We start from the raw sequence: 69,540 nt of genomic DNA, 5'->3' as shown, positions 1-69,540 counted from the left end.
GGTGGAAGGAGCCCTCCTGCCTCAGACAGGGGCCGCGGCCGGTTCCGCAGGCCCGCTCAGGGAGCCGGGACCATCTTAGTGCGCACAGCACCATAAAGCATTGCTAGAGAAGCGAACTCCCTTACCTCCCTCTACGGCTTCCCCCCCCTTCTCCCCCACACCCCCCTCCCGTAACCCTCCACAGTTAGGGGCCGTCGCGGCATGATCGGGTCGGCGGCGCGGGCAGGCACCTCGCGGAACCTCCTTTCCCGGACCCTCCTTTCTGCCCCCACGATAGGCACACAGCGCGGTCAAGCTCGTTTTCCTGCCTCGGGGGAGAGAGAGGAAATGGAAGGGGGGGGGGGGGGGGGAATGAGGGAGGGAAGTGTCGGAGTAACCCCCTCCCCGCTTTTCCTCATATTCCCCCTTCTCCTGTTAACTGCCTCCCATTACCCGCTGAAGTTCACAAAAGAGCACGACATAAAGAGAGGGTGATCTAGGTTTCCGAGAAAAGGGAGAGGCGAAAATAGCGAGGTAAAGAAAACAAATCTCCGCAACCGAGGGACCCACCGATGGGCTGGGAAGCTAGTGGTATCCGGCCGGGAAAAAAAGGGGGGGGAAGGAAGGGAGAAAAGAGGGCTTTAAAAACTGGAAGGCAGAAGCTGTTGGGGAGGAAGTGTAAGCCGAGAGGGAGGTTGGGGGAGGGGAGAGAGCGCCATCTTTTCATGTCACAGTCACAGACACAGCGCTGGGCTCGGCCACAGCCCCACGGTTTCTTTTTAACAGCGGAAAACGTGCGATTAGCAGCAGACGGGCGGAGACGAGCAGCCCTGCGCACACACGCAGCCCGCTTGCTGTCTCCGCGCCGCGTAATCCCAGCGCTCAGCCCTGCTGCACCCCCTCATTAAAATCCCGGAGATTTCCTTCTCCTCCTTCGCTCTCTGAGGAAAACAACGCCTGCCACCGCCTGAACCGGGGCAGCGCCGCCCGCCCCGCGCAGCCCGTCCGCGGGCCCCTCCGACCTCCCTGCCCGGCCCAGCCCGGCCAGGCCCTGAGGGCTGCTCGGTCCTCGCCGCCCGGCCCCTGCCTCCCCGCGGAGGGCTGGTGTGCACCCCCTACCCCCGGGGCCACCCTTTCGGGGCCGCACTGCCGTAGGGGGGGAGCCTGCCTGCAGCATTCCCCCCCCTCCTGTCTCACGTTCCCGGAGGCTTCTGCTAGCTGCTTCCACTTCCCCGCACCCTCCCTCCTTGCATCCCGAGGGTGGGGTGCGCCGCGCCGCAGCTCCCCGCTCTGGGGTGGGGGGCAGCGGTGGAGAGCAGCGCCGGGATCCCCCCCGGGACCAGCCGGGCCCTGCCGCCGCCCAGAGCCCCATGAAGGGTGCTTTATTCCTCAGCCCTCAAACCCCTCATTGTGTTTGGCAGAATCACCTGCCTCCTCCGGAGCCGGGCGATTAATTTAATGCGATACAGAGCGCACTCCGTCCCGACCCCTCCTCGGCGGGGAGATCTCCGCCGGGCGCTGCACTCTTCCCGCAGCCGCGACGCGGAGGAGGGGCACGGCGGGGCGCGGCACGGCACGGAGCAGCACGGCGAGGCGGGCTGGCATCCTCCGAGCACCGGCTTTCTCCGCGGCGCCCGGAGAAACCTTCCCCGCCCGGTAGCGGCAGGGGCAGCAGCTCCGGTCGGAGTCGCACAAGCAGCCGCCGCCGCACAGACCTGCTCGGTGCCCGGGGGGAGCTGCTAGGCGGGCGGGGGCCGAGCCGTGCCTGGCGCGGGGATTTGCTGGGTCGTTGGCTGCGCCTGGGGAAAGGCAGGCGGAGGGGGGGGGGGGGGGGAGTTGGCTGCGCCTGGCGATGGAGGATTTGAGAGGGAAGGGGAGGGGGTGGCTGCCGCGGCTGCTGGGGACGGCGGCTGTTATTATTGTTATTACTGTTATTGTTATTTTTAGGGGGCCACGGTGGTGGGAGCGGGGGGGGCGGTGTGGAAGGGTGGCCGCCGGCTGCTCCTGCGAAGGGGGCATGAGGTGAGGGCGGTGGGAGAAGCGTCTCCTGTTTCTAATAAAGGAAACGATTTTTATTGAACGATAAATGTAGGGGAACGAAAGTCGTGTGGGTGCGCCTGGGGGGGGGAGATTGATTTGGCGAAGGGGGCCCGGCTGCCCATGGCGGCGTGGGGTGTTCGGGGCAGGGGGGGCGGGACTCGGCTGCCCCGGCCCGGGGGTTGGTCTCGGGTGGGGTGGAGAGGGCTGCCCCGGTTCGATGGGAGGCTGGAGACTGGGAGAATAGGATGCTCGCAGTGGGGGGTCTGAGGGAAGGGGGGGCGTAGGCCGTGAGGTGGTGCCGCCTGCCCCTCTCGGCCAGGGGGGGGCTGAGGGGGAGGTGTCGGCTGCGCCTTGCCAGTTGGGATTTGATAGGGGCGGTAGGAGACACGTCTCCTGTTTCTAATAAAGGAATCGGCTTTTATTGAAGGATAAATGCAGAGAACCAAAGTCGTGTGGGCTGCAGCCGCCGAGCTTCGTTAGCTGCTGATGTGACTATGAAGATAAAACGCTCCACAATAACCAGAGCGCGAGGGCCGCCGAGGATGGGGACTCACAGTCCCCCCCGGCCCCGGTTCCGATCCCCAGCCCTCGCCTCTGCCGTGCCCCACGCCCTCGGCCCCGGCCCAGCGGCGGAAGGTGCCCGGGGAGCCTCCGACCGTGCTAACGGCTCGGGTTTGGGATTTCGCCAAGTTTCTCTGACTTAGGGGAACTAGGGATGAGTAATCGCGCCAGGCTGGGGTTTGGGAGGGTGTTTTTCTTTTCGCTCGTTCGCTCTCTCTTTTTTCCCCTTGTCATCAGCTGTTGACCCACTCACTTCTAGAACACGGCACCGACGGGTTTCTGAGAAGGGTGGTGGGAGAGGACGGGCAATGTCTCGTGAATCTGGGAAGTCCCCCGCATCGTCTCGGCACCCTGCCGAGCCGCCCCAGCTCTGCTCCCCCCCGGGGCACGTCGAGGCTGCGGGGGGGTCCCCCTTTTCCGGGCTTCTGTGAGACACTCTCGATGTGGCTTTGCAGGAGGACGAGGGGACGGCCGTACACCCATAACACACACACACACCTCTGTCTAGCGTGGAGGCCCATGGGGAGGTTTCCCAGGGCAGAGAGGCCAGGACACGGCCGCGCCTGGCTCTCGGAGATGTTTCAGGAAGCCTTTTCTCCTCGGCATCTCCCCTTATCTCAGGTGGCGACGGCTCAAAGACGGGAGATGGAAACTCCGAGTCTCGGGGGAAGGCTCTGGGGGACGGGGAAGCGTCTCATAGCCCCGGCCATGGCCGCAGCAGACGTGGGTTTCCCAAGGCCTGCTGCACGGGGAGAAGCAGCGTCCGCATCCTGTCCACGGGCCCGGGGAGGGAGCAGCGGGACCTTCCCTGCCAGGTGCCGCGGAGGGCTGGGCCTCCAAAGTGTGTGCCATGGCACATGTCCTACCGCGGTCTCCGCCTGTGCCTGTTGGGTGCCGGGGCAGAGTAGGAAGCGGCCGGGGGCAGGTTGGGGAAGTGCGGGGGGAGCAGAAGGGACTCGTCCCCGAGTGCCACCGCCGGAGGAGGATGCTGCAGCTTGGCTGGGGGCAAGCCTTGGGGAGCATCGCTCTGTGCCGTCGGGAGTGTGCAGGTTTCTGTGCAGCAAAACGACCTGGAAAAGGCAGTTCGGCTCTTGTTCTGTCTCATCCGTCACCGCGCGTGTTGCTGGAGTGGGCTTCTCCCCAGTTCAGCTCCCTGTCCGCTTTACCGGCAGCGAGTGGCTTTTAAGACCGCGGTCCCTGCCTGCGACGGGGCGGCGGGCGGGCACGGCCGGGAGCGCTGCTAATCTCGGTGCCTGGCAGGTTTCAGTCCTCTGATTACCTGCGTGATTTGGTTTCCGAGAGGCGCGCTAGGAAGCGGCTGCTGCCCGGGTTTGGGTACCGCGGCGGGGGGGCCAGCACAGCGAGATGAAGTGTGGAGGGGGTTTTAAATGGCATTTCTCAGCGGAAAATACTTTTATTTTCTCTTGTTTTTTTGAAGCTGCTTTCGAAATGAACATTTTCTGCGATAAGAGGTGACCGATCAGAATCGCTGGGGGGAGGTTGTAAGCAGACGTTTTGCCCCAGCTTACTGTTATCTTATCTTTCACACTTGCAGGGCGAAAAAGTGGCTTATCTTTATACCCACCCCCCTCTCGCCTTAATTGCTAAAAACACTGCGAAGTGTTAAGTACAGGACTAAAGAATCTCTCCGCGTGTCTGCCATGCGGGGGGGAGGGGGGGAGAAGGATACAATTTGAAATATTAGGGGCTTTTCTCAGGAAAAGTACACACGTGTACACACCGAGAGCTCCTCCCTGCCCCCGCTCCGCTGCGGCTTTGATGTTGCAGGCTGTCATTTCATATGGATGCACCCCGGCGAGCCACCCGTCGCTGCCGGGCTTCCAGCCGGGGCGCATATCCCACTCCGCACGCCGGCGAGCCCGGAGGCCGCGCCGCGGGGCGCGGAGGGCGGCGGAGGCCTCCGCTGTCACCTCTGGGGCGGAGTGAATAACCTCAGTGTTTATGAACCCGAGCGAGGAATTGGTATTCAGCTCCGAGCCACGGCATCGTCTCCTCGGTTTCTCTCCCCACCCCCTCCGAAACAAAACACAACACAAAAACAAAACCAGAAGGAGGACGGAGGTGATTCATCGACTGTATCCAATTATTAACATACAAGCTGTAGTCTGCAAACACACCTTCAAACCATGGCGGTTCCCCCGGCCGCAGTATTCTATTTAAACACGGGAGGGTGGAGGCTGCGATGCCTCCGCGGAGCCGCCGCTCGCTGCCGCTGCTCCTGGGCCGAAAAGGATCGGGGCCGGGGCTCAGACTGCGACCCCCGGGGCTGAGGGATCTCCGGGGGAAAAGGTGGGGAGCAACCCCCTGCTCCTGCGCATCGCCTTCCAAAGGCGAAAGCTCAACCTTTAACCGCTCTCCGGCCGGGGCCGGGGTTTTGTTTGGCTTTGGCTCCTGCGCCCTCAGCGCCGAGCCCCCTTCGCGGCCCGCTGCCCCCCGCCGGGTTGGGAGAAGGCGAGGAGGAGAACGACAACCTCGCCGGCGCTATTTTTACTCCTCTCCAGACTTGTGCGGCGCACGCCCCCTCCCCTGCAGGGCCTTGCCTGGCGGCTGCATCTCCCCGTTGGCTGGAGAGGGCCGGGACTGCCGACGGCCCTGCGTTCCCCTTCTTCTGCCCTCCACGCCAGCGCCAGGTCCTGGCCGCTGCGCTCGGGGCAGCAGCCTCCTGCCCGAGGGGTCACTGCCGGGGCTCGGGGAGGGAGGAGGCACATGCGGGACACAGGCGCGCCATAAGGAGACAAAATGGCCGAGGTATACAAGTAGAAAAGGTGGAGGGGGCAACTGGCAGCCAGTCTGCCTTCCCCCCGGGGAGCTGCTGTATCCCCGTCCCCAGCCCTGGCCCGGCGAGTGCATCTCCGGCCGCAGTGGCAGCCGGCCCCGCGTCGAGATTCCCTCTCGACTGGAGACGTGCGTCTGTGTTTGCCTGCCTGTCCTTCCCGAGCTGCCCGCCCCGAGCGGCGAACCGGGCCCGAAGGGCTGTGGGTATCTCCGCTCTTTTGTGGTGTGAGGAGATGGTGCTGAGCAAAGCAAGCACAACCGGGGAGATTTGTCATTCGCCTCTGCGAAAGATAGCGGGGCTTAGTCCGTGAACCGAGCGCGTCTCAGGCTCTTCCGGGGTGAGGGAGAGAAAATAACGGATCTCCTGTCAACTGAGTAGCCCTGAACTACGAAGTAAAATTATAGTACTTCTGCTATACAACCCCCCTGGATTGCGGGGGGTGTGGTGTGTGTGTTTTGCACGGCGGTGTCACAATGTGCTGGCACCGCGTCAGGGCTGGAAGCGCCGCAGACCCCGTATAACGCCAAATGAGGCTTGTCTTGTTTTGTTATTCAGATTTCTACACTTCCATTAAAAACAGCCTTACAATAACCAATGATAAAGGTCTGATTTAAGACACACTCAAGCAGAGCAATTCAGAGCTTAGGACAGTGATCTGTTATTTATAGGCTTTTCCTAGCACTCATCACCAGGCTGTCTGAGCACCTCGGTCGCATTAATTCATTTTAGCTCCGCAGAACCCATCTCCTCTCTCTCTCCTTCCCTGTGCCCGGGAGACCCGTGTGCTCCTGTTGCCGTTGGGGCGGAGGGGGTCGGGCCTTGCCGCTCCCACGGTTGGACTCCCAACTTTCTGAGGTGTGCGGGGAAAAGGGGGAGGCTTCCAATTAGAGGCGGCGCTGGAGGTAAATGAGAGCCGGCGTCAAGCCATTCCACTTGGAAGCCTCCTGCGAGAAGCCCATTCTGCCATTAACAGTGGATTTGTCTTTACGAGGAGGTTAAGTACTTCGCATTATCGAAGCAGCCGTTTTTTAGCGAGCGCATCCTCACGCAGCTCCTCGGCGGCAGCAGCAGCAGCGCGGAGCCCCGACCATCTATGCGCGGAGCTTCGCCCCCTCTGCTCCAGGGGAGGGAGCAGCGTGCAGCGGCCTGACCCAGGGGTCAGCTCCCTCCGGGGCCGGGGGGGGAGCGGGGGGAGGCGGCTCGGTAATCCGCATGCTCTGAGTTTTTCGGGGTTAGCTCGGCAGTGCCAGCCGCACCCGCAGCAGGGGGAAGCGCGGAGCCGGGCCGAGCCAGTCCGCGAGGGGAGCAAACTGAAGCCCCAATGTCTTAGCCGGGAGCCTCCGGCCTCTCGCTGCAAAGCTCGGGCACCCGGGGAACAAAAAAGCCACAGAGGCAAACAAGCGCGGGTCTGTTCCTCCCCGCCACGGAGAAAACTGCGTGCACAAAGAAAGTTTACGGTTAAAAATAAAAGTGGGGCGAGTTTACCCCGAGATAACTTGAAATCATTAAAGGGGGATAAAAGATAAAAGCATCCCCAACCAGGCAGCCCCACGCTGTCAGCGCACACATGTAATCCGGAGTTTGCAGCCCGGGGCAAGGGAAGAGGGCGAATTTTGAGATGCAAGTGCGGGCCGGTGGCACCGCGGGTCCAGACCTGCGGGGAGAGACGAAGCCCAGGTAAATGCATCCGGGGACCTGGGAGACTCGCTTAGTTCTGCTTTCCTACCGAAAGAAGCAATTTTAATTAGTTTTTTCCTAGGAAAGGGGGAAAAAAAGCTCAACAAAACTCAACCCAGCACAGGCCTTTCCTCCAGCTGTGTGCCTGTAACTCACGTGTGTTCAGTCTAGTAACTTTTAATGTCTAGCCCTAAAACATCTTTATAAAATATAGGTTTACAGTGTAAGAGGCCAGGTGTCTTTCTGCTTGTTATCGGAGATTAAAAAAACGTGTAGAAACCTTTTCAGATGCGCCGCCCGCCGCGCCGGGATCAGACCGGGCCGCTGCCTGGGGCCGTGCACCCCGCTGGTCGGTAGGGCGGAACCGCAGCCTGTCCACCGCGCTCGGCGGCTCCCCGGGCTCCCTGCGAGGAAGCCGGGTGGTGCGGCTGGAGTTTCGGGTTTCAGACTGTGGGGATTTCACTTCTGCTTTGTGACGGCCGAGGGTTTTAGTTTCTTTTCCTTTAAGAGAGCCTTAGCGAAAACCCAAAGCCCCGTGATGGCACTTTCATGAAATGCCACCCCTCTGGCCGTGGCCCGGGTGCGTGTCTTGTGTGTGCAGTGTCCTCCTCCCCAAGCATCTAGGGATCCTGTGTTTTTTAAGGACGTGCCTTAGATTCTGACCAAAAGAAAAAAAAATCTGGTGGTTTGTTGTTGGTTTTTTTGGGTATTTGTGTGTATGTGTGTGTTGGTAGAGACAACTTTCGGGAACTCTTGGTTTCCCATCTTCAGAGCTAAGCGGCAGCAACAGCAGGCAGTCCCGGCAGTTCTGCTCCGGCGCTAAATCCTCGTCGCCCCGCTAGCTGCCTGTGCGCTCTCGGCGAGAGAAGCTTTTGTAGCTCGCAGCAGCTCCGCAGCCTTTTCGCTCGGTGTCCTGAACGTGGTGATTAAGAATTCCCCCCTCCCCTTCCCGGGCGAACTGTCCGCGTTAATCACTTGGCGTTTGGCTGGCACTCGCTCCCACACGGAGCGGCGGCGGCAGGCAGGGGGAGGGGGCTCGATGCGGCGGCGCTCAAGTGGCGAATCTCCCGCTCCCCTGGGCAGGCGCCGGGCGGTGCGGGGGAGCTGCGGGGCTCACTGCACGCCTGGCCCGGAGGCCTCCCACCTCCCCCGTCTCCCCCCCCCCCGGTTGCCTCTGCGCCCCGGGCTCGGCGGGACCAAACCTGGGAGTATCGGCAGGGATGGGCGTTATGAACGTGAAATTTACGAGTGGAGCTCGCCAAGCCAAAAGTTGCCTTGCCAAAGTAAATAGATGCAGCCGATAACTACCAACCCGGAGATTTAAGGGCTCCACAACCCGGGCAGAAATCTTAAAGCAGCCGTAGAGATGCCAGTGGAGGGAAACGGTGCTTCAGCCTCCCTCCCCCCTGCTTACCCCCCCGCTTCCGAGGTGGCCACACCGCTCACACGCGGTCAAAAGCGCGTTAAGGGCTGCCAAAGCCGGATCAGGCGAAAACGCGCTGTAATGAGCTCCCCCCGCAATGCAGCCGCTGATGGACGAGTGGCTTTTTTTCCCCATCCCGATTCAGAGCTCGCAGAGGCTGTCCCGGGGGGAAACGCGGAAATCAGCGCGGTCGAGTCGCGGACCACGAGAAGCTGGGGGCGTCGGGTGGGACCGGAGAGGGGAAATGGGGCCCGGGGGACACCCGGGGACACCCCATCGCGGGTGGGAAGCTTCGGTCGAAAGGGTTGGTGCGCGCTGTGATCCCTGCAGGGGGGTAGGAAGGCTGCGAGCACTCGGTGGGTCCTGGGGAGGGGGGGATGCGCTGTCGCGACAGGGGGGAACCCGGTGCCGGCGGGTCTGGAAGGGGGAGGGGGAGACGGGGACGCGGGCTGCAACGCCGGGAGGTTCCCGGGGAAGCCGGGCGAGAGGACCGGGGGAGAATGGGGCGACACGGGGTGTCAGAGCGGCAGGACCGGCCTCGGAGCCTCGCAGCGATGTCTGGCAGAGCCGCCGCCGCCGGGGTTTTGACAGCTTGGCTGAGCGGAGTGAGCGGAGCTTTATGGTAATTGCGGTTCTCCACTGGCCTTCTGGGTAGCGAGCGAGGGGGGTATCTGCGGGGCGGGGGGGGCGGCTTTCCTCTCCCTGCCGGCCGGGGGGCGCGGGGTCCCCCTGGGGAGCCGCAGCTTGGCAGCGACCTGTGCCAACAGCGGCGAGGGGGGGAGCCGGGCGCAGCGAGGCGAGGGGCTGGCGGGGGAACGGGGGGGCAAATCAATTAGCCAGGGCAAGGGGGGGAGCGGGTGAGCGGCCGGGCGAGCCCTGCTTGGGTAGGGAAACGCAGTCAGGGGAGGGGGAAACTTGCAGAGGGAAAAAGCGGTGGCGGCGCTGCTGCTGCTGCCGCCGCTGCTGGCGGCGGCTCCCTCGGTGCAGCGCCTGCCCGGGGGGAGGGGAAGGGAGGGGAGGCGGTGGCTGGAGGAGGAGGAGGAGGAGGAGGAGGAGGAGGAGGAGGAGGAGGGAGAGAGGGAGGGAGGGGGGATGCGAGGGGAGCGCAGCGTGCAGCAGACGGAGCCCGGTCTCCCAGCGGCAAGGTGAGGAAGAGCGGCTTTCCCGGCGGACTGAAGGGGGGGGGGGGGGGGAGAGAGAGAGAGGGGAAGAAAAAGAGAGAGAGAGAGAGAGGAGGAGAAGAGGAGGAGGAGAATTAAATCCCCAGCCACACACACACACAAAGCCGCGGCGGCCAGGGCACGGGAGACGGCGGCGCGGGCGAGATGTGGGGAGCGCCGCGCTCTCCAGCGCAGGAACTTCGCCCGGAGCAAGCCAGCAACATGGCGCTGCCAAACCAGAGCCGGCAGCCGGAATGAGCATCGCGGGCTGCCGCTCCCACTACCGCTGCTGAGCCCAGCCGAGCCGGGAAGCAAAGCCCTTCCCGCGGGCACCTGCCCCGTCGGCGCAGGCGGCGGCCGCGCTCCTGCCCCCCGCAGCTCAGTGCTTACCCGCACCCGTCCCTGGCCTGCCTTCGCCGGGGCACGCCGCGGTACACGCACCCACGGAGACGGGGAGGGCGACAGGGAAACTTTTCTCGCCTCTCTCCACCTCTGACCCTCGACGGGATTGCCCTTCCCGGGAGAGCGGCAGGGAGAGGAGACGGTGCGGGGACCAGCGGCGCGGACGGCGCTCTCCGCAGCCCCGCGGCGCGGCAGGAAGGTCAGTGCTCCGCTCCGCGAGCAGCTCCCGTGCGGAAGCGCCGCCGCCGGTGGGTCCCGCGGTGACCGGGCGGCCGCGGGGCTCCCCTTGCCCCGCCGAGGGGCTCCGTTTTCCCCGCAGCGGGGACGGCAGCGGCGGCGGCGTCGCAGCCGAAAGTTCCGGCGCGGGTCAGCGGGGCTGGGGCGGGCGTGCGCCAGGCGGCGGCGTGGCGGAGGTGTGTGGGGGTCTCCCAGTGCGGCTTCGGGACTGCGGTGAGGGAGGGGAAGTTTGGAAGCAGTTGCTCGTAAAGATGCCTGTTCGAGGCGGCGGGGGGAGCTGCCGGTCGCTTTGTCGGCTCCGGTGCGCCCGTGTGTGTGTGGGGGGGGGGTGGCCGTGGTGTACCCGTCGCCTCGCACTTCGCGATCGGGAAGACGCCGGGGCAGCGGCGGTGCGGGGCTCCCGGGGGACAGGCCCTGCCGACCCAAGGAGCGGGGATGGTTCCCGCGGCGTGCGAGCCGGGCTCCGTGCCCCGTGCCCCGTGCCCGCAGAGAGCAGTGGGCAGGTGAGCGGCGGGGAGAGCCTGCTGCTGGCTGCCTTCCTCTCACCGGGAGAGCCCGCGGCGCCGCTTCCCCCCTCCTCCGCTTCCCTCCGCCCCGGCGGGGCGGGCGCCGCCGCGCACGTGGGGCAGGGCGGCCCGGGGCTTTCCCGTGCGCGGAGCTGTGGCTGGCGTGAGGTCCGGCGTGACACGGAAGTTTAGTCAGTTCTAAAATGTAGTTTGGAGTTACGAGAGCAACCCGGAGGGAGGCTCGGGCTTGCCATCAAAGGGCCGGCCGGAGGGGGCCGGTCGGGCAGGGGAGGCAGCTTTGTGAAGCCGGGGCCAAGTGCAGCGGCTCTGCGCAGCATATGAGGCATGTATTTGATGTTCGCGGAGCGAGTCCGGGGGCGAGGGCTGCGGAGCGTTCTCGTTCCTCTTTCTTGCTCTATGTGTGTATGTTGTGTGGTTCCCCCCCCCCCCCCCCCCCCCCCCCCCCCCCCCCTTTACTCCCTCTCTGTCGTTTCCGCGATGTCTGTCGTATCTCGGGTTTGGAGATGGGGGAGGGAGAGCACCTCCCCGTTTTCCCAGACCACAAGAAAAAAAGCGCCTCGACCGTAGCGAGCGGTGTAGAACTGCCAAAGTGTGGGGACTGGCTTTAATGGTATCGCCTCGGAGCTCCTCGCAGCATTAATTCCCACTAATGAATCTTTTCCAGAAACTCCGTTCATTGCTTTCATCTGCTCTCTGGAGCCCGCAGCTTTTGTATTCGTGTTTGTATTAAAAGGTGGGGGGGGGGTGGGAAGCCCAGCCCCCACCATGCAGCCAAGCCTGGATTTTCTAAAGGTTTTCTATTAACTTTTCTTTTAATTATTATTATATTTCCCATTTTCCCTCCCCCCTCTCCGTGTCCCTTCCGCGGGGGGCGGCCGGGGCAGAACCATGCCCCACCGCGGCCGCTTGGGAACAAAGCTGGGAGCGGCGGTGCGGAGTCTCGGTCCCGGTTCGGGGAGACGGACGGGATAGCTCCCGCTTCCCCCGCTGGTGGTTTCGCCTTTACCCACTCTTCTCTCCGCTTTTTTCCCCCCTTCCCCCCTCCAGCTTTGTGCGCGTCGGTGCCGCCCGAGCCCAGACGCACCTCTCCCTCCGGCCGCCGCTCTTGGCTACTTTCGCCCCCGAGCCGCGGGTCCGTGCCTGCCTGGAGCCCAGTGCTGCCGCGCTTGCGACGCACCGGTTCATTTCCTTTCGGTTCTGCTGTCGGAGCCGCTGGGTGGATTCCCTCCCCCCGTTTTTTTATTCCCGAGAGGTAGCCAGCGCAGCGCTCACCCTAATTGCTTTTAGGAGGATTAGGAGCAAATTCCTCTCCCCCCTCTTTCTTCGCCACCTCCCCCTCCTTCTCCCTTCTCCCCCCCCCCCCCCCCCCCCTCGCGTTGCCTTCGCGCGCCGGGGTTGCAGTTTATCCCTGGTGCAGTTCTTTGAATTGCTGTCACAAATAGGTGACTCAGAGTTAATTAGGAAGTATGCACCGGATCAGTGGGCTGCACAGCTCATTAGTTATTCCCCAGCCTTTTGCAGCGTTGGACCTCCGGCTCCTCGCCCCTTAGACCTCTTTAAATACGCACCCCGGAGGGCTGGCAGGGACCAGGGAGCACTTGGGGTGAGGGGGGCTGGTTGCGAAGCGGTGTGATGAATACGGACATTGAAGAGTTTCTGGGTTGGGAGGTTGCATGTGGACGAGTGGTGGGGACCCCTCTTACTCTCATCCCCTTCTCCCCCCTCCCAAGCCCCTCCGGCCCCGGCTATCCAACCTGTCCCTCGAGGGAGCCCTCGTTGCCCAAGGGCCGGAGGGACTAGCCCGGAATGTTACCAAAAACAAACGGGCACCCAAAAAAAAAAAAGAAAAAAAAAGAAGTGTGTGTTTATTGGAGCGTACGCGGAGAGAGCAGACAAAATCTCATTTGTCAGGCATGAAGGTGGGCTGTGTGGAAGGCTATAAATATACCGGGGAGGATTGTATCGCGGTCACTTTTCTGTTCTTCGCCATTTCTAAGGTGAGTGGCGGAGACTGAGGGACCGGGCAGGGGCTTCTCCTGGTATTGTTTGTCCGTCTGTGATAGATCGGTCTAGACAGCCGCTCAGGCTCCCTGCGAGCTCAGGAACCGGAGCCTGAAAGGGAGAGTGGGGGAGCCTGAGAGGAAAAGGTCACCACGATATTTTTTTTTTCTCTCTTTTTTTTTTCCTCTCTTTTATTTTTTTTCCTCTGGTGGCGATGGTTGTTAACCCTTAAAGCCGAGAGAAGGGGGTCGGGGTCGGCTGCTCCGGCCTGGAAGGATGCGGGAGCATCAGTAGTCACAGCGATGCTGCCGGAGAGGGGCGGGGGGGGACACACACGACGAGCGAGGCAGTGCGCCTCGGGCCCTCGGCGCTGCCCCGTCCATCCGTTGGCTTCCTCCGAGCTGTTTCCCGCAGTAGGAAAAGAGTTCACGAGGCGAGCGCCAGAATATTTCGTTCCCAGGAGTTTTCTCTCGTTGGAAACTCCGAGGAGCGCTTGGAGCCAGGGTTGTGTGTCCGGGGGGTGAGAGGAAAGGGGAGGTCTTGGGGGTGGCCTGCCGGCAGGGGGTGCCCAGTGGCGGGGGGTCCCCAGCGGCTCTCCACCTCCCCCGGCCCCACCGTGTCCCCCCTTTCCCCGGCGCTGCAGGGGAAACCCAGGGGGGAGGTTCCCGTCCCCAAGGGGGAAGCGCCTTTCCGCGGTCACCTTCAGGTTCCATCAACTTCACCGCCGGCGCCCTCGGCACCACGGGGCCACCACGGGCGTGCTTACGACGTGGGGCAGCCTTCGGCCCGTGTCCATGCATGCCAAGGCCGAGCGTACCCGCCTTGAAGCATGTGGAAGCCCATGGGGCCATACATGCCTCGTGGGGGGCAAGGGCAAGCAGGGAGCGGGTTCTTTGTGGGGGCTTGGGTGGGTCGGGGGCTGTTTGCAGCCCCTGCGTCAGTGTGTGCTTGCTTTTGTACCGAGGCATCCTGCGTGGTGGATGAGATGAGATGCGTTCGTGGCGTGCAAGCCTGGGCGGTACAGATTAAAAGCAGTTACGGCTTTAGAGCGATGGATAAAAGCTGGTTTTGTTGGATTCGCCTGCAGCGCAGACCATTCCCATTCCTCTTTGTCTGAGCCCTGGTTCCGGGCGCTACAGCCTTATTGGAAATGCTCCCGAGCAGCCCGCGCAGCCAGGGCAGCAGGCAGCTCAGTGCTTATTTACACGTCACATCTAAATACATCTCTAATTAGATAGAAGCAATGCCGGAAATGGCAGATTTGTTGCATATCTAATAGAGACCAGTGCAAACAGACTCAGCAGGGTTTCCCTGTCTTTCCCCCCCCCCCAAAAAAAAAAAGACCAGCAAGACCAAGCCAGTAATCCGAGACCAAACAGAAATTACTTCTCCCATTTGAGTGCATCAGGAACCACATTGGCGACTGTCTATTCGCATATTTAAAGCAATACTTAGGATGTGTGAACAGAATTCCCAAATATGGACTGGGTCTTGAAACAATACTGGTGTTTTGGCTTTATTCTTGCAGTGGTGGACAATCCAGGCACTGTGTCACACACCGTATCTGCCTTTACCAGGATGTGCTGAGAGCTGCAGCCTCTCGGGCAGTTCAGAATTGTCCCTTTTCCCTGCTCTACTCCCACCTTGTTACAATCCACTTTTTTTAAGGCTGATAAAGAAGCCAAGGTCTCCTAATGGGGATGCCAAACACAAGGCCACAGAGCTCCAGGGCCTCCTGCATGCTCTTGCACAAGCAAGCTGTGTGGATCTGTGCAGCTGTGAGACCACGCAAAGTTGTTGACGTGCTTTTGGGTCTCTGCTTGGGGAGAAAATGCACCCAGGCCACCACAGCCCAAAATAATGAGTGCTGCACATACCAAAGTAGTCTTAGCAATCTGTAGCTGTCCTTTAAAAGGTCTCAACTTTGACCGGTGAGTGGCCCCTGCAAAGAGGGGCAGAAGGCCTGCTCCAGCTCAGGTCACAGCTCTAGCAGCCGTGTGGCCCTGGGAGGAAATGTGGCTTGGAGTAAATAGGTGCTCATTATGGAGGAGAAGTGGGCTCTGATTTCTGTATGTCTCGGTGAAGGTGTGGGCTCTGGCTGGGACTCTGGTGAGGTTGGGTTGCACAGGTGATACGCAATACGCTGTCTTTCCCCCGAATGCCGTAATACATCATGCTTTAGTGTGGGCTCTGGAAAAGCAGCATGAAGCTGAGTTTAATACTTCCTCCTTAGGCTGCTGTTGCTTTAGAAATAATTGATGGCCAGAGCGGGCCTGCTTCCCTCTTTCTTGATCCTGCCGTTGCTTGAACTGAAAGAGGCAAGCCAGGCTGAGCCCTGTTATCCGTGCCGAGCAGCTCTGCCTGCCTGCCTGCCTGCGTGTGTATGCCTGCTTGCAGGAGACAGCGCGAGGCCCGGGCTGCAGGCAGGGGGAGTTCCCTGGCCCTGAGCAGCTCCCGTTAATCCTCGTGTCCTTTCCAGGGACCAGTTTACAGCAGCCGCTGCTCCGGAGTAAACTTTCTCTCCGACCTGACCTGCTCAGATCCAGAGGCTGTGGCAGGCAGGGTGTCTCCATCCTTTTCTGGGGGGAATGTCTCCGGAGCAGGCAGCCAGTACTCCTTTGAATGGCACAGCAGATGAGGTGGGGATGGAAAGGAGGAGGCTGAGAATTTGTTGGAAATGTGGATTTAGGAAAGTTCTGCTGCATTCCAGCAGGGAATTCATTCTTCCTTGTTTTCTGGATAGCAGTTCTTGGCTGAGGGGAGATTTTTTTCCCTCCTCTCGTCCACCACTGGAAAAGTGAGTGAGCAAGAGCACACTTCGGTACCTGCTCTCCAATTTGCCTAAACTGTTGTCTGAATTATCTGGGACTCTCCCTATGCATACAAGTGTTCCTCGCACCTCAAACCTACCTTGTGAGCTGGTAGATTTGGTACTGTGTGATTAGGCATGCAAGGAAGTTTGCTTGGAGAAGATCCTGACAGCATGAAATATAATTTGTGATCTGAAAGACAGTTTCCAGTATAATCTCATTATGCGCCACAGACTCCCGGTGTTATTTTGTAGAAGGCGGACAATGATCAATTTACATTGACCTAGGGCTGGGCGAGCTTTTAGATGGTAATTGCCATATTGATTTGCATGCAAAAAGAAGACCTGCTAAAATTAAAGACCGGAAGCTAAATTAAACTAAATTTATTGTCTAGGTGAAAACTAAAGGACTTGTCACAAGTCTGGGGTAAACTTGGAAAGCTATGAAATACGGAGAAAATGATTCTCATCCCAATTGCTCCGGAAAATGAATCTGCATGACGGAGTCGAGGGCTGCAAAGACCCCATTGTGAGCGGAGGCACACAAGCCGGGGCTGTTCTGTGTAAGCCCCGACTCTCTAAACAATCGGAGAATAAAATATCTCCTCTGTCCAATGAAAATCTCGGCCTGAATGTTGGGATTGTCGTGCTAAGGAAAACAAAGCTTTATTTGGATACGACAATTAAAGTGGAAAGCGCAGAATCCACCAGCCACACTGGGAATGGCTCATATAAAGAGCCGAGTGTGTTCAATGGAGCACTGGGGAAAGGGGGAGGCTCGGGGCTGCGCTCTGCGGCCGAGCCTGCACTGGGAAAGCCTGTCATTGTGCTTCCTCTGCCTGCTCCTCGGCCGGGAGGGGTGAGAACACTCCGAGCCAAACCCACTCTCCTCTCCGTAGCTCCTGCTGCCCTCGGAGCAATCTCCTGAGGCTGGGAGCTGCACCCGTGCAGCTCTGTGGCAGGGTCAGTCGTTCCCCACACACCTCCAGATGGCCCATGGTGGGCTGCGGTCTGCCAGCACTGACAGCCAGCCTGTTCTTTCTCAGTGTGTTTTGTTTTTCGCTTTCAGCTGGATGAGCTCTTGCTCTTACCCCAGGTGTTCATTTAGTGCCCGGGAATACCTCTCCTATGGGCCTTGTATATCTTTCAGTACTTGCATATTGCAAAACATTTGGGCCTGTATTCTCAGTTGTAAAAGTCAGGTTTTCTCCTCCATGGAGTATCAAAGTGACTGGTGCCTGGCACAGTTGGTAGCAGAGAGGAGTATGCCTGTACTTGCACAGGAGGCAGAACTGGTGCCTGGGGCAGCCTGATGGCTGTCCTTGTGCATGTGTGGCACGAGTACCATGGGGCTGCCTGTCTCACACACTGCTGCATTTCCCCCACGCTTCACAGGAGTGGGATGGCATTGCAGATGGGGGGCTCTTGGAGGGGTGTGAGGGCTCTGGGGACTCATTTAGCCATGGCTTGAGAATAGATGGCATTTTTGTGTGGTGGCAGGTAGGGATGAAGAAGTGAAATCAAAGCTGGAGGGGCGTATTCTCAGCTCTCCTTGAAATTCACAGAGAACTTGCTAATGGCAAAAGAAGGGATGGGCTGAGCTCCTTCCTAAGTGTAAATTCCCTCCCTGAGCCAAACTTTCTCCATGTGAAAGCCCCTGGCTATGAAGAGATCCTACAGGGATCCCTGATCCCTAGGCAATCCCCTCTGCTCCCACGCCCTGGCATGCTGGGTTGTACTCTAAGCCTCTGCACCTTGCCTACAGCAGCAGGAGTCTGAGCTGGGGATTGGGGGAAGCCCTTCCCACAGTCTGCAGTCCCCCTGGCTCACCTTGCTCTGGCCTGGCCATGCTCTCTGTGCAGTGTTTTCCTTTCCTCCGCGTCAGTAGTTGGGCACAAAGTGGATTAGCAAAGCCCCATGCAGAATTAAGCAGCCGAGTGCAAACTTACGCGGAGCTCCACCTGGGACAGCTTGCCTGTGTTCACAGTGCAGACCTCCCATGCCGTGCTGTGCTATGACGTGCCAGGGCAGCCCAGGGCCAGTGGGCAGGGGTGGATGCTTCCCAGGGTCTCCATGCCACCGTGGGTGAGGAGAGAAATAGCTCCGGCTAAAGTTGCAAGCAGCAGGGGAAGCCGGAACAATAGTTGTGAGCAGGAAGTGATCTCCCAGGGTAAACGTTTTAATGGGAGTGTAACCTGGCATTGCAGAAAAACCCAACCCAGGGCGGCTGCTGCCAGCTGGGGAGGATGCAGGAGATGTGTGGGAGGCCGTGCTGTTCCGTGCCGTGCTGTGCCAGGGGCACCCACAGCGGAGCTGGGGGTGGCTGCGGCGCAGCCTGCCCTGAGCAGGTGGCTGAAGGTTGTCTTATTTTAGCTACAGAAATACCTCTCTAGATCCATTACTGCGAGATCTTCCTCGCAATAAACTGTATTGGCTCTTCTCTTTATACAAATTGCTGGTATGAAAGAAAACCCAGCCTATATGCATGGAGGCAAGCATGAGCTAGTGAGATCAGGTTTCTGACTGAGCTCCCGGAGGAGAAGTCAGCATTTGATTGAAGCTACACTTGGTTCTTGGTTCCCAGGGGACAGCAGCCCTGAAACACGAGAGCCCTCCGCCCCTTCTCTCTCTTCTTCCTCTAAAAGCCTTTGTGCTGAAAGAGCCTCAGTAGGCACGAATCGCCGGTCTCTCACAAGAGTGTGTTGCAGCCTTTGCTGACATTGTTTTGTTAGCAGTGGTTTTTACCAGGCCAGCAGATTTCTAGCTACGTATGGGCAATGAGTAGTCAATGATACTGACCTGCGAGTACATACTGGCATAATTTGTTGGAGAATCCGATTCGGAAGTTGACTGGAGATGTATCATGTCAGTGTGAAGCACCTTACCTGCCTGGGGAGTGCTGCCCTTTGGTGGAGACCAGGCCAAGATGGAGGTGTGCTTCTGACATCAGCTGTTTTCCCTTGCTGGTGCTGGCTCCCATGCTGCATACAAGCATCTAAAAAGTGTGCTGTCAGATCCTGTGGCCTCTTTAAGAGTTCGTGTGGTACCAGAGAAAGTTGATACATTGTGGTTTTTGTCTTTGAGATGCATGATTTGGGTAATGCTAGGAGTCAAACTGGGCAAGGGTAGGGTTCCCCAGTCCCTTTATATTCCCCTTGCTCCTGTTCAGTAAATTCCACCCCTGCTCTAACTTCGCTGCTGATACAGAAATAAGTAAGGCCAGGGAAGGAAGTACGGGCATTGACACTCCAATTCCAGCTGTGCCCAACAAAAGGCCCGCTGAGAGTGTGCAGGTGGTTGTATAGCACGCGAAGTCCGACTCGTGTTTTAGGTTTTGGGGCTTTTTCTTGGTATTTTCCCTTACGCGAGAGAAAGAGCTAAAGGTGGAAACGCGTCTCTGCCGGGGTCCTGCCCCAGGGCACGGCCGGCCGGGGCGGAGGGAGCCCTCCGCGGGAGGTTTGCTGCTGTAGGAGCTCGGGTGCCGGGGACACTGCCCCCGGTGAGCCCGGCGTTTCTGCGGAAGAGGTGCTCAGGGGCGAGCCCCGCCGCGGAGGCGAGCTCGCCGTGTGCCGCTGCGTAGCTGCAGGCACGGCTTTCCCCGCTGCTGCGGGGCTTCTCGCCCTTCCCAAAAGCCAGATCGAGAGCGGAGCTCGAGTACTGATAAGGCTTTCAGTCGGGCGGGCTGGAAAGTCCGCTCCGCTGTCGGGGGGAGTCCCGCAGCGCTCGGGACTTCCATCGGCATCGGGCTGGCGGAACAACTCCCCCCCCCTCCCCGTCCATCTCGGCCGCGGAAGCTCCCCGGAGCTCTGCCTGACCTACCGCCGGGAACAAGCACGTTTCTGGCCGCGGGGCGGGGGAGGTGGGTAGAGGGTAGAGGGTGTTCCTTGTTTCGAGTAAACCAGCTGCGGTAGTTGATGGTAAAGCAGCGAAGGCAGACACAATGCTGCTGTTGTTGGTTTGATCTCTAACTGGGGATTGTTAGTCGGGATTTAACTCTGTGGCGAGGGAGGGGGGGAGCGAAGGCTGTTTACAGCCAGTGCAAATAATGTGACAGCTGTTGGAGCGCGAAGAGCTCGCGCCTCGCCGGCACTCGCACACAAAAGCTCTCGCTGCGGCCAGAGCAGCCCCCGGGGCCGCTTTCGGGGCCCGAACGGACACCCCTGGGGCTCGGCGGGCATCCGGGGAGGCGGGGCGCCGAGCCTCACTCCCCTACCGCCTCCGGAGCAAACGCCGCCGGGCGCGGAGGAGCCACCCCATCCTCATTTTTCACCCTCCCCCTGTTTCCCGGTTGAGTTACAAGCGGCGAGGGGGGTGGTGGTGGTGGGGGAAGCGGCGGGTTCCGCACCCGATCCCGACTGGCTTCGGAACTGGGAAATCCCTCCCACCGGCGCGTTTGCGGTGACTTGGTGGGAGCAGTGACCGAGGCGTCCCGGGAGCCCTGGGGCCGGAGCAGGCGGCCTCGGGCAGGGTATGGCTTGGCATGGTATATAGTACAGTGGTGCCTGAGGCTGGCAGTGTGTTTGCCTCCCGAACACGTGTTGGCATAAGAGAAGTTATCTCTTGAGCTGGCAGCGTGCACTTCTGGTAGCTTGGACGTGCAGGGACCCCAAGAATAGGTTTTTGGTGGAAAAGCTCCTGCATAAATACACCAGGCAGCTGTTTTTCTCCTGAAAGCTTCTGCATTTAAGTCCCTTGGCTCGCCTTTTGAACATAGGATATAGAATATGTTGCTTGTTCTTGAAGTTTGCTCTGGTACCCAAAGTGTTCTCCCAGCTCTTTCAGAAGAGCCTCTGGAAAGTCGAGGAAACTTGGAGAACTGGGTTCCGGCCTATATTTGTACATGACATAGTTCTGTTACTTACGAGAATCGCTATGTTTTATATAGTAAGTGACCTCCACGTACTATTGTCTTTTTAATGAGGCAGCTCTGGGGTGGAAAGCAGGTGGGAAGAGGAGATGCTCATTTCCTCCCCCACCCCTCTTTTTTGTAATTTTGGTTGTCAGTGTGTGTGCCTCTATTTCTCTCTAGTCAATCTGTTTTGTTTTTTCCCCCCCCTCTTTTGGCCTTGACTGTCCCCTTGGTCCTGTATGGATTACGCTGTGCTATTAGCAACGTAACAATTTTCTCATCAATTTCTGTAAACCGGTGTTTTATACGATATATGCACATTTTTTCTACAAGAATACAGCTTGCAAAACTAGTTTCGCCTTGGAGCAAAGGCGGAAAGATAAACAAGCCTGCATAGCCAAAACACTGGCAATCTCTGCCTTCTTCCAAATCTTTTAAAGTCACGGAGCAATATTTTCAGGATTATGCTGCTGCTTCTGAGGAGGGAATGTCGCTGGAGTTAAAAAAAAATAAGGAAAAAAAGGGAGAAGAGGAAAAAAAAAGCTAATGCAAATTAGAGAAAAATAATTTTCTTTCAGCGATATGCAATGTATTAGTCACTTGTTATCATGCTTAGAGGCAGACCTCATTTGCGCGTCTGCCAACTCGTTCACATCTGCTCAGAGCTGTTCAGGGCATTTTAACCTTGGCGGTGTCGTGTCGTAGTCCCACGGATCAAGAACGAGTAATTAAAGCTTTAAGCAGCAGCAAAAAATTCATAGCCGCCCATCTGCATCGCAGTTGAGTCGCTGCTTTGTTTCGGTGCAGAGCGCCGGGATGGGAAGGCAGGGCCGCCGCGGCCTCCTCTCCGGAGGGGCATCTGGATTGCTTTTTCTTTCCCCCCCCTTCCTTTTCCTTCCTTTTTCTGTTCTTTATTTCATTATTTTTCCACGGGAAAACCTAGCTTTGTCGTTGGGTTTCCTTTTTTTTTTCCCCCGGTGTTTTCCACTCGCTGAGGCGGGCGGCGCCGTTACTGCCGGCCCTGGACGTGCGTGAGCTCTGGTTTGTGGGGATACGGGGCTGGGATACGGAGTTGCGGAGACCTGAGGATGTGGTGTGGGACACTGAGTTGCGGAGACATTTCTTGAGGGGGGTTCATCGTGCTGCTTTCCGAACCGAGGGCTTGACACCGCTTTCCTGAAGCGTTCAGCAAAGCGTTTTACCGTCAATGAGAGACGTTAGCACCGTAAAGCCGACATAAACTTTGGGGCGAGGCTAATTTTTATGCATTGTTTAGCAGAAACCGAGCTGTTTGTTTGTTGGAGGGAGGAAAGAAAAAAACGGGGGAGTGAAAAGCCCCAACTTCTAAAGCACTTTTTCTTACGTGTGTCCGACGAAGGTCTCACTGCACCGGGGACCAGCCCCGCAAACAAAGCCTTTGCGGGGAGCGGGAGGCTTCTGAGCCGGCCGCGCTAGGTAAAACGGGAGACGGAGGCACCCAAGTTTAATATTTCGCTCTTGTGCGCCGGCCATTTGCTGCATGAGGCGCGTAGCCGCCGTCCCCGGCGGGGCTGTCGTGGGAGAGATGGGTGGGGGGAGCGATGGGAGCCGCTCCCCATCCATCAGCCCCTCGAAGCTGTTGCTCCGTAAATGAGGGAACCACAGGCCCTGTCAGCCGCAATTATGCAAAATGAAGTCGTCCGTGATCAATATCTCCCAACGTCCCCGACGGATGCGGGGAGGGAGCGGGGGGGGGGAGCCCCAGCCTGGTGTGCCGCGGCGCGAAGCGCTGCTCCGGGTGGCCAGAGGGGAACCAAAGGCGTACGTCCCGTTAATCACTCCAGACCCCCCCGGGGGTTGCGGCGGGGACTGGGGGAAGGAAACGGGGGCTGTGCTCCGGTATTTCTGCAGGGATAACGTTGCGGAAGTGAGCGCAGGCATTCTCCCAACTCTCTCTCGCTGGAGCGCTGGGACTTTCAGATGGGGGGGAGCGGGGGAAAGGAGGTGTGTCTCTTCCCCAGTCCCGTAAGTTTGCAAGGCTATCAGGGGTGAAATAGGGGAACACGGCGGGTCTCGGCGAGCCCGGTGAATGGCGAGCCCATGGCGCTGCGCTCGCCCAGCCTCCCGCGGCCGAACAATGGGGGACGGGCGGGGGGAAGGGGCTGGCTTGGTGGTATTTGTCTTTTTTTTTTATTCTCCTTCTTCTTCTTTTTACCCCCCGTCCCCTCTGTCTTTTCTTTATATCCCTCTCGTGAAAAGCAAAAGCCATACGGAATAAAGGCAACAATGAAGGGCTCTCCGGCTGCCGAGTGCGCGGCGGGTTAATGGGGTGGGGGCGCGCAGGGCTGCGCTCTCTTACCCGCGCCGGGAATGCGGCCTTCAATTACCTGAAATGCACATTTCTGCGTGCGTGTGTGTGTGTGTGTGTCCCTCTCTCGCTGCTGCCGCTGCTCCTCTTTCGCAGCCCGGACTCGGCTGCTGCCTGTTGTCTCTGGCAGCAGTAGCGGAAACCTTGCTCCCGTGCGTGCCTCTCTCTCTGTGTGTGTGTGTTGTGTGTGTGTGCTTCTAAAATGGCGCGGACGCCCTGGGTAGGGAGATGCCGCGGCGGGTGGGCGACGGAGGGAGGCCGGGCTTTCGCCGGGGGGCCCCGTCTGCGCGAGGGCCAGGGGGTTCCTGCGGCAGAGCCGGTTTGCGGCTCTCTCCGCTGCCACCGCCTCCTCCGGCAGCTTTCTTCACGGCTCGGTGCGCGCTGAGCGGCCGGGCGTGCAGGGGAGGAAATCCCCGGTCCCTTTGGCTCCCCCCCCCGGCGAGGGCAGCCCGCCCGTGGCCGCGGCGAGCGCTGAGCACGGAGGCATCGCCCGTGTCGGAGCGGGGAAGAGGTTGTGGGGGTGGGGGAGAGCGCCGTAGGCAGTACGGGACTGCCGTTGTGGCGGACGGGATCGGCATTTCCCGCGAATCCCCGGGAAATTCTTCATGCAGTGATGCCTCGAAGTTGGGTACCAGCTGCCTTCTTGCCCCCACCCCCATCCCTCCCGGTGTGTGTATGTGTGTGTCTGCATCTTTCTACCGTGCCCCGTAGATCGTTTGAATGGGGAGATCGGGGGGGGAGGGGGTGGGAGCGTGAACGAAGGCGCCCGCCCTGCAATGTCCCGTACCCTTCAGGTGTGGTGGGCGTCTCTGTGTGCCGGGGCAGCCTTGTCCGTCCCCTCTTTTCCCGGGCCTCCCTAAGGAACCGTGTGTCTGGGGATGCGGGTCTTTCCCCGGAGCCTACACGGTACTGCCTGCCGCGAAGGGAGCCCCGGGGGAAGGCGGCCAGGGTTATTTGAAGGATCGCCAGCCATTTTAACTTTCCTTATTGGCCTCCTCCCCCATCTCTTTCCCCAGTTCCTAGGGCTTATCATTAATTGAAAACTTCTTTTTTTCCTCCCTCTTTCCCCCCCCACCACCCCCCCCATTTCCCTTTTTGGCTGCCGCCGGCGCTGAGAGCGATGCGATGATTCGCCTCGCAGCATATGGGAAAGGGGGAAAGCGCCGCTGCCGCTGCGACGCAGCGACTGTCTGTGTGCAGGGTCCAAGGCGTGACAGGCGGTGCGGGGGGAACTCCCCCCCCCCCCCGAGCCCTGCTGCGGGCGGAGAAGGAGGAGGAGGGAGGGAGTCTCCGCCGGGCCGGAGCCAGGCCCGGGGCGGCGGTGGCGGGCGGCAGGAGGGTACCCCGCTGGTCCTGGCGCTCGCTCGGCGGCCGGGGCTGCCCTCGGACGGCTCCGCCGCGTCGTGTTTACACGGCAGCAAGTCCCGGTCGCTGTTCGACACGTGACGGTGTGGGAGCCCCGGTGGGACAACGGGGACACACGACGGGGACGTGACGGGGGTGGCTGCAGTAGGAGCCTTAAAATAGACTTCGACCCCCGTTACACTGCCTGCACCGAAATGCACTACTGTCGTGCATGACTCAATATGTATTTAAAATCGGTTTAGCGATCTCGCTGGCGCATTGTGCTTTAGCTTTATGGTTAAATGAAATGCCACACGTCCCGGGTAAAGGTCAAACTTCTCTAATCCCGGGATCCGTGCGGCGACTACTTAGTCTGCAGCTTCCTCCTCTGGGTTACAGGACATGGCACTAGTGGTGATGCCCTGTAGAGATGGCAGAAAATAACTTACGGTGTAGATAGTTGTATGTGTATTTCTTAAAGCACTGTCACCCCTGTTCTTTAAGCACTTGTCTAATATTAGATCGCTGGCTCCTGCCAGAGTATTGTAAACGCATTGTAAACGGCGCATTGTAAACGGTGCAGCAGTACGGTGCCTCTGAAGTCTCCTTTCTCTCCGCGGCATTGCGCGTTGTTTTTTAGAACTTGTAAATACGTAAGTAGGAGGTACAAGATAAACGAGGTACCTGAACACATTCATAAGCAGCTGTCCATATTTAAACTTATAAATATCGTACAAGCGCTGCCCTTTAAATCGAGCTCCAGATGAATGGGTTGAGGGCTAATCGAAGTGGATCGCCACGAGTCCCCGTTTGCTTTTGACTCCTCTCGCAGGGATTTTCACAAATCTAGAAATGATCATTTCAATGGCCTGGAACCGGGTGGCGAAGGGGGTGTGGGGTGGCGATCAGAGCTGGACAATTTATTGCCTCAGCTTTAATCTCCGAAGGGCCGGGTTGCTTGCTCAAGCGCCTGCCGCTCCGTCGGTGCCACAGGCTCTCATAGGCTTAGGGGTGTTTTTCCCCCTTCCTTTTCACGCTCGCAGCCCTCCCCGCCGGCTGCCGTTGCGCCGCTGCTGCCTCCGCCGCCGCTGCTGCTGGCTCTGTGGCTTGTGCAGTGGAAACTGGCGGGCTGCCAGGCAGAGCTCGGAGGTGGAAAAGAGTAAAGGCGCCAAAAGGGAACTCGTGCGCCGCTGCAGTTCTCCTCCCACCCCGCTTCCTGGCTCGCTGCAGCCGCCGACCCCGCAGGGCTTCCTCTATCCCCCCCCGCCCCCCCCGCTTTCACCTGACTCGCCTCCGGCTACCCCGGGGCCGAGCAGGGGATGTGGAGGGCGAGAGGAGGCTGCCCCCGGCCGGGCGGTGCTGCCCTCCCCATCTCTTTTCCCCCGAGGCACGGAGAAACGGCGTCTTCCTTCTCCTCCCCCCCGCGGGCATCGGGTTTTTCTCGTTTCCACGCCAGGAGCGCGTTAACAAAACTTTGCTGCTACTGCTGGCGTCAATGGCTGCCAAAAGTCTGTTGACGTTGCGAGGGAGACCCAAACGTTTCCCTTTTTAATCAGCTGCCCAAACAGCGTGGTGTGTGTGTCTCTGCCTGCCGCTGCGGCGCGGGGCAGCGCGGGGCCGTGGGTGTTCTCGGCACGGCACGGCTCCTCTCGGTGCGGTACAGCGCGGCACGCCGGGGCACCCCGCCGGGAGGCAGGTTAGTGCTTGCAGGCGCTTTAAACAACTGGTTTCACACATCGGCATCGCTGCGGAACCGCGTGTGTGTTGCGCTTCTCCCCCCTCTCCCGCCACCCTCCTTCTCTCTCCCTTCTTCCCTCCTCCGTGCATCACCGTCTATATTTAGCCGCAGATGGCTTTATCGGCCAGACACCTCCCGGAGGAAATGCCGTTCGCTCTCCGGCGGCCGAGCCCCGCTCCGTTCCGCACCCTGCCGCGCAGCGCAGCGGGCGGGGGAGCTGCGGCACCCTGGGGTGCGCTGACAGCAGTGGGGGGAGGGGGCCCGCGACAGGAGGGGAGGAGGAGCAGGAAAGGAGAGAGGGAGAGACGTGTCCTCGGTTTCCTCCGCACACCGGGACGCTCAGCCTGCCGTCGGGGTTGCATAACGGGGCCGGTTGCGGCCATTCCCGCGGAAGCTGGGTATAAATAGGAGAGGTGTCTCCCCGAACCCCCCCCCCGTCTCGTCCCGTCCCCACATTGCCGAGGGCTTGTGGAGCTGCCAGCGTTTAGCTGAGACGCCCGAGTCTCCTGCAAGCTGCTGGCCCCGACGGGCATCAGCTTGCAGGGAGATAGCAGGAGGAGGGAAGGGGCGTGTGAAGAGTTAAAAGTCTGCTGCTCGTTGCAATGAAATTATGGCTGGCAGTGGCGCCGCTGCTCGTTCAGCAGACCTCCACTTTTAAACAGTTCACAAGAAGTTCATCAGGGCGGTGATTATAGCTGCACACACGCGCACCCGGGGCAGTGAGCACCAAGGGCGGCTTTGGGGAAGGGCTGGCAGCCGTCGGAGTGCAGGCTCTGACCCGCCTGGGTGGGCCCCAGGATATCCCACTGCCTCTCTGTGCCCTTCCTCCTGATGGACTTTGCCCCCCCCTCCAGAGGTGGTGGTGGGATGTGGGGCCTCCAGACCCCCCGCTGCTGTGGCTGGGGAAGCTCTCACCCCCGTGCAACTTCAGCATTTCGCTATCTGCACATGTCAGGGGATTGACGGGCTCTAATTCAGGCACTGCTCCTTATCTTAATGATACACTTCCACCGAGGAAACCAGGCAGGCGCAGGCGGCCCCTCCAAGGCGCAACGGGGAGTTGGCCTCGTGTGCCACTGAGGCCCGTGTCCTCTGAGCCCGTGTCTGTCCCTCATGGATGAGGCAGCGCACGGGGTGGCTACTAACGTTACGTAAACCCCTAAATCACTCTTGCCATGCTGCTGCTGCCTCTATTGAAAACATTACGAGCGGCGCATCTGGAAACCAGTAAATCTGTCCAGAAACCGTCTTTCCAGTGAAATAATTCCTTTTGAATGATAGCACGGTATCTAATCTCAGCGGACTTTTGTTTCCTCACAGCGATTTTTGTGGACTTCATTAGGGAAAGCTAACCGTTGTGGAGGCAGGAGGATCAACATGCCGTTTCATTAATATACATTTGTTCCAGACGTGGAGTTCTGCACAAAAGGCCTCACTTAGGGGAGAAAAAAGTGTTGGGGAACAAGGCTTTCCTGCCGTTTCAGCTCTTAAACCTCTCTGAACGTGTGTGAAGTATTGTGTTAAAGGCCCAATCTGGGCTTCTTCCCCATTAAATGCCAAAGTGATCATTTGCATATTTGTAGCCTGACAAAGGAAATGAGTTTGCTGGGGAAGCATGGATGCATTGGGAGACGCTAGGCATTAAACTCCCAGTGGTCAATCGCCCGTTACTGGCTTGTGTGTGTGTGTGTAAAAGGAGTATCATGCCTCCTGCTTAAAAGCTTCTATTTTTGTGCGAGAGGAAGAGCTGAGGGATATCCTGTGCATTAAAGGCTCCCCCTACTTATTAACCCAGCATTTAGCAGCAGGATGCAGGCTGAAGCTCAGTCAAAAGAAACGACTCAACCTCTGAAGAGCAATTAAAATCTTGCACTGGAATAAATCATGCGCCGCGATAATCCTGTTAATAAAACGCAGCTTGTCCTGACACTTCGCTCATGCAGCAAACTAGGATTTAATGCCAGGGAAGGTGGCATTAGGAAAGGTACAGGGGAGGAAAAGCCTTTCCCTCTCCACTGCTGGACACGAAATGCGGTTACCTTTCACCTGCCTCTCTGCCTGTGCACGGCGCCAATCCTCTCGGACTGCTAATACTTCTCCAGCGAGCCCACTAATGATTTCTTTCCCTGGAGTGAGCAGGCATCATTGAATTACTGAAAGCACTCGCAGCAGCAGCAGCAGCAGCAGCAGCAGCTCCGATGCAGAAGCCACCAGGGCTCCATGCTTAATCAAATCAAGGGGTGTGGAGCTCGCCAACCCACTTACTATTTTTAACCCCTTTCTCCAAGTTAGTCATGTGCAGATGCTAAGGGGGAGTTTTTATTTAGATCCCTTCTGTAGCAGTGTCTCTTCCGTTTTAAGTCCCTGCGTGAAAGCTTTGTCAACAATCAGCGTAGCTAATACACATGGGATGTGGCTGTTCTTGCTCCGCATGCCTGCTCCTGTGCCTTCCTAATGCAGGGCTTTTATGAGCGCATGTGGGTAGTTTGGCATGTTCCCTCAGCCTGTGGGGTCTCCCTCCCCGGTTCAGCCTGTATGAAATGAATATTTGGGGACCAGTGTGTACTTGGCCGGCTGAGTCATTTCTTGTGGATATGAAATGCAGCAGAGAAACTTTTGTTTGTCTATAGCTTGGAATGATTCTTAATTTTCTGGATGTACGCTGGGGAAAAGATCCATCTCCTCTGACCTATAAATGCCCTCAATTTGCTCCTTTATTGCAGGGTATCTCCCTTAGCGGTTAACATAGGCAGCTCACTCCCCTCACCAATCCTGCATTCATTATTAATTACCCGGAGGGAGGCGAGCTGCTCCGTCCTGATGTTTGCACTTCCTCCTAGACAAATCTGCTCAACTTTTTTTTTCTCTTTTTCTTTTCAATAGAATATAAAAACCGTGAGGAAAAGCAGTGATTCTTAAGAAGACGTCATGCTTTCTGCAACTCCCCTGTATGGCAACGTTCATAGCTGGATGAGCAATGAAAGGGTCCGCATGTGTGGAATTAATGAAGACAGGTAAATATTTAAGCTTCTGCCAAGCTAAACCACACTGTAATTCTGCAGCGTGAGATCTTGGAGTTTACTCGCTGCCCTAATACTGGAGCAGATAGCTCGCTGCCCTGCTTTGCGATCAGCCCAGCTTGGAGAGAGGGCAGGGGGGAGAAACAGGACGTGCCTGAGAGCAGTAGAGCAGTTGCAGATTTACTATTTAACAGGTAACCTGGGTCAGTGAAGTTGGGACGCTCTTTAAAGAGATTACTCCTTGAAGCAGGCTTTAAATGTGCTTTTACAATTAATTTATTAATTCATATTTGTGAAGGGGAATTAAACCAAGTAGTGCATGTGTTCTTGAGGTGACTGTGGCACAGGGGCTTCTGCAAAGTGACTTGGTGTTCCCTGCTTTTGGACCAATAGTTTCTCCTGTGAAATAGAAACAGTGGCCTTTCTATCCACTACAGGTGAATCTCTCTTCATCTCCACCTTTTTTTTTCCTGCTGAATATCATTCAGTTGATGATTAAAATTACAGTCTTTATCAGCAGGCACACCTGTGGTTCTCTGTGCCAGTTCTGTGTGGTTTTAGTGTTTTTCTGTCTTCTCTTTGAGCCCGTGTTCTCGCTGTTTTGTGAAAAGCCTCTGAGAGACAGGGGAAGGTTTTTGGTCTTTGTAGGGAATACTATTTGCAAACATGCACTGAAGGAAAATGGCCTAATGTCTCACTTTGCTTCCACACCCTCCCTCCTCACTTTCCTCCCAGTTACTTAGGGATGATAATTCTATGTGCTGCGTGCTGGAAAGGTGAATCTTTTAAAAACAGATCCATTAAAATTGCATTTCTGCTTGAAGGTGATGGTGTGCCTTTAAGCATTTTGATTGAAAGGACTTCTTCTGGGTAATGCTGAAACTTTCCTTCTGCTGCATGTCAGCGATTTTTATCCCTGGGATTTGAAATTTGGCACTAAGGTATATTCTTTATCGGTGCTTTCTGTGATAACAAGTCCCAGTGCTGCAACACTGGTATGGCACAGATGTGCATCTTCCTCTTTAGCATGAAACAGCTGACATTCATGATATTAGCATGTGTGTTTTAATTTTCTCCTCAGCAGCATTTATGGATGGTACATGAGCAGGAATGTTTAAAATGGCATATTTGCTCCTTAGAAAAAGAGAAGGGCAAGAGGCAAAAGAGAAGACGTTGACAGAAATCACTTGCATTGGAAGAGGCTTTTCTGAGATGTTCTTGTTGTGCTCTTGGTGTCAAAACCCTTTATGCGTATTTTCAAATAGTCCTTGCTTTCTAAAGTAGCCGCTGTGCCTGGGTACGCAGAAAGATAAATATGGTATCATATGGGACTTCTTTAGGGCAATCAAAATACGGAGGTGATGCAGTCCTGTACTGATCTGAGATGCAGAGGATGCTTTCAAGTAGTAAGCTTCTATTTTTTAATAGGAAAATTCCTGTTAATGATGGAGATGCACCGAAAAGCAGACTGGAGTTGAGGGAAGAAAATCACCTGAATCACAGTGTGGTAAGAAGTTAATAGCTTCATGTGCCTGTCCTCCCCACCCTGTTCCCTGCCCCTGGATGTCCCTGGGTGCTGTTACGTGATTCACTCGGAGAAATGATTGAAACACCTTTCTGTTGCAGCTCTAGCTGGGCTTGGGCACATGGGAGCTGTTTCTGTGAAACAGTGAAATGGAGCCTTATTTATCTTGTTAATCTCTTGTCACTGACTTTGTGTTGTGTTTTGTTGTATGATGTCATATTTTCACTTCCGCTTTGCTGTGAATTATGTCCCACAGCATACCAGCATGTGTAATGAAAATAGTTCATGTAAGCATTAAGTACACCCATGTTTCAACAAAGTTGGTGTTTTTCTTCTTCTTTGCGCATACGCTGGGAGTGGCAATTTGGGGAAGAAACTGTTTCAGACCTTTCTTCGTGTACATCCTCAGACACCTTGCCCTATGAATCATGTGGTGGTGGCGGGCTGTGGTGGTGGGAGAGGTCCTGGAGGAAGAAGAGAAGTCTCTCTATCCTTCTCTTCCTGCTTTCTGTGCCACAGCCCACATCCTCTTGCTTCGACAGGGCTGGGGCTGAGGAGCCAGTCGCTGCACAGAAGTGGTGCCAGTGGGCATCATCTCTAGGTCACTTCTGGCTGCTTGGGCTGTGGGTCCTCATGTCTTTATTTCTAGCCAATAAGTTTTGGGTGCAGAGAGATTTGTGTTGGTATTTGTGATGATATATATTGCTCCATAGGTTCCTGTTCTCCCATTTTCCAGTGTGATCAGCCTCTGTACATTTTCATGACGAGCAGTGTGTTTGCTTTGGTGTTGTTTCTCTTCCAAAATGCTGGTGTATCTGCTTGAGTGGAATCATGTTAGTGAAATGTGAAAGTAACATACTTCTTGTTCTGTGAAGGTGGATGCGACTACAGCACATCGCATCGACAGTCTCGCAGCTCTGAGTATGGACAGGTCTGGACTCATGCGAGAAGGACTCAGAGTCCCCAGTAGTATTGTCTATTCCAGCTTGTGCGGACTCGGCTCTGAAAAATCACGGGATGCTACGGGTTCGATAGCTGGGCTCGGATTTACTCCTGAAAGAAATCCAGAGATACAGTTTAAGGCTAATCCCCCCGAAGCAGTAGAAAGTGCAGCTGTCTCTGGAAAAGCCCCAAACGGCTTCAGCGCTATATACAAAACACCTCCTGGAATACAAAAATCCTCTGCTGTCCCAACCGGGGAGACGCTAGGTTTGGACCGAGCTGCGGGTGACAGGCAGAGTCCCCTCGGTGTCAATGGTGCTAGTTACCTAAGGCTCCCCTGGGTAAACCCCTATATGGAGGGTGCGACGCCCACCATATACCCTTTCCTTGACTCACCAAATAAGTATTCACTGAACATGTACAAGGCATTGCTACCTCAGCAGTCCACCTACAGCTTACCACAGCACCTGGCTTACTCACCCGTGTGTACGAACGGTGAGCGTTTTTTATACCTGCCTCCCTCCCACTATGTTGCTCCTCACATCCCTTCATCACTGGCATCGCCTATGAGGCTCTCAACCACTTCGGCTTCACCGGCGATCCCGCCATTGGTGCACTGTCCAGATAAGAGCTTGTCGTGGAAGATGGGTGTCAGCCCCGGCAACCCTGTCGATGCACACGCCTACCCCCACATCCAGAGCAGCAAGCAGCCTCGGGTCCCAGCCGCTAAGCCGGCTCCCACCAACATCCCGGCGGATCCTGCGCTCCTGCTGCCGCACTCGCCCCGGCCGTCCCCGCGCCTTCCTTTGCCTGCCCAGGTTGGGGATGCCTACGCTGATTTCCACAAACACTTCCCCAGGATCACCACTTCTCCCTCCTCTGCTGTTACCCTCCCAAAGCCCTATGTGAATGTCGGAGGTGAATTTCCACCCTCCCGCCTCTCCAATGGGAAGCTTCCTAAAGGCAGTGATGCTGGGGAGGCACCCCCGCCAGCTGCCCCCCATGTGAGGAAAGCTGGCCATGACCGGAAAGATGGCAGGTCCCCCCCGCTCCTGGAAAAGCAGACCCCAACCAAAGACGTTGCTGACAAACCACTGGACTTGTCGGCAAAAGTCGTTGATGCGGAAACCACTGGCAAGTCAGACCACAGTAAGAAAATGATGCCGACGGTACTGGTGCATGGCAGGGCGGGAGGGGGGACTCACTTGCCCGGCAGCGATATAATACAGAAAGAAACTCTTTCTCCTGGGAATGGCTGCCCCATCTACAGGCCTGAAATTATCAGCACGGCACCATCCTCCTGGATTGTTCCTGGTCCCAGCCCCAGTGAGGAAAGCGGGAAGAGCGTACAGCTGAAAAACAAGGCTTTGGACTGGGTGATCCCGCAGCAGAGGAGCTCATCCTGCCCCAGGATGGGTGGCACAGAGGCGGTTGTTGGCAGTGTTTCGACGACGGTGTCGGTAGGGGGACGGCCGGCGTCAGCATCGCCAGCTCCCAATGCCAACATGGATTGCACCAAGGCGGCCAGGAGCTCTGCGGAGAGCACTGCATCAGTTATACAGCATGTCGGGCAGCCTGTTGCCACTCCTGCGAAACACAGCAGTAAAGTGGCCAAACCCTGCAGCCAGGAAGCCAACTTCAAGGCAAGTGAGACTGCCCTGGCCTCCAGCCCCATCTTTCTGCCTCCTAACGAAGCGTTTCGGTCCCCGCCTCTGCCCTACCCCAGGAGTTACATCCCATACCCAGTGCCGGAGGGAATAGCCATCAGCCCTCTATCCCTCCATGGGAAAGGACACGTGTATCCACACCCTGTCTTGCTGCCCAATGGCAGCCTCTACCCTGGCCACCTGGCTCCCAAACCTGGCCTTCCCTACAGCCTGCCAGCAGGTCGAGGGGAGTTCATGACCTACCAAGATGCACTGGGGATGGGCATGGTGCACCCCATGCTGCTACAGCATTCGGCTTTGGAGATCAATAAGGAGGAGAAGGTGGAAAGGAGGTCACGGTCTCATGAGAGGGTCCGCTATGAGGACCCGGCTATGCGGGGCCGGTTGCCAGAGCTCCTGGAGAGCAGCGGGAAGATGCATTTTGAAGTACCCAGTGAGAAGAGTGTGAAATTGCACCAGAGCTCCAGCCACAGTAAAAACTCATCCAAAAGTGACAAACACCTCTTCCCGGATCTTCTACGAGACGAGCAAGAGGCTAAAAGTGAAGCAAACGTACCGAAAGCCAGCTTTGCTGCAGAAAGCAGTAATCAGGCTAATGACCCTACAAAGCACAAAGTAGAGCAGGCGTCGCAGCACAGAGATTTTATTGTAATGAGAGAGGAGTTTGGAAGAAATAATGATCTTCATGAAACCTATAATTTCAAGCAAACCCAGAGTTCATCGGTGTTCAGCTTAAGGAAAGAAGATTTGTCTGTGAGCCAGCCTAAAGACAGAGTGGTGGTCCAGCCTTCGCCCGCTTACTTGGAAGGTGCTCATGAGAGTGATGCTCCGGCTCTAGCTTTTGGCAAGGTGCAGGAGGATGCGAAGCCATTCTGCATGGGAACAGCACCGCCAAGTATTGACACCAACCAGACCTATACCAAAGATGGAGCCGATGATACAGAATCTGCCGATGGCAAAATACTAAAACCCAAGCCATCGAAGTTGGCCAAGAGGATCGCAAACTCTGCTGGTTACGTAGGTGATCGATTCAAGTGTGTGACAACCGAGCTGTATGCGGACTCCAGCCAGCTCAGCCGGGAGCAGCGGGCCTTGCAGGTGAGTCTGCGCGGTCCAATGACCGCCGCGCTTTGTGTCGTTATTTCTGTATGGCAAGTCACAGTCAAGTTTTAAAGTTGAGAGAAGCAACGCAGGTGGGGAAATCAGGAGGTGTTTTTGTCAGGGTGTGCTTGCCAGCAAAACGGTTTTAAATAGCAGAGTAAGTTTCTTAATGAGAATAAAGAATAGTATGTATGGCTTTTACCTATGTACGTGCTAGTAAGCTTTAACGGGCGTTTACTGTGATCTGGTAAAAATGTTAATGTACGTATGAAATGTTTGTGCAATTATGGAGGGGAGTCGGACAGACATGCATGTTCCCTTGGCGCTGTAATTTCTCAGCTGGCCTGTAGTGCCAGCTAGCAAAGCATACCCAGAAGTTGTGATTCGCATGCCAAACGTGCAGCTTGATGGAGAGGAGTTGCAGCCATGTATTAACGGGACTCGGGCAACATTTGCGCCAAGCAAACGTGTGTAGGGAAAAGTAGGAGTGGTACTGAGGTTGATGCTGAGGGATGACAGATACTGTATAGGAATATCCTTAAGGTATTTTACTTTAAATGAAGGGATGAATTAAGCCAAATTGTTTTGCATTGTTAAGAAAAGAATTGGTTTATGCTTATAAAAATGGATGAAATTATCTAAATGATCCATTGAGTGCCCATTTTAATTACATAGATGGAAGGATTACAAGAGGACAGTATTTTATGTCTACCTGCTGCTTACTGTGAGGTCAGTTCTTCAAATTTTTATTACTAGACTCTTACATAAACCTTTGAGTTAAATTTCATTTCCAAATACACAAAGGGAAGTTTGTGGGCCATGGTCGTCTTTATTCATTGTACAGTTTTGTGTTGTTTTTATTTTCTTTTTCTTTTCTTTTTGTTTTTGTCTCTTTTTACCTCCAAAATGGAATGTTTTTGTTTTATATACAGTATACATTTATATATATCTTTTATATATATATATACACACTTATATATGAAAGAATTGTGTGGTTATTTGCATATAGATGCTAGAACACTGTTTTACAAGTCAGGTGTGTTAAGCTCCTACCCTAGCTATCTATCTGAAAGCTTGGTTTTGAGCTGATTATTCTTTGGAAATGCTTTCATATAAGGTAAGGCAAATGAAGTCGCTTTTATCGCAAGACTTTTTTTTTCATATCGATTCTCTTTCTAGCGTGCAATGATGCGCTTCTCAGAGTTGGAGATGAAAGAGAGAGAAGGCCAAACAGCTACCAAAGATTCAGAGGTCTGCAGATTCAGCCAGGCAGACTGGGAAAACTTGAAAGGAAACAGTGAAAAGAAGCCAAAGCCTGTCTCTCTGGAAGATGCCGTTGCTGACCAAAATGACAATGACAGATGTAAGCGAATTTACATGGCTTTCTGAAGCACGTATGTGTGTCTCTGTGCCACGGCAGCTTTTGGCAAAGCCGCATGGGCAGTGTAATCTTTGGTGTTCTTGGGGTGTTGCTGCTTAAAGTCAGTGACCTGAAGCTCTGGAGGTATGGAGCTGCCATGGATGGGGCTCTCTGTGGGGTCTGCAAGTTAGTGATTACAGTTGGTACCTGCTTTTCAGGAGACAGCTAACTGTCAGTGAAATTACCACCTTAAAGAGATTGTACTTTTAATTGGTGCAGTACCACATCAACCAGGGGAGGCAAAGGTCCAAGATTATATTTTAAATGCAGAAAGGAAGTGGGGTAAGAGAGGGAGGCAAAAAGGGGTTCAGCTTCCTGAAGTTGCTGTAGTGCTGGGAGATGCCAGTATTGCAGCATTCAGGCAAAGCAGGCATGGAGGACAGAATGGTGGTTGAGTTTGGGAAAGGACATGATCTACCAGGCTGGCTTACCTGTGAGGGCTGGCTGTAAAACTGCAGGCGATGAGAAGCTGGTTTGCCTGGGTGACTTCTTGCTGCAGTGGCTGGGGATGTGTGTGGCAGGTCCTCATGGGCTGGCGGGGGCTGCAGAATTCCCCATGGGGCTGGCTGTCCCTCCAGGCTGTGGCAAGGTGTTGGGAGGACTATGGAAAATGCATGCTAGTGACATTGTCTTAAAAGTAAGAGAAACTTCAAGAAATAAATGGTATTAGGGGATTTTTTTTTGCTGTGTGCAAGAAAAATAGCTTTAAAAAAACTCTTAGTAAGCATGTGGCTTCCATCAATTTCCCTTTTTCTTTTTTTCCCTTTTACTTATATAACTAAGGAATGGATCAGTTCTTCGTGTTGCCACTTTGTTTTGAACAACTCAGGGAAAAAAACCCCGACTGTGCTGGAAGTATTGCAAAACGAGGAATCACTGCAGACTGCATTGTGTGTGTGTGTGTGCGCGTGTAACTTGGTGGTTGAGTGTGCTCTTCTGTAGGTGGAGATTCATGAGTTGGGCTAGTAGAAAATTTTGTTCAGGCAATTTAATAACTTTGAATGATTGTTCTGGTCTTTGGTTAATGCTTTTGGCAGAGAGCATGCTGGTCAGTCGTACTTGCTCAGTTATTCACCTAAATCAAGTTCCTGTGGTATTGCTATCACTGAAATAACAGCCTCAACAAAAATCGGCCTGGCAGAATCGCAAGGGGAAGTTTTAACTGTGAAAGTAGAGAAGGTACCAGGGTGGGGAGAGGCATGCTGAGCTCCTGGGAGCTAACCAGGCTTTCCCTTCTCTGAGTGATACTGAGGCAGATTTTGGAAAGAAGGCACAGCTGCCTTTGCTGTCCCTGTGCTAAAGACGAGCTCACCAGGCTGCTGCTATGGCTGTCCTGGTTGCAGCCTTCCGTGCTTGTCAGAGGGCTCAGGGTGCCTTGGTGATACGCTCTGTTAAATCTCACCCTGAGTGTGCTGGTAAGCATAAAGAGCTGCAGAGCAGCGGAGTCCTGCCAGCTTGTTCTGGCTGCAGGGCAGAAGGGGTCCAGGGGATGAGAGAGGGAGACAGTGGTCTGTGGGGTAGGGATCAGGGCAGGGAAGGAGAGTCTGCTTAGTGGAGCTGCAGGGAGGAAGAGCACTAGAGCATTGTTGTTTGCTGAAACACCCCCTTCCATCCTTGCAAAAGGCTGAATATGGTGCCTCATTAAATTCATCATTTAGTGAGGTCTGCAGCACTTGAATCTGCTGGCTAAAGTGTGTTTGAGACCATTGAATGCAGGGAAAGTATGTTCAGTCTTACATTAGTACGTTCCTCTACGCATTAGCTCTGACTTAACAGGCTATTTCAGAGTTGAGAGGAAGGTCCGAATTCCTAGAGGTGCAGATGTGCTCTGCTGAGGGAGCTCCTCTTCTGTATGCCTGCCTGTATAGCAGCAAATACTTACTGGTACAGAGTTAGGTCTCAGTAAAAGTTTTTTGTTGTGATGGTTCACCTCCTGCCCCTCGGGATAGCAGCTGATAAATCAAGAAGCCAAGTTTCACACTTCTTAAATGCCTCTAGTGTAGTGGCTTGTGCTGTGGTGCGGCTTGAGTCGTCAGTGGTCATGATGCATCTCTCAGGATGCAGCTAGCAAAGGGGTGATGTGCTCTGCCTGCTGTTCCCTTCATTCACCACGAGCAACTTACCTCTTGCCTTCCCTTTGCCTCCAGTTTCTCAGCATGCTGTTGTTGTCTTTGATTTTAAAGCTCTTCAGTGGGGACTAGTTTATGGTTTGCAACATCTTTATTTTCCTTTCTGCCTCCTGCAAGTGATCTTGCTGCTGAAAAGATGTTTCACCTCATTTTGTGTAGCGTTCACCCAGCACTGGCTAAAAGCAAGTGATGTGCCTTTATGTGTGTGAGCGGGAGATTCAGGAGCTTTTTCAGTGAGCTTTTGGACACAAGCACTTCACCTGCCTGGTGTTGGTGGGGAAGAGGAAAACCACAATTGAAACTATGATTGTAACACAGAGGTGGCTCGGGTTTTGTGCTGCTGCCTTGGTGTGGAGTGCAGGAACCCATTGGGTCCTAGCAGCTGCTAAACTCCTTGGCTCCTCTAAACCTACCATTGCAATGACAACAACAACAAAGGCTGAATAACAGGCAAGTGATGCTTACAGAGGCATCTGATAGGGTAGGAACTCCTTTTTTTAGCTTGCTCTGGGACCTGCTCATTTTCGAAGCTGTACAGCATATGTAGGGATGGACATTTTTGGAAGTAAATGAAGGCAGAATATTTGATTCATGAAACTTTCCCTCTCAGTTGGCGGTGCATGGCTTTGCTGTACCAAGAGTCTTCTTAAGCTTCCTCGTACCTTCTGGAGCAGGGTAAAGAAGATGGGGTTTTGTTCTTTGTTTTTATTTTTTCCAGGTTTTGTTTTTTTAATAAAGGCCCACTTTAAGGGAGGTAGCTGTGTTAGCTAATTAATGAGCAATGAAAGCCAAGGAGTAAAGTAGAAGTGCTTTAATTCTCTCCCATCTCATTTAGGTTTTGCCGGGCATTCTAAGAGCAGCCTCGAAGCTGCTTTGTTGCCAAGGTGACTCGTAAATGTTGCTGAGGCGATGCTGCTCTGGTGCATTTCCATAGCACAAACATGATAAATTATGGGATGCATATGTCATGAGTCATAGGATTGTTCAGAGATCAAGTGATTTAAGCTATTGGCATGGACATGCGCATCAGTACGGGCATGTGATGATCGCATGTCGGTTCATAACAAAGCTCTTGTAGCGGTAGTGAAAATCATACCCAAGTGTGAAAGATTGAATAAATTCTACAAGCTGTGAATTTCTTAATCTAGAAGCATGATTTTACCTGTTTATCTAATTTTCTAAGAGGAAGACACTGCCCGTTTAAATCAGATCTGGGGAGAATGAAACCTGATGTGTTAAAAGCCTGATCTTAAGGTGTGAGGTCATGGGGAAAAAGTTAAACCAATTTCAGTGTGTGAAAGTAGATAGTATAATGTGCCAAAGCTTTTAGAGCTGGTGTTCAGCGTCCGAGCAAGGCACTGGTGTCCCTTTGCATGGTAATCCTCTGCTTTCCAATCTGGGCTGTGTGTATACCTGAACAAATGAAAGATGGAGACAGTAAACATGTCCTTTGCCCTGGTCAGTTATTACCTTCCTGCAACAGGACATAGTGCAAAAAGAAAAAGGGGAAGAAACAAAAGCCAGTGCAGGGAGAGTGGTGGTTGCTTGCTTGTGCAGTGTGCTAGGCTTGGGCAGCAGGAAACAAATGTGGAAAGCTCCCAACCAGAGGGACTGGGAAGGAAAAATGAACTCGTCAGGGTTCACTCTGCTCCATGGGGTACTCAGAATTGGATGCTGAAGGTGACTTCACACTATTTCTGACTGATGTTGTGATCTCCATGATGAATACTGGGTTTTAGCATTTGGATAGTCATTATCATCCTTGGATGAATAAAGAGTGCCTCTATAAGTGAGTGCAATGAGAGGTTGCTCCAGGGAAGAGGAAAGGCTGTTTTTAGCTGCCATGTTATTTGAACAAGAGAATTGCAGCCTAAACACTAAGATGTGTTTCCTTGTTTGCATCGCATGGGAGGGCCTGGTCTCAGGCAGCTGACAGCAACAGGAAGATGGAAAAATGAAGGAAAGTTTTTTTGTGGATAGCATGTTTGTGTGCATGTGTGTAACTGTTTCTCGCGAGACTGTAGCCCGTGCACTAAGGAGGAGATACTGCTTCAGGCAGAAACCATATGTGAAGAAGCATCTTCTTTAATTCTTCCTTGTTTCTAGACTGGTAGAACAGTGAGAAATGGTTTGAATTGTTGGTACTAGCTCTTACAGCTGGTGTGACACTGGCAAATGCTGGAGGCTTGAGGAAGGAACACATTTAAGAGTTTAATCTTACTCATTGAGGTGTGTTGCTATGAGAACTCAGCATTTATCCTGTGTTTCTGGCTACCTCGTCACTGTTTGAATAATGATGATAGGAAAACTCACAAGAATTTTGTTGTTTTCTTCCTGGCATAGAGAAAAGGATGTTGTAGATACATGGCAGGGGGGAACAAAAGCAAATGAATTCTCCTTGTCCTTGTTGGGCTTGCACTATATGCTTATGTTGCTGTGCCTCTTGTTGACATTTATATCTTAATTTGGGGAGACACTACGTCTGATCTGGGTTGCTTGCAAAACAGTTTGAGGACAGAGTGGAATCCGGTGGTAAAACATTAATAGAGCCTGCACCCTGTAGGCGGCCGCTGCTCTGCCAAGGGGAAAAACCTCTGGGCATGCAGTGTGTTGGTACAAGCTGCGTAGGGAGCCTGACAGCCTGTGGGTTATGCTGTGTCCTGAACAGCGACTGACCTTTGTTCTTTCGTGGTGAAAATCCAGCTGTAGAAGAGGCAGGGAACATAAGCAGCAGAGCAGCCAGGCAAGGACGCATCCTGCATGGCTCCATGGCTTTGCTGTCCTTCTGTGCTGATGCAGGATGATTACACAACCCAGATTAATGTGCGGAGATGTCACTGATCTTAATGGCCTTAACCACATGTAGGGGGACAGATTTTAGAGAGGCTTGTGCAGAGGGATTTCTGGCTCGGCAGCCAGGGAGATGTAGCTGTGGTTGCCTCAGGGGACCCCCTCGGATGACACTGGAGAGCAGAGGCAAAGATGTTGCAGAGCTGCTGGCAGCGAGGGCTTTCTGTGTAAACTTCAATAGGTGTGTGCTGCTCTCCCCAGCATGTGGGGCCCCGGAGAAATGCTAACAGTGACAAGCTGTTAGTGAGGTTACAGCAAATGTCTTCTCCGCTCCTTTTGATTCATTAGCATGGACTGTCTGAGTGAGCAGTGCTTGGCATCCTTGTGTCGAGTCCTCTTGCAGATAGAGAAGGAATTAATCTGCAGTGGGTCACTTTCAGTGGTGGCAGGCTGGAATTAGCTTGCTGTTTCCTGCAAGCCCCAAAGATTAAGACCGCAGCCCTCCTACCCCCCCCAGCCTGTTACTTCCTCTGACCCTGTAAAAGCTTCTCTGGGAATTGGTCAGGATATGCCTGCCTTTTCTCAGGCTAGACAGTGTTAGGAGCAGGAAAGCTGTCCCGAACTAGTGACTCTTAGCATGAACCATGGTGTATAGCTGCTGGTGCTGCTGAAGATGCGAAGGCTATATCAGTAGGAGTGTGTCAGAGAGTGCCCTTACCTCATCTGTTTAGGAAAACGGACCATATAAGTATTATATTTCCTTACAAAATGGGGGGAAATAGCAGGCAGCATTAAAAATGTAAAATGGAATTGGAGAGAATAATTTCTAAAGTGATACTTAAAACCGTGTCTGGTCCAGCTTCTTTTATGCTGTGTGAAACAGGACTGCTGGTGCTGTTGATGTGGTTATAGTATACAGCTGTTGGGCAGCATCTTCATGCCACATGTGCAAGCATGGGATGTTGCCAGATTCTGGTTCAGGAGGACACTGGCGATTCAGAGGCGCAGTCATAGTAAGCTGAGATACTTGTTTTCTGCAACACGTCAGCACTGCTGGCTGGAAGTGTGACAAACTGCATTTTAAAGTCTTGAAGGGAGCAGGTGTTGTCCATGCGGCCTCGTGGAGAGGAGCATCACCGAACAGCAGAATAGCCCCAGCGTCCTGCTTGCCTGGAAAAAGTCTACTTCTGTTTTGATTTTTCTTGGCCAGATATCTTCTGCTGTTTTATAAAGCAGCCCTGCAGGCAGCTTCCCAAGCAGTGTAAAAATGATGGTGGGGTGCCTGCAAACATCTCCAGAGCCATAGGTGCTCTTTGGAACTATTTCCAAGTTGTGATGATGAATGATCTCATGAGAGCTCTCCCCCTTCTAGCCTTCCATTGCTGACAACAGGTGCTTCAAGGACAGAAGGTGTTGGCAGAGCTGTAGGAAGGTGCTCTCAAGGTTAGGTGAGGTAGAGTTGGGATGCATCCAGGGGCTGCCAGTGCTTGGATATTGATGTGGTGGGTCTCTGAGGGAAGAGGAGGGGAAAGGGGGCTGCAGGGAATCAACTTCTGCCTTGGTGAGGGGGAAGAGCAGAAGTTGAGGGCCAGGCTGCGCAGGAGAGGAGGCTAAGTGAGGATGGGGAGGGAAGGGAAACTTAGCTATCGGGGTCCAGGTGGGAAACTAGCAGATGAGTTTGCAAGAAGGGAAATGGGAGAAGGAGGAAGAGCATGGAGGAGAAAGTCTAAAAGAGACAGTGAGCCATGGGGAAGTAGAATGGAGCATGCAGTTTGCCAAACAGCGGCAGATGTGCTGAAAGATTATTGGTCAGCCAGGAGAGCTAAAACACATGGGAAGACCAACTTGTTTGTCAGACTTGTAAATAGGAAGCTGATTAACCATGTTTCAGTCTGTAATGTGTGTCTGCCTAACAGTGCCTCGGCTAGTTTGGTTAAACCCAGGAAAATAATACCTACTCAAGGTGATGATTATGTGTCACATTTAAAATTGCTTAAGCTGTCTCTAAATTTGTGGCAGCAGTATCGGAGAGGGGAAGCTGAAGTTAGGGCAAGCATGGCAGCATGGGGTGTTTTTGTGGCTAATTTGTCAGAGTGGTTTCTAGTAAGCTTTTCATAGCTCACTGCTGCTGGAAATACTCCCTGAAAAAAGTGAGGCCTTTTTTAAGAGGAGGTGACTGAGATCATGTGATGTTCAGTGACTAGGCTGATTACTTGAAGTGAGGGAACCTTTTTATAACCTTGGTTTCAAGTAGTGCTTTTTGCAAAATATCACAGCTATTCTTGGTGGCATTCCCATGTAGTGTATGCGTGCTCCATATCCCATTTATATCTCCAAAAGAAGGGACAAATGCTTTTAAGTCAAACTCTGCAGTTCGATGCAAGAAGTTAGGGAAGAATTAGGAACTAGCAAAAGGCTAATACTGTAGCATCATCAGACGGTATTTTTGAAAACAAAGTCATTGCAAAGTGGAGTTTGTATTATTATTATTTACTATGTTCTTGTGGGGCCAGTCTGCTTTCTGAAAAGGGTCTGCGCTTTTGATATCCAAAGATGTTTCTTTATTTGAAATAGCATATTGTGATGTTTCTATGGATACAGGTATTTTGAATATTGTACTTCTTAAATGGATGTAAAAACAACAGGAAGTATTGTGCTGTTGGAGGTTTTGTCCTTAACTGGTGAGAAAACTGCTGCCTTAGGCTGACCAGAGGAGGCTTGTTCCAAAGTACAATTTCATGTTTATTTGCATGCCTCATGAGGCATATGTAAGTCATGATGGAGATGACTCTGAAGAGATCAGAGAGCATCGCTTGCTCACAATGAATTGTTTACTATTTATTAGGTCATGGTGTTTGGTTTTTTGTTTTTAGGTAACTTTACTAGTACAGAAAACAACCAAGGTCACTTTCTTGAAAGTCCAGAGGAAAAAGATCTCTCAAATGAGAAATGTTACTTAGAGAGACATTCTATATATGAAAAAGCGGAAGACCAGTCAACAGAAGATATTAGCCAACATCCATGTCCACGTCTGGACAGGAAACGTAAACACTCTGGTGAGAGAGTGCAGAATGATGGCAGCCAAAATGAAAGCTTTGTGGATGAACTGCAGGATGAACTTACATCAAAAGCAAAAAAGAAGAAGAACTCCAAAGGTAAGACAGCATTTTACTTTGGTCTCTGTTAAGGAATGTCTTGTGAAAGGAACGTCCCTTTGGCTTAATGTGTTTCCATTTTTGAATTTGATAGTTACTAATGTGAGCACTGTCATTTCACTTTAAATTATATATATATTTATATATGTATGTATATATATGTGTGTATATATATGTATATATATAAAAATCTTGGTATATAAGGGTAAAGCCACTAGTCTTTGGACACTGTAGCCACAGCAGTGCAAGTTACTGTAGTGCATGTAACCCTTAATGAGCGAACCTTGAAAATGCATAGTGTGGTGGTAAAGCTGAGACTATATGCCCCGAAAGTGAAATGTAGCTTTTGTTTTAAGTTGAGGGGGCTTTTTGATTAATTTTTAGTTATTTTTCCATTAGATGACTGGCCTGAGAGGGAAATGACAAACAATTCCTCTAACCACTTAGAAGAGCCCAATTGTAATGAGGTGACCAACCTGAAGGTGTGCATTGAATTAACAGGGCTCCATCCCAAAAAGCAGCGTCACCTGCAGCATCTTAGGGAACTATGGGAGCAGCAGGTGTCACCAGAGAGATCCCCGTCCGGCAAGTTGGGCCGGCAAAGCAGGAAAGATTTAGCTGAGGCTGTTCAGCCAGAGGCCACTGCAAAGGTCAAAGACTTCACAGAAGAAAGGCACACCAAGAAAAGGTCAGAGGCCAAAAGCAATAGAAGTTGGTCTGAAGAGTCCCTCAAAACAAGTGACAATGAACAAGGTATGCAGAGACTACTAGGGAAACCATCTGGCTTTAGCATTTACAGTGACGCATGCTGCCACCAATGTTAAGGAATTGTCAAGAGCTTTTTTATTAATATTAAAACATTATATATATATTTCTGTAAATGTCCATTTGTATAAGGGCTGACAACTCCTCTTTAAGAATTACATCGTAGCTGCTATTCGGTAGACCAGAACATGTGTTTGTGTATGTGTGTGTAACTGTGTTTGTGCATGTGTGTGTATGTATGTGTGTGTGTGTGTTTTGGCTTTAAATACTCTTTCATAGTTAATGTGAAGATGAAGTTTATGTCTCTAGAGGAGAGCTGGGTGGGGGGGCATGCACTGTGGGCGTGCGAGGGAGGCAGTGAAGAGGCTGCTAGTTGGTGTAAGAGCGTTTAACTAGATGTAGTATTCGAGGGGCTGTGACCCTCTGAAACACAGCTAGCAGCTCTTGATCTCGGGAACCCAACGCCTCCAGCACCCTCAGCACTGCTGGGATTCCCTGCCTTTCCCAGGGCATATTGCTTAGCAAAGCTCATCCTCCTCCCAAAGAGGATGCTTTGCTTGTTCTCATGGGCATGTCCTGTAAACTCCTGTGGCCCCACTCCCTGGCCCCTACACAGAGATCTTCCCAGCAGCTCTCCCATAAAGGGTCACTTCCTCAAAGCTCATCAACTTTCTTTGACTTGTTTCCAGCTGCTTCTTTTCCCTTCACTCCACTTCCTCCTTTTCCTCATCTTCTCCCCCTTTTCTGCTCATTCCCTATCCTAGGGGAGAGCCCACGGAGACAATCTGCCAGATTTTCCCTTTGGACAGGCAGGTCACTCTCCTGTCCCTGCCGTCCTCTGCCCTCAGGCGCATTGTCTGCTGTTGCATTTTCCCTTCCCTGCGACACTTATTGCTATAGCTTGGTTGGAGGGTATGGCAGGGAATGGTAGGGAATGGCAGCATGCAGCTCACGTAGCTGATACCCCTTGTGTGTCCCCTGCAAGTCATCATGAATCCCCATCTCCTCTGTGCAGAGCAGGGAGCCCTTGTCTCCTCTTTCAGCTTTTCAGGTTGCAAATACTTCGCTTCCTCTCCTCCTTTTACCTGTCCAAGTCCTCTGCCTGCTTCTGAGGAAAGGCTGGTTTTGGGAGCTCTGAATTGGATGTTTGGGGTCCTTTCTCCTTCACAGGTCTGAGAGCTTCATCAAACTGGTAGACATTCACCCTCCACATGTAGTTCAGCTGAGATCCCCTCAAAAGAGAGAAGCATGAATAGAGTGGACCCTCTTGTTCCATGGAAAGGACCAAGTCCAGATCATTCTGCACTAGTGAGAGTTTTCTTGGGTAGCATCTCTGAAACAGTCACAGGCTAATGTATTGGCTTCCTTTCTATCCTAAAGCTCCTCACCCATCTTTCCCCTCAGTAGGGTTATCTTGAGGGCAGAAATCCCCAAACTTTGATGCTTATTAATGGGGAAGGTTCTCCAAAAGGATTTGTGGAGCAGGAGATCAAAACTTACTTTAAAAAAAGGAGCTTTGACTCTTACTCCCTTGCTGTATGTGCTGCCTTGGTGAGCATGGTATTGGCTCAAACACTCCTATCCATTACCTTTGTATGTTCAGAAAGAGACGCCTTGTAGAGTTTAAATGAGGGTTGCTAACAAGAAGCCACATTGTCTAAGGATGCTCTAACTTTGCCCTGTGATGCCTCCTGTGGCAGCGACAGGCTTCTCTAACACGTGGCCTCAGGAAAGAAAAAGACTCGGCTTGGGATTACCCTTCCCAAGGGCATTCAGATTCAGTTTCCCCGTGGCTATGAAAAACCTCTTGGGTTTGGAAGCCCCAAAACCATAAACCTGACTAAATTATGCCTTGCCATTCATGGTGCAGAGGCATTGGAAATTGTTGAGGTCACTTTTCTGGTGCTCCTCCATCCAGTTGAAGTGTAAACTTTTGGATCTCCTTTTTCTTATTTCATTCGGATAAGGACATTTTGCCCCGTTGTGCAGCAGAGCATCCTGCATGACAGTGGCATGGGGTGGGAGACTTTCAGCTTGTCTTTCTTGCACAGAACTAGTTCTCAGACTTCCCTTAAACAAACAGGTATCATGAATACAAGAATATACCTTGTCTCTTGCAGCTTTTTGTGCTCTGGGACTGGGAACAGCTGGTTCCTGTGCCTGTGAACATGGCAGTCTTTGCTGCTGTTAAGCTGGTTGTATCCTAAGAAGTGGACCGTAACAAGGCATCCAAGTCTGCCCGTACACCAGAGAAGCATTAGTCCAACAGCAGGATGTTTTGCTGCCTGTCCCTGCAAATCTCCAGGAGGAAGGAGGGGGCTGACTTCTGGGCTTGTTGCTCCAGTTGTGCTCAAGCCAGGGTTTTAGGTGGATAAGTCATGCATTGCACTGCAAGTCACCACTGGGCTGCCACCTCTCTGTTCCCCGATCAGTGCCTGCTGGCTGGGTGACCAAGTGGTGGCCTCTGGAAATGTTCCCTCAATGACACTTCTGGCTGTTACCTCCTTGCAGCCTCACTTGCAGGTCAGAATCATGAAAGCTGGGTTGTGGCTTACCTAAAATGATTTCAGAGTTTAGAATGGATTGGGAGCAGCCCTGAGGAGAAGGACTTGGGGATGTTGGTTGACAAGAGTCATAGAATCACATAGTACCAGGTTGGAAGGGACCTCAGGGATCATCTGGTTCAACCTTTCTTGGCAAAGCATGATCTAGACAAGATGTCCCAACACTCTGTCCAGCCCAGTCTTAAAAGTGTCCAGTGTTGGGGAATCTGCCACTTCCCTGGGGAGATTATTCCAATGGCTGATTGTTCTCATTGGGAAAAAATTTCCTCTTAATGTCCAGCCGGAGTCTCTTTAGGGGTAAATAGTGCCCATTACCCCTCCTCTTTTCTATGTGGCTCCTTGTAAAAAGGGAGTCTCCATATTCTTTTTAGCCACCCTTTAAATGCTGGAACATAATGATAAGGTGCCCCTGCAATGTGTGCTTGCATCCCAGAGAGCTAACCATAACTTGGGCTGCATAAAAAGCAGCATGACTAGCAAGCAGGTCGAGGGAGGTGATCGTGCTCCTCTACTCTGCTTTTGTGGGACCCCACCTGCAGTACTGTGTTCAGCTCTGAGGACCCTAACACAAGAGGGATATGAACCTGCTTGAGCAAGTCCAGAGGAGGCCACAAAGATGATCAGGGGTCTGGAGCACCTCTCCTATAAGGGCAGGCTGAGAAACTTGATCTTGTTCAGTCTAGAGAAGAGAAGGCTCAGAGGAGACCTCAGAGCAGCTTCCAGTACCTAAAGGGGGCTACAAGAAATCTGGAGGACTTTTTACAAGGACAAGTGGTGATGGGACAATGTGGGAATGGCTTTAAGCTGCGAGAGGATAGATTTAGGTGAGATGTTGGGAAGAAGTTCTTCATTATGAGGGTGCTGAGACACTGGCACAGGTTGCCCAGAGTAGCTATGGCTGCCCCATCTCTGGCAGTGTTCAAGGCCAGGTTGGATGGGGCTTTAAGCAACCTGGTCTAGTGGAAGGTGTCCCCGCCCATGCAGGGTCGTTGGAACTAGGCAGTCTCTAAGGTCCCTTCCAAACCAAAACATTCTATGGTTCCATGATGTCTCTAGGTAATGCTGGCTGTACTGGCTCTCCAGGGTGCAGCAGGTCTGTTAGGATACCTGCAATCTCAGGGCATCGTGCCGCTTGCCTAGACCTGTGGCTGAGGTGGGAACTGCGGTCTCTGCTGGGATCCTAGCTGAGGAATAACATTCTGGTGCTGTCAGTGGCGTGGTAGCCAGCTCCCCAGCAGTCTCCGAGGAAGCTGCAGCTGCTCACCCAGCACAAGGAGAAGACCCAGGTAGCACAGAAACTAAAGCCCCGAGGAGAGGAACTGGGAGGATGTAGCACACTGGGAAGGCTGCTGCTGCCTGCCCCTTGGAGCTGCCTCTGGTTGCAGGCAGTGTGGCAGCCACTGGTTTGGCAAGCTGGAGAGGGCAGCTGCTGGGGTGGGAGCCAAACAAACGAGCATTCAGGTGATGTGGCAGCAGCTGCTTTTCCTCATGGACCTCTCTGCATCCCACTCTTGTGGGAAGGGAGGCAGGTCCTGCTCTGAGTCAGGCTCACCACAGCCCACATCAGTCAGAGGTCTGGGTTTTTGGGGTTTGGATTAGGTTGTTTATTATCCATGGGTATTTGGGGGTATTCCTGCTTGCTCTTGTTTTTTTCTACTCCCTTCACATATATAGTGATCAGAAGGATGGGGTGGAATTCCAGGATCAAGCACTTGCCTTTTCTCTGTCTGTTTTCCCAGCCTGATGCTTGGATTTTTCTGGATAACACTGGCCTCTTGCAGCGTTACTGATCCCAAAGCTGCTGGGCATAGTGTTGCTACTCTCCATCTCTTTGCTGCAACACATGCTTAGCCAGGTGCCTGCTGTCACCACTGTGGAGGGTGAATGGGTGAATGTGGAGCACAGAGTTTATGTGGAGCTTGCAGGCTAGGGTGCACACTTTGTGGCAATTAAACTTCTGCTTCTGATACCTCGGCATCCCTGCATGGGCAAGCCTGTGGTTTTTTGAGATCGTCTTCTCTTCTTGTGTGTTTTCTTCCTCCTTCCTTTTGCTATTTCTGTCCTTCTCCAGACCTGTGAGGTTTTTCTCTTTCTGTTCTACTTTTTCTACATGCAGCAGTTTCTTACTTCCCTTTGCACTCAACAGACCTCACCACTGCTGCTTTCCATCTTGGGAATTCTTTTAGTAAGTGATTAAATAGGGAATGATGATACTTTGGTGTTGGAATTGGGATTCTCACGTGCTACTCCAGTGAGGTTAGTTTGGAACAGGAGAGTTAAACATTCATTTCTCCATGCTGTCTGCAGAGTTGGAAAGACAGCTTTGCATCCATAGGCTCAGCCTACGAGTGGGCGCCTTCCTTCAGGATTGCAAAGCCTAAAGAGCTCAGTGGGTTTTTGCTGAACAATCTGCACATCATGTGTCCCATAAATTCCCTGACATCTGCTTGGCTGCGCTATGCATTTTTTGCTAGAAAGTGTCTTGAAAGATCCAAGGGATTTCTGTTTTCATCTTTTAATCTAGAAAGCCTTCTGCAAGTTGCTTTCACAGGTCTATTTAAGGGAAGACAAAAGTGTGAAGCTGCCCGCCAAGCGCATTCTAGATTTTATTTTCTTTTCTATCGACTGGCTCTGGATCGAGTCTCTTTCAAAAAAGATCTCTCCTTCCTGAGCAGCTGCCTTATTTGCTCCTGCCATCTCTTCTGTTCTGAAAGTAGCATCACTTCAGAGACTTCTGAGAGCAAAGGAGCCTCTTTCAAGTGCTCAGGGTTTTTTCCGCACCTTCCCTCAGTGGTGTGGTATTGTTTGGCTGAAGTACCCCTTCCTTTCCAGCAACCTTTAATTTTTCTGCAGAGGAATTGGTTCTGAGGTCACCTAAATTCTCTTCCCAAGGGAAATTCTGACTATAAAAAGTCAACTTTCCTGTCCTTGTTTTGTTGCAAACCTGCTTGCATTCTGAGGGGAAAAAAAGTAACCCTGCTTTTTGCATGTGGCCCAGATTGTGGGATCTAGTTTGTGAGAACTAACCCCTGGAGAGAACACAGCCCTGCCATGGGCAGCAGTGCCTTAGGTCCTCTGTGTCCCAGGACTGTCTGGTCTCATAGAAAGACTTGCTTCTGGATGAACTCATTGGGAAAACACAGCCGATTGATTTTCCTGGGAAATCCACATGCTTTTTGATAGAGCTTGCACAGGGCTTCTGCAGGGATGTCTCTTTGAGTAGCCTTTCTTCTCCATGCTTGTTTCTTGAGTAAAAATGCTACCAAGGAGATGTTCCCCATCTTCAGGCTACACTCAACTTTCCTCCCGGTGCTGTCCCATGCTTCCTGCCTTTCCTACTTCCTCTCCTCCCCCACTATCCGTGTATCTGCCCTACCAACACACCTAGCCACAGGCGGGCAAGCCCAGCCAGGCCCAGGTTGCTGGAGGAGTTGGTTCCCCTTCAGATAAAGCAGTTCCAGGTAAGCAGGAGAGTTTTCCCTGCAGCGAGGCGAGGCGGTGGCTTTCCACTCTGCCTGCAGCAGCTGGGCTGCAATGGCATGGCCTTCGCAGTGCCCCGGCACGGGGCATTTCATTTAGTGATTTTTGTCAGTGTTACAACTGTTAACGTAACGTTAACTGGCAGGATGCTATTTACAATTTGAATGTGGAATGCTTAAAATATTAATGATTTGAAAATGTAATTGATAGATCTCTTCAGCAGTCGAGGAGCTTGTGTTAAGTACTAGTGATGCGTTTTCCTTTTAACACACCATGCGATGTGTAATGCCTTTCCTTCCCATTTAGGCTTGCCCGTATTCCCAATGTCTCCGCACATGAAGAGCCTTTCATCCACCAATGCAAACGGCAAAAGGCAGGCTCCGCCAAGCTGTACTCCAGCCTCGAGGTTGGCTGCCAAACAGCAGAAAATTAAAGAAAGCCGGAAGACAGATGGGCTGTACACAGACGAAGAGGAGGATTTCCAACATGCATCTCTGCTGCAGAAATACAGCGAGTGTGAGAAGCCATCAGGGAAACGTCAGTGTAAAACAAAACACTTGGCACTGCAGGAGAAGAGAAGGAGGTCATCTCTGACAGGGGATGACACCACAGATATCGAAAATGCTGAAGATAAGGTATCTTTATTTAGACTTAATTGTCCATCGGTCTCTCAGAAGGCAGAGCCAACCTGCTTAAAACTAGCGCACTGTCATACATGCAGGGTAGTGGGGATTGCATTCAAATTCATCTGTGCGTGCGTTACGCATTCTGTTTTTGCTTTTCTTAACCTGACTTAAAGGCACTGTTGGGGGGTGAGGCATCTCACGTTTAAAAGCTGTCGCAAAAAATTAAGTATGAGTAGGAAAGTGTAATTCTTTGCTAGCAAAATAAAATCCCATCACTGTATCGTTTAAAAACAAGGATAAAAACCTCCCCTCAATGATGGCTTTGACAGGTCACGGTAATGAGGAAAGTCAGGAAGCGACCAGAGCCTACTTCAGACTGCGACTCCTCTCCAGCCAAGCCGTACGAGCAGAAGCTGTACGATCGCCTGCAGCAGACTCCCTCATTACTACCCGGCTCACAGCCCCCGCAGCTGCCGATCGCCAGCCCCCCTCAGGAGACCACCCCGAGCCGGCCCATGCCGCCTGAAGCGCGGAGGCTTATTGTCAATAAGAACGCAGGGGAAACGCTGCTGCAGCGGGCGGCACGCCTGGGGTATGAGGTAAGGGACCCTCAGTGCCCGGCCGCATTGATGGCTCTTATTTTCATTTCAAAAATTAAACCCCAATTTCCAGTTTTATAGAGGGTAATTTTGCAAAGCAGCAGCTTCGAGGTCAGTGGTTGAAATTTGCAGGGCCCCCCTTCCCCCCCTTCACCTGCTGCATTCCCTTCCCTGGCACATGGGGTTTGGAGGCAGGTCACTGTGGGAATGAGTCCCCACCGCTTGCTGGGTCAGCTGGTGGGGACCCAGCAGCATCCTGTGTGAACGAGTAAAGGGTAAAGCTTTATTGCTAACCCTTGCTTCCCTTTAAATATAAACCATCTGCAAACAGAATGAATGTCTATTTTCCCCCCTTTTTTAAAGTAGTCTTTATGGTGATCTTTAATGAGCTGTACGTTTTTCTGCTTTTGTTATTTGTGAAGAGCGTGTAGTTGAGGAGAAGGGTTTTATTTTTGTTCTTTCCTCCAAGGAGTATCTGGTATGTGACACAGGATGTAGCACTTGGAGTGTCCTCTTGCATGATCAGATGCATCGCAGGAGCACTCTGCATGCTTTATGCTCGGAGTCTGGAGCTGCTTGGCGTAGCTGGAACAATGTTGTCTAATGAAACGGCCCCCCTGTTGCTACAAAAATCAGAAACCGATGAATCGCCTGGCTCTGCTGTTTTGAAGCATGCTTTTATTGGGGAAATATGGGCATGTAGGTATGAGCGTCGCTGTTGCTCAGCTTCAGATCTGGAGAAGAGGTGCCTCATTGCAGAGGGCGATTGCTGCCTTTGGTGTGACAGCGGGGGTCACCCCAGCGGTGAGAGCACTGCTCGGACCCCCGAGCTGAGATTGAGCCCCGCACTGGAAGATGGCATCGGCCCGGGCCCAGGTGGGCCTGCCCAGCCTCAGGGATTTGTTGAAGCCTCAAAATGGCCTTTGTGCAGCTGGAGAGCTTTGTGAGGAGAGGCCTCCTCCAGGTCTGGAAGGCAGGGCTTGTTGGAAAGGTTTTGTTTACCCTAGACAAAGGCTTCTTCTAACCCAGGGCACTTCAGCTCTAGCTAGGAGAAGGAGAAGTGGTTGTTAACAACATTGCTCTGTAATTTAAATGATTTCAGTTCCTACAGACATAAAATCTTCTATGTATCCAAAGTTGGTAAGCTGTAGCATGTGCTCCTAGCTGTCTTCCTACATGGTGTACATTGGGATGAGTATGCATGGGCACTTCGCTTTCTGTGCCTGGTGCACTCTGCTGAGCGCAGCAAAATGGGAGCAGCTCCAAAATGCAGTGATGGGCCGAGGTCTTGGTCAAGCAGAGGTCAAGGGCTCTTTGTTTGCTCTGCTGATAGTGGGAGCTCTCTGCAGTACTGGCCATTAGTGGGCTGGTTGCAGAAAGCTGAGGATGCCTGTGGTCACCAAGATGGGGATTCTTGGGCTGTGGCCTAACCTTGTATGCACACCATGCCTTCCCATCATCAGCTGATGGGGCACTTTGATTTTATGACTTGAAGTTCAAGTGAACACCACAGCTTTAATAGGCTTAAATAGTCCAATTGTTTGACTGGGTTGGCTGGCCAGTGTTGAAAGCACAGAAGTGGGTCCTGTTGTTGGAGTGTGGGACAGGAGAGATCCTGGTCCATGTGCCTGAGCTGCTGCTTCGATCCGACATAGTCTGTGTCTTTCAAGGTCTAGAGTGTTGTGTGGCTGTGCTGCCTTGTTGGGATGTCATGAGGCCTCTGGTGAGCTGCTGTTTTTGGTCAGCCGTGGAACCGCTGTAGCTGTGGTGGTTTTCTTGCTAGCAACCAAACTACCGCAGTTAGTAGAAAGCCCAGTTTCCTCTGTCTCCTGAAAAATTAGAGCGGTCAAGCAGTTACAAATGCTTCTGTTTAAAAATAAATAAATAAATCTGGATAGGTCGAGGCAATTTGCTGGGCTGTGACCTGTGGCAGCTGTACACATCTGTTTCTTGCCGTCCCTGTCAGCAGGGCAGCAACCTTTGGTGGCTGCAGTGCGATGGTTGGGAGCTGGTGCTGAAGCAGAGCGCTGGGTGCTCATGGACACATGGGGCCTTCTCATGGCTGCTGCAATGGTGTCAGGCAGGACTGCAGCCCCTTGCCAGCTTGGTGGCAGGCAAGGCAGATGAGTTTGCACCGCCAGGGCCACAGCTTGCAAAGGGATGCTGAGTGCTGATGCAGGACTTGGAGCTGGAAGTGACTGGCACCGCAGGGCACCGCTGAGCCCTGTCAGTGGCAGAAATGTTGTATAGGGCAGAGCAGCACCAACAGTTCTGCCCTGAGATGGAGTGAGCTTGTGCCTGCCCTTGGCAGCCTGCCTGCCTGCCTCTGCAGCAGGAATGCCCTGCAGCTGTGCAGAGTTCCCACCCCAGTGCAGAAGCAGTGTTGTCACCTTTGGCATGCAGAAATGCTGGTGAGCTGTATATATTAGCTGTGTATATATATATAGACTGTATATATTACCCACAGGGAGCCCAAATGCTGCTAGTTCAGGTGCCTCTGCCCCACTCTTGGCTCTCACAGTACAGATGTGCCATGGCTAGTTGCTGGAAGGGGGACACAAGTGGTTACGATTTTGTTTGTAAAAGCTGACATGACAGCGAAATGTTGAAGGACAGATGCGGCTTGTGTCTGGTCAGATAAATTGCAGGGCCGCAGCCAACAAGGCTACTTAAAGGCAGTGCGACAAATGGTCTTCAGCTCTGGAAAACTATACGTGTGAACAGAGCCCTGCTGAAGCTGGTGAGAAGCTTCACCTTTTCTTCACTAGGCTTCTGTGCTGAGCCTTGTTTCATCAGGGTGTTAGCAACCCATCGCAGTGTATGGGCACTCGCAAATCTATTCTGTTTCCCCCATTTGAAACAAATGAGTTCAGACAATAGTAGTCTTAAAACTGTAATTTACTTTTTTGTGAAGGAGGAATTACAGGGAGTGTAGAGGCTTTTTGGGAAAAAAAATAACAAAAGGCTTGTGTTATGAATTTGACAGGAGAGGAAATACTGGCTGTATTTGTGCCACTTGTTGCTTTTTGGTGTGTGTCTGGGCTTGGAAAGTTTTCTGGTGAATTTGGGATTAAATGCTGCTTGGGAAGGCGGTGAAATTAGAGGAATGTGTAGTGCATGACAGGGGTAGGGGAATGATGGTGTGTGCTTCCAGAGGGTTTAAACAGTCCTAAAGACGGGGGGAGAGGGTTTCCCCTGGGGATGCCTCACATGAGCGTCTCGGCCTGGGTCCCTGGTGGCACTGTTGCAGGAGGTCATGCACTTGCACAGCTCTCTGAGGGCTCCTGCACCCTGCCTGGGAATGAGCATCATTTCTGGGATTTGGCATGTGGGGCTTGCAGTGCCTCACCTAAGAGCCATGTTTTGAGGTTGCATAGAAGGGAATAGTGCTTCTTGGTGGCAGTATGTGTGCCCAGGGCATGGGGGATGAGAAAGGGGGTGCTGACCCTTTCCCTTTGAAAAAGGTCAGGAGCTGCTGAGGGCACGGGTGGAAGAGACTAAAGTGAAGTGCACCTCTTTGTAGATGAGGATGGAGCATGCATATTTGCATGCACCTCTTAACATTGCTGTTTGCAATTTGGCTAACAAAATGCAGGCAGCAGAAGCAGTTGTGGCACATGTCTTGGCTCGAGATGTGCTAGCTTGACTCTGGATTAACTGCAGCTGATTCTCAGATTGCTGGTTTAAACAGAGTGCCTGAACAGACATTAAATTGCCTTGTGGCACTTTCACAGCCTTTCTCTAGCGAAACCAAAAGTGCGTTTGTGGCACCACGTGTTCCTGTATTCCGAACGATGGCTAATTTTTTTTTGTAAATTGAATAAATCATGCTAAAAAAAAAGTTAATGAGGCATTTAATTAATTAACAATGTAGAGTTTTATGGTCTTTATGGTTACATTTTGTGGTTAATGGCATTCTTCTTACAGCCTTTTAACACAGAATTGCCCGACAAAATTAGCCTTTTTGTCCAGTAGTAGGTATTCCACCCTAGGATGAGCTTTTCCTTTCTACAAAAATAGATGAAAGGTCTTTTATTTTGAGTTGCAGAATCTATTTTAAATGGTAAATGCATGCTAAGAGCGGAGCCGAATATGGCAGCTGCTTCTGCTACCTATATCCATCTGCTAATTTGCCTGGCGGGGTGGTCTGGTGTTGAAGGAAAATTCATACCTCCGGGGTGTAATTTTGCACAGCCCTTTCTTACGGGCTCAAGCGAACACAGGGTAAACAGCATCCGTTCTGGACCAGTTTTTGGCCTTTGGGCTGATTAGCAGGAGCATCAAGAGTTGATGGCTGCATCAGGTGTAGTTTGTGGACTGCTTGGTCCCCGTGGCAGGTGAGGGGGATGCTCTGGTGCCTGGGACAGGCATCTCATTAGCTTTAGCCTGGTTAGTGAGGGCCTGCTAAAAGAGCAGTTTCATGCTGTATCCTGGATACCGGCTCTCGAGTCAGGTATACCCAGAGCACAGATTATTGCGGGCTTTCCGGTAGATTTTGAAACGGGAAAAATAATAAATGCATTGCAAATAGTGATTGTTTTATTCTCTTGTTTTGGCAAAGCAAACACTCACCCTCTCCGTGCCATGTCTGGCTTTGCGAGGATGTTGCTCAGCCCTCGAGAGGAACAAATGCAAAATTAATAGCTTGCCACTAATCTGGGAACACGGGGGCTGTTTCATGCATACAGCATCTCTTAGGAATGCAGTGGTCTTTTCTGCTGCATCTGACACAAATCGAGGAAGACTCACACCATCCTAAATTTTCGGTTGAGTGATGGAGCAGTCATTGTTTCAAGGCCACACGGCAGCATAGAGCTGAGTCTGGCTTAGGCTCTCGACCATGGTATATTTGACTGCAAGATGAATTGTGTTAAATTCACATGGCTTCCCACGGCGCTGGGCTCGTTATTGGAACCTGGCGCCTGGCTTTAGTTCTGCATGCAGAAAACCACGGTGGGTGAAAATGGGATTTCCCTGATCTTGATAGAGCCGGGCTTTTTTTTTTGTTTGCCGATAGCAAACTGTCCTTTGTGTGTCTTAAATGTGTTTTGTTTCGGGTCATGCACTTTTTCTTTTTAAAATCGAACTGACGTCGGCTGTGCTGCTGTTGTGCTTGCAGAATTTTCTACTAAAAAATGCAGATGTAAGAGTAAAAACCTCCCTGCTAGCTTCACGTGTGGAAGTTTTGAGAAGCAAAAAGCTGTGTGTGAGTTTTGTCTGTGAAATTTGTTCGCTCTCTGCAACAATTCCTGATGCTGGGGGCTATGGGAAGGTCCCTGTGGGGCACAGAGCTCTTGGTGCTGCTTTGACCAAGTGGTCTTTGCTATGCCTCCTGAATAAACACGACTTTCAATGGCTCCACCTTTTGTTTTCCTTTTGACTGACCCCTCTCAAAAAGGGTAATTTAGGCATCATAGGGATTTGGTGTTTTGCCCTTTCCACCCCCCTCTCCTTCAAGAAGAGAAATCTCTGCATCTCAACATAAAGAAATAACTGGATGTATCTGTTTTCCCTTCTATTTCCAGGAAGTAGTTCTGTATTGTTTGGAAAACAAGGTGTGTGATGTGAATCATCGTGACAACGCGGGTTACTGTGCCCTGCATGAGGCCTGTGCCAAAGGCTGGCTGAGCATCGTGCGGCATCTCCTTGAGTATGGGGCTGACGTCAACTGCAGCGCCCAGGATGGAACCAGGTTAGCAGCACCACTGGCCCTGATGCTGGGAGGAGGCACCCCTTCCCCCTCTCTTTATGCCTCTCCTTTATAATCCCCTTGTCCTACCTCCCCATCCTGCATGAAACCCCCAAAGCAGGTAATACTGCCACAGTACCCCCCTGCATGGTGTCCTCCTCGCTGTGCTGCTGGTCTTGGGGCAGGAGTGTTAATAGAGAGATGGGGGTATGTGTTTGTTGTGACTCGACTTCAGTGTAATATGTTTTCTTCGGGGAATTTTAATAAGCTGTGCTTTTTTTTGTGGAATTGCCAGCTGCAGGGCAGGAAGGAGTGATACTTGAGCTGCAGCCCTGCTCTTATGTATGTGCTCCAGGTCCTTTGAGTTGTGCCAAAAGAGCGGGCTTTGCCTTGTTAGTGGGGTTACTTTGAAGAGCACTTGAGGCTTTTGTGGCCATTGGGTGTGTGAGTCCTATATGTGCTATATAAAAAAGTTGTTTTCCTGAACTGTTAAACTATCTTCTCATTAGATATTTTTGATTTTTTTTTCTTTTTTTATCCCAAATTAGCCTTTTTTCATTTCCTTCATAGAATGTCAGGAGTGCTTAGTTCCTGTGCTTACAGCATAAGGAGCTTTTCCTTTTTGCTTTGTGAAATGCTGCTCCCGCACCTTTTTTAAAGGTCTTGTGCATCTCCTAAAGTACCTCTTTAACCACCCCTGCGGGGTTATTTGTCCTCCGCATATGCAGAACATTATCCAGTCTATGCATTTTGGAGACTGGTTGCTTTCTATTCTGTGAAGCTCCCCTGCAGCTTGTTATCTCAAATGGTTTATCCCATTTACCATCGCCCTCCAAATAGCCAGGGAGGTAAAATCAGCATAACTAAGAGTCTGCCTCTTTTGTTTTTAAGCTCTTTATTTATTAACTTGGGAAGGGAGGAGCCAGGAAGACAAAAGTCCCAAGTGGGCCAGTTAGAAGTTCATGATGGTCGTAGTTACCGGCCCATCACGGCCCAAAAGAGACATTTCTTGATAAACATGGGAACTTTGGGTGGCTTGTCTGATTCCTTCTCCAGCTCCCACTTCTTCGTAAGAAGTCTCAGCTCTCTAAAGTGAAAAACAGCCTCACATTTTCTGCTGTCTCCAGTTTTAATATGTGACCTATGCAGCAGCAGCAAGTTGCCATAAAAAGAATCCCATCTTATTTTTGCCTCACTTGCTGGAATAACCTGTATAGAAAATTAACCCCAGGAAGTTTTGGACCAGTTTTAATTACCCACCAGTTCAGAGTCCACCTTTGATTTCAATTCACAGATGGAGTTGATTCTCAAGAAAGAAACTTGGCTTGTATACCCTGAAAAGTTGTTTTGGGGAAAATGCATTTTGGAAATTAACGTAATAATGATCTGATCGTAGACGGTAATGTCAGAACTCGTCTTGCAGTTCCTTGTCTTTTCTGATGGCAGACTTACTTTTTGTTTGAAAAGCTGCCCAGCAGGCAGTGTGAATCCAAACCACATCTAATACACAGATGAAGGATGGTCTAGCTGCCCGGAGTTGGGCAGGACAGAGAGCAGAAGCTTCAGTAAGGAACTTTGTTATCCTCTGCTATTAGGTAGGGCCAGGCTTCTCTGTCTCCATAGAGTAAATCATGACATTCATAAGGCAAATTCCATTTCTCTCATGAAGCCTCAGTAAGTTTTTCTTCTGTAACTTTTAGGTGGAAAAAAGTGTCAGTCTTCTTCAACTGTGTTGCTTTTAAAATTCAAATTCCTCAACATGTTCAGCCCTTAGAAAGGTAGTAAGATCTTAAAAAAGCCCCAGACAAACCCACCATCAAAGACTTCTCCCTTGCTTTTTTAACTACACTGAATATGCCTTCTTGCTGCCTCTCCCACCTCACAAGCCCACTAGCCAAAGATACTTTTGGTCGTGCTGGAAGCTCTTGTGCCTCCAGACAGTGGCACTGGATGTGTTTAATTCTGTTCAGCCAGTTAAGGTCAATGTGCATAGAGGAGTGCTTGTAACTGCATGAGCTGTGATGTAACTGCACATGCTGGGTTTGTTGGCATGGCACCGGGGGGCGTCACTTGGATCCAGGGTGCCTGAGGATCCAGGGTGCCTGAGGCTTCAGTCTGTGTTACTCACTGCCTACCACCTCTGTGGTTAACGTTTTGGAGGACACTGCAAAATTGTGACAAGTGAGGATGTGGCTTCATTCTAAGCAAAATGTCCATGTAGTTGTGAAGGATGTAGTGAAGTTCTGCAAAGTCTGTGCGTCTCCTTTCAGTCCTGTCTGAAGTGCTGCAGGTGTTCTGATCAGTGTGGTGCTTTTGCATGCGTGAAAGAGAAGCAAAGACCTGAGCCTCTTGCTTCAGTGTTGCCTTTTATGCATCTATGCAGCCAGAATGTCTGAGTTCAGTAGATAAGGTAGGCTTTCAGCCTCTAGTTCGTAATAATAGCAGAAATCTTGGTGAAGCCAAAAACAAAGGAAGTGTCAGACTGTAGTGGCAGGGGAAGGGGGTGACAGCAGCTAGGGGGTGTAGGTATGGTGCCGTCCTTCCCTTCGCTCTCAGCTGGGGCCCTGCCTGCACAGCTGCTGCTGCCTCCAGCAGGGTGTCCCTCTGTCTGCCCTATTTACAGCACATCTGGCCCGGATAAATACTTCGGTCTTCCATGCTTTGCCCCTTAAACTCTATGCTGATAGTGGCTCTCCAAATGCAGTGACTGCAGACCTTGAATACACAAGCACACAGCCACTGAATTAGTGGCTAATCAAAGATTATTGTAGAACCGGGCAGGATCTTTAAGACCTGTCTCAGAGGTGCCGCAGTCACTAAGGGCTCTTAATCGTCTTACCTATAAATAATAATAGACGGTGCTTAAGAGGTGAGTGCTTTCCTTCCCTGACAGGACCCCAGTAAGTGCAGTAGCTTGACACCGACCAGTGCCTGACATTAGCAAGGGTGGTTGCTGATGTATTCGCCCTTATCTCCTTGTTCTTCTCCTCTTACTTTCTCAACTGAACCGCCATCACTTTAAAAACAAAGCTGCATGCCAAAACTACAGGCATCTCCTGCCTGTTAGTAAGGCATCTCTATTGCCTCAGAGTTCCCTCGCTAGACTTGCTCTCCGAAGCCAGTTCTGCTTTATCCTTCTTGCTGGCAGCTGATGAGCTCAGCCTTTTTTGTTTTTTTCCCTGGGAGGACCATGCCAAGATGGCTCTCTTCCTGTGTCCTTTCAGCTGGTCTTGGCAGAGCCATACCCTCTGGCAGCTAATTGCATTAAAGAAGAGGCATCCTGCGAAGCTGCCCTCCTGCAACTTGTGCCTTTGCCTCTTCCATGGGGCAGCATTGCATAACAGGGTAGATGGAAGTAAAATAAGAATCCAGAGATACATTATTGATTGGCGAGTTAGGAAACCTCCTATTGCAGTGAGGAAAATTCTGGTGGTGCCTGAAAGGCTGAGAGCAAACCCTGACTGGTCTAAATAGTTTATAATTTTGGTGGTGGAAGGAAGGATAAATCCCCCAGTGAAATGTTTTCCTAACTCTAGTAGTGGTAAAAATAGTAGAAAGAATTCGAGAGTACACAAGAGAGGGTTGAGATCTGTGTCTCCTATAGGATATTGCAGCTCTCCAATGTCCTCAGATCCTTCTGGGGCCTTCTGAAGGGTTTGTTTTAGAAATGAGATGTACTACCATTAACTGTACCATTAGGGATAGAGGGTTTATTTCCACAATGTTCAGGGTGGAAAAGATGATACGGGCAAAGCAGCCCATGAGAGGACTCCCAGGGATCTTTTTTTCCCATCTGAAGCAGTTGCTGTCTCCAGTAGTCACTTTTGCGTCCTACAAATAGGATGGTTAAACTCTGCCAAGACTGAAAAATACTCCCTCCTCTGCTGGCCCTGGTGGGAGAAGCAAACAAGTAGCTGTGCCTTTGCATGGTCCTGCTCAAGCTTGCCAAGAAGCTGTGCTAGCCAGTAAAAGAGTCTGTCAGCTCTCTGTTATTGCCTTTTTTCCCTTGCTTTATCTATGGGGAATCTCCCTTTCACACCCCACCCCCTACCCCCCCCCCCAGTGTTTTCTTTCCTTCCTTCACTTCCTTCTATTTATTGTTCTTCCTCCTTCCGCAAGGCTTTACTGTGCCTTTTTTTCCCCTTGCCTCTATAAAGTCCTCTCTCATGCCTGGGGCAGCCTCCCTGTGCTCCAGCAGGCAACAAAGGTTGGTCTGCCTGCTCCACTGCCAGTCCTGCTGTCTGCTCCTGTCTGCACCACCGTGCTGGGGTGGGTGACCTATAGAAATGGGGAGGGGGTCCCATCCTGGAGTTACAGCCCATGTGCTGTGATTTTTCCTTCCTGGGGAATACCCAGGTGCCCTTTAATAAACTCATCCGGGTGTTGTTAAATCGATTGAAACACCGGGCAGTGATTTAGATGCTGTTTTTAATAAGTTAGGGGATCATCTTGAATTCATTACTGCTTCAAAAGCCACTTAGGTGACTCAGTTTAAGAAAAAGCCAAACAAGAAAACCCACAAACCAATAAATCCACAATGCTCTGCACCCCCACCCCCCAAAACCAGAAAATCCCAATTCTAAAATAAAATGGAAAACAGTTCGAAATTAAAGACTCCGCTAAAGTGAGGGAGTGGGGGAGAAAAAGCATCCCCAGCATTTGGCGGCAGCCGCAACTCTCATCTGTTCCCGGTGCCTGTTGCCAGGCTGTCAGCCAGGGATGCTTCATGCCCAGTGGGGGACAGGAGGGTTTGCAGCAAGGCTGACCTTTCCCGCTGTAGATGCTGAGCGTGTCGTGACCTGACAGCTCAGACCTCAGATGCGTGCTGACAGCCAGAAACACCCGATACTTCTTGAGCCTCTGTGTCATCACCCCTATTATTTGTTACCTCTTACGTTGTATCGCCTGGGATGTTTAGCACTGGCCAGATCCTGGATGTGCTGGGTGCTGTGTAGGCACATGATGTTGTGGTTGTCTTTGTGTGGAAGTGCTGAGTCAGTAGGAGGAGGTGGGAGAGTAAAGCTTGTGAGGGACCCCAGGGATTCTGGCTTCTCCAGCACCGTCTGTCTCAAGAGCATCACATAGTGTGAGTGTAGTGTTAGAGACTTCCCTGAGAAACGGAGAAGGGATATCCTCACACGTTGCAAGTGACCCTCATATGGACCTCTTTGGTCTTGAAATTTGAAAGTGATTTTCCGAAGAGCAGCACGTGGGTCTTTGAAGGCATGCATGTGCTGCAGTCTGTGGTGCCAGGCGTCTGAGAGGTGGCACGAGCTGGACTGAGGACTAAGCTCAGCAGCTCAAGGATGACCTGGTTGGTCGCTGTGTTGGTGTCCTGGGGTGTGCAGGAGGCAGGCAGTTTGGGATAAGTCATTTCTCCATAGGGAACGGGCTGCAAACTCTGCAAGTGCACTTCCTCATGTCAGTATATGGCGTACATATGTCTGGTGACATAGAGGGGACATGCTGCCTGTGGTAGAAGGTGTGGTGGGACACGGCCTCTTTGCAGGAGGGAGTTTAAGCCCTGGTTGATAGCCAAGCATGGTTTGGTAGATGGGGCTGGGGGGTTTGCTTCTCTGTGCTTCCTGATGACTTCTCCTTGTAACACCATTTCGAAAGCTTTCCAGGAAGGCAGTATGTGATCCTGGTTAAAGTCCTTCCTTCCCTTGCCTTTTAATACATCTGTTTGAGAGCCTGAAAGCCTTGTTGTGGGGTAGCGGTGTTGACAGCGTCAGGGAGGAGGAATGTAGAGTTGAGTTGAGCTGCCATGATTGCTGGCCATGTTTTTGACTCCCTTTTTAGTTCCCTGTTCATTGCTGTCTTAAGAAAAAGATTGGATTTTAACACATCTTCATTAGTCTGAAGGGTAATATGTCCTACTTCCAGACAACTCCCCGTTCCATATAATCAATTTTAAAGGCAAAAGTTAATGCGATTTATAATTAGCGATAAGGAATTCTAAACCTGGAATTGCAGGCATGTGTATTAATGAATAATCCTTCTGTAGGCTCACAAAATCTATGTCTGAGCCTGTATAGATTGCTCATGCCATGTAAAATACGTTAATGTCTGGGTGGACTAAACTTAAAATAACATGTTTTTCTGTTCTCTGAGTAGAAGGGTTCAATTGTGCTGCAAATATATTCACAAGTACTGTTTAAAGAGGGTATAGCATGGAAGTTTAATTCCTAGCAAATTTTCTTTTTTTCTGTGTGCATAATTTAGGAGCTTTGGGTAACCAATCTCCATGCTCGTCCAGAGGCAATTAGCCTTTACTCCGCAACACGCTGTTAAATTGTCAGAGGCTTGGAACAGGAGAGTGACTTGTACCAAAATGATGTTTGTGAGGCTTCGCACAAACTTCTGCTTTCTGTTACTGGCCTTCAAAATATGTAGAGTGGTGAATAGACACAGAAAAAATACCTGCCCTGAGCAGTATGATTGTGAAAAGACAAGGGGGAGGGGATGATGCGCAAGTGAAACCAACAATAAGATAATTGGCAGCTGTATTAATAGTGTTATTTGCTATAAATAACTTTGTTCTAAAGTCAGAAGTTTCTTGTCAAACACGTTTGAGTAATACTGTTGAGTCAAAATGTAATGCTATGATCTTTCTCATTTCTCCCTAGACCAATCCATGACGCGGTCGAAAACGATCACTTGGAGATTGTCCGCTTGTTACTGTCTTACGGTGCTGATCCAACACTTGCGACCTACTCTGGGAGGACCATTGTGAAAATGACCCACAGTAAGCTCATGGAGACCTTCCTCACAGGTTTGTGGCCATGCTGTGTGGGGCTTTGATGGTCATAGCAAGTGGGGGGGATATTCCCTGGCCCTCCAGAATCCCTGCTGCCTGATGGGGATGGCTCCACACCAAGGAGCATTAATTAGGGTAGGCTGCAGTAGCTCTCTCTCTGCCTGCAGAAACCCAGTGGCTGCAGGTGGGAGGCATAGCCATGCATAGGGGCTCCTTCTGATTGAAACTCTTAATAAGTCATAAGGATTATGCCTCTGTCAGATTTGATGGGTAGGTGGGCGGTCAGCGGCTGCTTCAGTGCCTTCAGTTTTCTGCTTGAAATGAAAATAAGAAACTTACCAAATCAAGCAGCTGTTTGTTAAACATAATCATGTATTCCCGTGGTCTTGCTTTGTATCCTTCTAGCACTTGTATTTTTGCAAGTTCTGCCTCATTTTATATCCAAAATGCTGTAAAACTGTATTAAAGGCTCTTGTGTTTAAACATGTCCATGTTCTAACATGGTTTTAGGTTTTTTCCTGTTAGTTTTGGATAAAGACACTTGCATTCCCTAATAACTCACTTCTGAAAATGTTTACAGTGTTCACAGCCAATCAGTTTAAGTACTTATCCACTTACCTGTTTAAATGGTGCTGTGTAGAATGTGCATAGGTGTGTCAGGACTCCAGTAAAGTCCAGTGTCTCAGACTTCTTAACACCTTGGGTCTCAGTATCTTTCCGTCAACTCGGCTAGCAAGTCTCCCAAATTATGTCTGCAGGAAAGAATGGCATCTTCTGGACATAAATGTGTGGAAAAACCTTTCCCACCAGTTTCTTTGGGGCCCCTGTTTCACCCCCAAGTTGGTGTCCAGAATAACTGTGCAGGCTAAAAAGTGGGATACATCTTATATGTCACAAAACCAAAATGCTACTCTTGGTTTCTGAAGCTTGAGGTTGGGTCTGTCCCTGTTATGTCTTAACTGATCATTTGATGTGGTGGGTCATTATGTGATGTGCTGGGAGAAAGGATGGAAGAGAAAAACAGATTCCAGGACTATGTGCGAGAACAGTGTGTATATGCTGTTGTTTATAGCATGTGTGTCAGGATATACGGTGTGGGTTTCTTTGATGGAGGATGCATAGTGAGACTGTATGACACATGGTCTGCTAAACTTGCCAGCTTTTTGTTCTCATCACTACGTTTTTGTTGTTGTTTTTCCCTCTCCAGAGTATTTAACTGACCTGCAAGGTCGAAGCGTTGATGACCCTGGTTTGTACTGGGATTTCTATGGCAGCTCTGTGTGCGGTGAGCAAATGTTACCCTTTATTTCTTTGTATGCGGAGACTTTCAAAACATGTGGCATGTGGGGGTGGGGGCTGTTTTGTTTTTATGGTGGAGGAAGCTAGGAAGGAAGCAAACTGATTTTATTTACAGATCACGTTATTGGAAGAAAAAGCAAAGACGTGCAACAGTCTCTTCAATGCTGACTTGGCACCTTTATTCAATTTTGTTTAGATCCAAAAGATGAAACTGGCTTTGACATCTTGGCAAATCCTCCCGGCCCAGGTGATGAAGATGAAGATGGTTTTAGCGATGTGTTTGAATTTGAATTTTCAGATGAGCCTCCCTTGCCATGTTACAACATTCAAGTGTGTCTCTCTCAGGGGTAAGAACAAATACAGGTTTTGGGGTAAAAATAGAAGAGACAATCTGCTCGGGATGGCGGCAGTTTGCGTCCGCGGGGAACAGTGTTTGAATTCATGTAGCGTAAATGAGAGAGCAGTACTCTTAACTGCCATGCTTTTTTAGAAACAGGCTAATAGGAGGTGAAAGGGGGAAAGGCTGACTTGTCAGAGCTGTGTTTTGACTGCCGTACTGCAGAACGGGATGAGTGACGTTTGAACACAAATTCCTTCCCTCATCCCAGGCAGGCATCTTGGTACAGCATCTGAAAATACAAGTGCTGCTAGCACTTAAATTTGGCTATTGTGTCTGTAAGGTGTTCTTAATTTTATTTAATGAGCTTGTCTGTTTTGCTGAGTGGACACGCTCTGTGGGTAATGAAAGAACACTGTTACTGCTGTTCTAGAGTTTGCATCAAAACTGGTTTAAAGATCTGAATTAGATCAAATACACATCTTGCAGAAGATGCTACGATACTTAATAATAAGCAAAGACCTGGAAGTTTTATTATCTATTGTATTCAACATCTAAATTAGTTCTGTAAGCAGCTCCTGTTTGTCATTTGCACCCATTTTTATGACAGCTGTGGGAAAAATAATTTCAGATATTAATCATGCAGGAGTGTGGGTTTTAGCATGGTTTTATTATTTGGGTGATGGATATAACTTCAGTTCTTTGAAATGGACAAGTGCAACAATTGAATTTAAAAAATGCATTCTTAATCTGAGAAAAACAGCCCTCTGTTGATTTGTATCTAGTAGTGGCATCTCTGCAAGTCAGAGGAGCCGAAATTTCTGATTATAAGTGTAAGCCATCTCCTGACTTGCTAAATGAGGGCCAGGCTCAGCCGGGTGAACCTTTAACCGTATGAGCAGCTGTTCAGATGGCTGCTGACCCATGTGCATGCTCACAAGCCCTGGATTTATAGGCTTCAGTGCCCCTGCATGCCTGGTTCCCCTCCTGCCTCAAAGCTATGGGCAGCAGTACTATGAGTAAATAAGTATGCACCTTCAGCCCTTAGGGCAATGGTCTTGATTTCAGGGAGGTTGCATGTGCAGGTATGGTCGAGGAAGGTTTGTCACAGGGAGATACAGTGAAGAGTCAACAAGCCTGTGACTTAATGTCAGTTACTGGAGCCTCTTTCTCCCTCACCTCCACAGACCACGAAACTGGCTTTTGCTCTCGGACGTGGTGAAGAGGCTAAAAATGTCATCTCGCATCTTCCGCTGCAACTTCCCCAATCTGGAAGTTGTCACCATCACGGAGGCAGAGTTTTACAAACAGACTGCTCTCAGCCAGTTGTTCTCTTGCGCCACGGACCTTGAAGCTTTTAACCCAGAGAGCAAAGAGCTGTTGGACTTGGTTGAGTTCACAAGCGAACTCAAGACTTTGCTCGGCTCCTCACTTCACTGGTTGCATCCGCACGAGGACCCTCCCTTCGACATCCTCTGGTGAACCATCAGGCCATTTAATGTACAGTGATCTATACAGTTACTTCTTTATGTATATGTGTTCAGATGCAATTGTTTCTGTAAAGAAAGGACATTATTAAATATGAAAATATCTTTCCTTTATATAAGAGATCTGAATTCCAGTTGGATGGATTTTGGAAGAATTTTTTTTTAACTTCAGTCAGTTTTTACGGAATTGTTATATAATGTTTCTTTAAAATGCACACAGGCTTTGGGATAAGTTTGTTATTACTCAGAACACATTTTTTTCCTTTTTTTTTAAAAGAACACACCCACACATTGACTTTGTTTCACACAGAGCACTGATTACACAGAACATACCTTTTCTAGGTGATGTGATCAAAGTCGTGTGGCTCGTTTGGGAGGTAGAATTCGGTAGGGCACTTGGTGATATGAGTTTTGTTTTTTTGTTTACAGAATTACCTGCTTTGGCCAGGTAAGCCACTATTGAATATAATTCAATAGTTTGTAATATAAATTAAACCATATCCATACGCATCAACTAATTGTAAGAACTTTTATATCCTAATTTAAAAGCTGTGAAATTTAGTTTTCACACATCAAACCGGATTGTTTATATATGTTTAAACATTTTATGCTCTTTATTTAAAGAAGACTTTGAACTATTTTTTCTGTACCTTGTAAAATATTGAAAAACTAACATATGTTGAAGTTGCTTGAAACTGTACATAAACTAAATTTTCTGAATTGTGTGTTTATGTTTGAGATCTGTGTTTTAACTTTGTAAGTAAATCTCCTGCCTTTGTATTTATATTTTACAAAAATTTTCTTAAAGGCAATAAAACTGTTGAGAAATGAAGAGACTAAACTTGACTCCCATTAATCCCGTGCCTGGATGCGAAACGAGCTCTGACTCATTAATGTCTATGAAAGGAGGCTCTGGGAGCAGTTCCCGAAGTGGAGCAGGGCTGGCACAGGTGCTGGTGAGCAGCTGATGAAATCTGATGTAGAATCTGCATTGGCTTTCTATCAAGGCTGCAAGAAGACATTGGGTGGGCACCCTTTGTGGGACAGAGGTTTGAAAGCAGTATTCACAACACTTTCTGCATTGCCTTCTTGTTGAAGCGTTGTGAATAGGTTCAATTATTTTCCCTCTTTTGTCATCATTTGAAGTTGAATTGGCTGAATTCTCTTTTCACTGGTGTCTGCAGAGGGGTGGAAAATATCACTAGGGTAAACGCTTCAGCTTGAATGTGGAGCATTAAAGCTATGAGCATGCTTTGGGGGAATTTGAAGTCACAGAATGTCACTTTTACATGGCTTGGGAGCTTCCGTCTCTCTAAGAGGCTGGGTTCCCTGGGCTTGGGCAGATCCTCTCTTACGGCCTGGGTATGCTCTTCCCCTTGTGGAAAGAACTTTGTGTGAACCCAAACTCTTGACTTTTGCTTTGGGGCTGTTTTTATCAGTAATATGTCCTGTGATAGGCAAACGCTTCAGCTGTAATATTTAAATCACATTTCCCTCCCGATGAGGGCCAGGACACTCACCAAAAGAGTCTTGAGCAGAGCACCTGGCCCATCCGAGAAAAGCATCTGGAAAAAAGTTAATCTGTCTGGAGCAGTGAGGCTCAGAGTTCGGTCTAATGGACTGTGTACTGCAAGTTGTGTCTTTGCTCTTGAGGGAGTTGGAGGAAGGGTCAAATACCTTCTTCGTCCTGAAGGAAAAGGAGAATGACACCTTATTCCTGAAGGTGCCCCACAGGGAGTGATGCAGAACTGATGCCTCTTGTGGTGAGCTGCCATCAGATTGAGTCTTTTGCTTAATGTTTGTACTGTGTGGCTTACAGTGGGACTGCTTTTGGGGGTAAGGTGGTCTTGCAGCTGAGCCAAGAGGTGAGAGAAGGGTCTGACAGCTGACTGCTGCTGGCACCTGCTGCTGGCACCTGGAGGCCTGTTTCTGCACAGGACAGGGAATTTTTCATCCTGATACAATCACTGACATCTTTCTCCAGGCTTTGGACAAAGGTGGTTACGGTTTCTTCTGTACTGCTTTACACGCACATCCTGGGTTTACTTCTAAGCCATCCTCCAGCTTCACAAGGAGCTGTAACCCAGACCTCCCTATTCCACAGTGCGTGCTGCTTTTACCCCCTGATTTTCCCAGAAAGCAGAGATGGGCCAGAAAAACTTGAGGCGAAAGAGAACATTAAAAGCCGATGTTACAGACATCTTTATCTGATGAGCTACGTAATGCCTGGATGGTTTGAGCTGAGCATAAATCAGCTTTATACCGCTTCCATGGGTGCATGGCAGACACCTCAC

General features: G+C 51.6%; 1 protein-coding gene across 7 annotated transcripts; it reads left to right on the top strand.

The window, feature by feature from the left end:
• Nucleotides 1-9,566: 9,566 nt before the first annotated feature.
• BCOR (BCL6 corepressor) lies at nucleotides 9,567-68,087 on the top strand. Of its 7 annotated transcripts, none has more exons than XM_034074330.1 (15): nucleotides 9,567-9,622; nucleotides 28,775-28,905; nucleotides 30,340-30,418; nucleotides 31,312-34,143; nucleotides 34,822-34,875; nucleotides 35,326-35,509; nucleotides 43,359-43,640; nucleotides 44,142-44,393; nucleotides 50,756-51,084; nucleotides 51,405-51,674; nucleotides 57,200-57,366; nucleotides 63,993-64,138; nucleotides 65,331-65,408; nucleotides 65,619-65,769; nucleotides 66,947-68,087. In XM_034074330.1, exons 2-15 carry the CDS (start codon nucleotides 28,820-28,822, stop codon nucleotides 67,239-67,241), a joined length of 5,205 nt encoding a protein of 1,734 aa, XP_033930221.1. In that variant the 5' UTR covers nucleotides 9,567-9,622; nucleotides 28,775-28,819; the 3' UTR covers nucleotides 67,242-68,087. The 7 variants fall into 7 exon arrangements, with proteins under 7 accessions (XP_033930221.1, XP_033930218.1, XP_033930222.1 ...); XM_034074327.1 differs by having other exon boundaries at nucleotides 44,040-44,393; XM_034074328.1 differs by lacking the exon at nucleotides 9,567-9,622 and adding an exon at nucleotides 10,178-10,238 and having other exon boundaries at nucleotides 44,040-44,393.
• Nucleotides 68,088-69,540: the final 1,453 nt, after the last annotated feature.

The sequence above is a fragment of the Melopsittacus undulatus genome, chromosome 2, assembly GCF_012275295.1.
Source record: "Melopsittacus undulatus isolate bMelUnd1 chromosome 2, bMelUnd1.mat.Z, whole genome shotgun sequence".
Classification (NCBI taxonomy): Eukaryota; Metazoa; Chordata; class Aves; order Psittaciformes; family Psittaculidae; genus Melopsittacus; species Melopsittacus undulatus.
This window is presented reverse-complemented; position numbering and strand designations above follow the sequence as displayed.

Excerpts from the sequence above, each read along its gene's own strand:
- BCOR (XM_034074327.1), top strand. The coding sequence starts at position 28,820 with ATGCTTTCTGCAACTCCCCTGTATGGCAACGTTCATAGCTGGATGAGC. Across the intron at positions 30,419-31,311 it reads ATCACCTGAATCACAGTGTG|GTGGATGCGACTACAGCACA; the intron begins GTAAGAAGTTAA and ends TGTTCTGTGAAG. Across the intron at positions 34,144-34,821 it reads GGGAGCAGCGGGCCTTGCAG|ATGGAAGGATTACAAGAGGA; the intron begins GTGAGTCTGCGC and ends TTAATTACATAG.